Source organism: Thamnophis sirtalis, unplaced genomic scaffold (genome assembly GCF_051295495.1).
Source record: "Thamnophis sirtalis isolate CommonGarterSnake01/CBP01778 unplaced genomic scaffold, rThaSir2_p1.2 scaffold_4, whole genome shotgun sequence".
Classification (NCBI taxonomy): domain Eukaryota; kingdom Metazoa; phylum Chordata; class Lepidosauria; order Squamata; family Natricidae; genus Thamnophis; species Thamnophis sirtalis.
This window is the reverse complement of record NW_028261384.1, coordinates 52,022,659-52,083,606: the sequence shown is the minus strand read 5'-3', so window position 1 is coordinate 52,083,606 and position 60,948 is coordinate 52,022,659. Positions and strand designations below refer to the sequence as shown.

Below are 60,948 nucleotides of genomic sequence, written 5' to 3'. Positions count from 1 at the left end.
TAGCATGCTGTGTGAATCTAACCGTCATGTTTTTTTAAACATCTCCATAGCTTTTGTGATATGTGAAGCCAATCACCCAAGGCTAAACCAGGGATCAGTCTAAACTAGCATAAATCAGAAAAATACACATATGCTCAAGAATGCATGGAATTTCAATCCTTTTTTTCTAATTGTATTCACAACTCATTATAAGGTAGATTAGTCTGAAAGAAGTGAACGGCTTTTGAACTGATCTGATCTCATTAATGGTGCAGGATGGTGCAGTCCAGGACAAGGTTCACTTTTAGTGTACTACTGGTATTTTACGATGATCCCAATTGAGCTGCAAGATACATCCGACGAGCGCTACCAAACGGGTGGAGTACCGAGCCAGTAACCTTGTGTGAAGAAGCCGCGGTCTAATGTGAACTTATCCGACCTTTGTACATTGATCCTTGGCCAGAGCAGAAACCTAAAAACATGTAAACACAGAAAAGCGGATCCCGTATTATCGCTATTGGCAAGCCTAAATAGATCGATTAGCAGTTGGCGACGCTAGAGAGACCGTATATTTAAACATCTCCTACAGAGAAAATACGATTTAGAGAAATCTGAAGCAAGTTGCAAAGTTTCCTTTTGTGCAATTAGCAGAACAACTCTGGGCGTCTGCTCGAATTGTGTAAGAAGGGATTGCGTGACCAGAGGGAAAAGAGTAGAACAAGCGTCAGTTCCTCCCCCAGCGGACCAAAACTAATTGCCACCGTGCAAAGAACGCCGAAGAGACGCCACCCATTTTTCGATGATTTCAGAGCAGAAGCCTCTCTAGGCAGCCGGCCGGTTGCTCTATAGTGGGGCGGGACTGAAGAATGACGCGCTGACGCGACTGCCATCGGGCGGATCCCGTGATGGCTGGCGGTGGCGGCACTGCCGCGGTTGCTCTATCGCTCGCTGGGCTCCCGGCGACTGCTTCAGGAGCCGTTCTCAAAAGCGCTACCATGGCTGACGACAAGTCCGCCGAGTCCGCCAACGAACGGTGAGTTAAGGAAGGGGGAAGTGAGGCTGTAAGCCGGTTGGCCGGCGGTGTCACCCAGGTCGCTATTGAGAGGCCCTTCCTCGTCGGCCCCGACTGACGTGCCAGTGATCCCAGATGCTCGTTGGCCTGGTTTGTCGTTCTAGAAATGGGAACTTGCTTGCTTCCGTCGCCGGCACATGTATAACCTTCTCTAGGATGCCATAATTCTGATGTTACCTCACAATCTCCAGGATTTTCTTGGATAGCTCTCCACCTTATCCAATGCTGCTTCGGGTGTATTGTCAAAAATAAGTTAAAAGATTATAATGACAAATCTAGTCTGTGGCGCGTGTGCTCCATCCTAAACTAAGGGCAACAGGAGAAATTCGATTGTTTGGGTACAAATTAATAGACAGCTGTGATAGATATGTGCGATTTAAAGCATTTTAAGATTAGGAGAATGTATTCTCATACTTGTAATTTATTTATATTTTGCTCCGAAGTAGCAGCTCTTCAATTTACTCTTTGTTTTTTTACTTTTCAATGTTTGAGCATTCACCCAAAGAAGAAACAGCTAAAGGCAGCCAATTTTAGGATTCATTTTAGTATGCCTCCATTCCCATCCCTAATCTTTTTAAAAAAGAAATCATTTTCTGTATGTAAACATACACTTGAACACAGAACTTTGACATGACTTTAACAGTACAGGTGTTTGCCATTTTGTATATCTACTTGCACCTTTTTCATTTATATATTTGCTGTTGTTTTTGTCCATTGTGAAATAAATCTTCAGTGTTTTGGTATAGCAATTACTTATACATTTATTGCATTATTTTTATGTGAAATGGAATCAGGGAAATACCTGCATAGTAGACACATTTGTTGTCATGTGATATAATTTTTAATGCCTGTTTATGTCATTGTGTTGTTCAGTCATAGTCACATAAACAATTCCATTTTGGCAAAGTCATATTTTTAAAATTCTGTAGATTTGCCTTTGTAACCTGACCTGAATTATATTTCAGGGACAAGTGCAAGATAACTGTGCTACAATAAGCATAGCAGTATTTCCAAGGTGCTTGGCGGTAATGGTCACAGAGACTCTCATAGCAAACTGTAGTTTTGATCCCAAATGTGTTGGGAATGCAATTCCTAAAATTCCAGATGGGAGCTAGACTTTCTGTAGTTCACATGGGTGGTTTAGGTCAATCTCAGATGACAAGCACTAATAATAGGAGAGGGTCCTAAATAGAAATAGGGGAAGAAGTGGCAGATAATCCTAGCAGATAGTCTTATATTTTTATAAAGATAGTCTGGATAAGGAAGGTAATTAAATAACAGCTATTCCAATCTATGTGTACACTTTTTTATAATCTCAATTAAGTTTTATTATGATCCGCTTAGATCAGGGGTATCAAACCCAATCGCATTGCATGCTGTATTGTGACATATCGGGATTGTTTTTGCCCTTGCAGAGCGAGGTAGGTGTGGCCCGCACAGGCTGTATCCAGCCCATGGGCCGTGTGTTTGACATCCCTATCTTAGATGTATTCTCATTAGAGAAAGAAGGACAGTAAGGCTAGGGGAAGTATCTATTGTCATACAATTGATGAAATCTCGAAGTCTGCCAATGATAATAGGACAGAACTTTATTTCCTTTCACTATTTAGAACTTTCACCCGCAACATCTGTTCTGAAAATGCCCTATAACTCACAGGCCTGTGAGTGATAGAACAGCTCCAAACAAATGTAGAAGTCCAAGAATAAAGGCTTATTCATGAATCAGGAATTTCTCCAGATTAGACCTTGCTCCCTGAAGCTTAATGTATGTCAACTGAAGTTGGGCGGAGTCCACTACTACCTTTGCATAAAAGCCTTGGGCAAAGACAATTAAATGTTAAAGACAACATCATTTATAATCTTCCTTTATATGGGATTGCCCAAACTCAGGTAGAAATTTTAAAAAATACATTTTAGTTATAAATTATTTAAAAAATGACAAAATACTTAAATGCACTAAAATAAATCCCACACATGATTAACTATCTTTAAACTTAAAGAAATAAAAAGTAGAAATGAAAAGACAATTATAATCCTCCAAAAAAAGAAACAGGAAAGAAACCAAAACATATATATATATATAAGATTTTCATAGGTGTAGGTTTGCTGGTCTTGTATTTGGGTCTTTTCACGTATAAGATTGTTACACGGGAAAAGACCAAGACCAGCATACGTGTGTGTATATATATATGTGTGTGTGTGTGTGTGTGTGTGTGTGTGTGTGTGTGTGTGTGTGTGTATTATACTTCTCAATAGTCACTGATTTATTAATGTACCATAACTATAATCTGATTATTACAAAATATACATTATCACAAAATCTCTTCCATAATAGTATGTAATCGTATTTCTTCCTTTTTTGATTAGTAATAAATATTGCCTTTAACAATATTAAAGGTGATATTTAATGTCACACATTCCTGAAAGCCTTTTCTTAACCTAATTCTTTTAGTGACTCAGCCTTCAGTATTTTCTGATAAAAAGTCAGATTTTGAAGTTTTATGTACATAGTAATTCAATATCATCTTAATATGGTCAATATTTAAAGATTTTCTATAAATCTACGTATATATTAGTTTGCCAAAAAGATATAAGATAATGACATGATTATATCAGATGGGATCAATTTTTCTTAATCAGACATTTATGCTATTCTTGATAGTGATTTAGTGCCTGCTATTTCTGAGCCCTGGATTGGACTTTGACCATTCTTGTTACTTTTCTGATGTTTCTTTTGTGTTCTTGATTTTTGTTTAGAAGACATATTACTTTCTTTTGCGTCTTTGCGTAAGACATGTTATGGCCTTCTCTCTTAAGAAAATTCCCCTCCTTTTTATTATAAATATTGCAGTTCTCTTACAGCAGAATGGTAAGAGGTTGTTGCTGCATTTAACTGAAAAATCTACTACTATTATATGTTTAGACTTCTTTTGGCAGAAAATAATGTCTATGTTTCAAAAAACATTCAGAAGAAAAATATTAGGCTTTTATGAAAGCCTGACAAAATGATATTACTGCTCTTGGTTTCTTAATGAATTGATTGCTTAAATGACTTAAAAAAAAGGTGGCACAGAAATCAGACAAAGGTTGGGCCTTGAAAAATTAATAAATAGATGCAGGTCCACTTTTTTCTAATGATGTTCACAGTGCACCTAACTTGCTATATATTGCTCTAACTCTGTCAGTGAAGCAGATTAGGAAGAGATGACATATGTGGAATTAGTCTTCTAGGGAATACTCTAGACCAGTGATGGTAAACCTTTTTTGGCTCGTGTGCCATAAGGGGGGAGCGCAGGGGGGGCGTGCGCGGGCATGCCACAACCATAATGCAACGCACGAACCCCCCCCAGTGCACATGCACTCATGAGAGGCACAAATTCCCATTTTTTGCATGCTTTTTTCACTCTCCCCAAGCTACAGAGGCTTTATAGGAGCCTGGGAGGGGCGAAAACAACCTCCCCCCCCCCCCCGGAGGCCCTACAGAGGCTTCAGGGACCTTCAGGAGGCTTCTTTGAAGCCTCCGGAGGACTAAAAATGACCCTACGAGCAAACCGGAAGTCTGTTCCCGAACTTCTGGTTTGCCCATAGAAGCTCCTGAAGCCTCTGGAGGGCCTTCCAGGGAGGGGAGGCTCTTTTCATCCTTCCCAGGCTCCTATAAAGCCTCTAAAGCCTGGGGAGAGTGAAAAGTGGCTTTAAAAAAGGCTGAACTCAGCTGGACAGCACGTCCATGCGCGCTGGCCAGCTGACAGGGCAACGCCTTGCATGCCCTGACAAATGGCTCCGCGTGTCACAGGCGGCACGCATGCCATAGGTTCGCCATGCCGATTCTAGATTAATGCTAAATATGGGTAGTCTTCCACTTACAACCATTTGTTTGGTTACAGTGACACTGACATGACCATTTTTCACACTTACAACTGTTGCATCATCCCACAGTCACATGATGAAGACTTTAAGCTTAAGTAAATGTGATTGTCAGGCCTGCAGCCATGTTCCTTTTGGGACACTTCTATTCTACTATGCTAGTCATAGTGGGAGGTTGGGTGGGGGGATATGTTATGTAGCCAAAATAAAATTCCTTTCCAGATTGCCAAGGTCATCTTTTGTCTTGGTACCTCTGCACCTGACTGGAACTAGATGGGGTGGAACTGCCAGCATGGGAGTGGAAGATTGGACCATGTTATTGACTTGTGGGTGTGGGGGCAAGATCATGAACTTTAACTTGGGTGGGGAAAACAGAGAAGCTTCAGATTTGGGTTTTCCCAGAAGGTTGCCACCATTGGCTCTCTTAATAAATGGGAACTTTGAGCAATACTTTGCCTTGGACTCTGATTTAATTTTGTGTGCTATCTGGAACACTGACAATGATGTAGTAGAAAAAGTTAAAACAATTTGTTAAACTAACTAAGCAGACACTATGGAATTCTGGATGTATAATGAACTATTTGATATGTTAAAAAATTCATGTGAAATGCTAAATGGTAAAGAAAAAGTGGAAATTCAGAGGGAACACTTAGAACAAGGTGAAGGAGAAAAGGAGATAGAGAAGACACTAAATTAAGAACAAGAAGATACTACAAAAGAAAAAGAGATTGAAAAATAAAAATATTCAGATGATTGTATTGGGATTTACTGTGACACACCAACAGGAGACAAAGGGGAAATGGCCCCTGAAAAGAGAAAATAAAACAGCAAAGGTGGGAATAATGTGGAAAGACTGGAGAAAAAACTGGGAAAAGTTACTAAAACAATAGAACTAAAGAATGGGAAGAAAAAATAGAATCTACAAAAACAAGAAAAAGGAAAAGCTAGGCAAATGGGTGGAAAGAAAAGAATGTAAGAGAAGTGGAGTTCCTGAGAGACTAAGAGAAAGTGGTTGAAAGGAGGAAAGAAGGAAAAGGATTTGCAAGTAGAATAGAATGAAATGCGATAATATTGTCTATCGTATATAGCTAATATGATGTGAGGGAAACAGATTAATATTATTAATTGTGAATAATTAAGTGAAATGTTTACTATACAAAATTAAATTTGAGGATATATGTTATCGATCATAAAACAGAATAATAGATGGAAATTAAATGTTAATTTGATTAATTTGGTGGGGAAGATAATGATATTGTTTATATATTAAAAAGAAATTAAAGTTAAATTGGAAAATATGGGAAGAAACTAAGATTGCTGAAATTTGAAATGGAAATATGATGTAAAATGAACTATGCATAAGAGAAGATGTAAAGGGGGAAAACCCAGGCAACACTTTGTTTATAAAAGAAGTTAAAATATGTAACAAGAAAATAAATAAAACTTTGTTTAAAAAAAAAGTTACAATGACACTGAAAAAACTGACTAATGACCATTTTTCACACTTACAACTGTACATCATCCCACAGTCACATGATGAAAATTCAGATGCTTGTCAACTGACATGTATGACAGTTGCAGTGTCCTGGGGTCATGTGATCACTTTTTGCATGACACAAGTAAAGTCAATAGAGAAGCCAGATTCACTTAAAGACAGTGTTACTAATTTAATCACTGCAGTGATTCACTTAACAACTGTCACAAGAAAGTTTGTAAAATGGGAGAAAACTCATTTAACAAATGTCTCACTTAGCCACCTAAATTTTGGACAGAATTGTGGTCATAAATGGAGGACTACCTATACTACTAACTGATATTTCATAGGAGGATGTTCATTTGTTTTTTCAGACCAGACATTTCTAAGAGCTATTAGCTGAAGTTTAAAGAAGTTTCTTTTTTGGATTATCATTTTACTATTTTCTATGAGATTAATAAATCCATTTCAGACTCAAAGGGGTTCACTTTGGCATCTTTCTTCACAGACTTTTGCAGAATGTTGTATGAAATGAAATTTATGAAAAATCATTTAGAAGTTTTAAATGCATTAGACAGCGACACCAACATAGTTAAATATTTTAAAGCAAGCTTAAGGAAATTAATTTGTAGATGCGTACAGTACACAGTACACAGCTACATATCTTACCTATTAAGAAAAAAATCATTTCTCAAATAATTTCATACTGTTTTGTATAATTAAGATACTTTTGAGTATCTCTGATAGGAGATTTTTATGGAACTTTTATTAGCTGTCTGTTGAGGTCCTTAATAATATACTTTGTTTAAAAAAAGGAAAATTTATAATAATTATATGAGAAACTTGTTATTTTCCCTCTAACCTAATGTAGCAACAAATTGTAGTAATGCCAAGGCCTCTTGGAACAGATGTACAGTAGGCTTCCTAGAAATACTGTGCAGGAATTTTTCTTCCTTTCCTAAATATTCCTCTCTAATACAGGGAACTATAACCCACTACTTTATTTTAGAGATAGTTTTACATTTAAAAAAGTAAAGTGCATGTAAATAAGGAAAGAATAGTCTGAGGGATCTTCAGAAAAGCTACCTTGCAGCAAAAATTATTGTTATGATTCTAAATGTATGCACCTTCTGTGACTAAATAATTAACACATCAGGAAAACAGTTTAAATTGTCCTGCAGTGTGTCTCATTTGTACTTTGAATCTAAAACTAGAAATAACCCATATCGGTTCAAAAGTACAAGGTTCTTTGGCCAGGGGTTCTGTCCTTGGAAATATACTTTACAGAATATTGACAGTATTTTTGTAATCTTCAGAATTTTAGGCTTGTTGCTCATATTTTTATATAATACAAGATTATATACTTAATATTTTTTTAAACATTTAATACAGTATTATATTTAATGATATAATAATACATACTACTAATTCAGTACCATAGTTCTCAGCCATTCATTTAATGATAGTTCAAAGTTACGATGGCCTTGGAAAAAATGACTTATGATGTGTCCTTAAATTTACAATCATTGCAACACCCTGTAGCTGTCTGATTACAATTTGGCTGCTTGACAATTGTCTTGTCACATGTTTTGTCAAAAAATTGAAAGTTTTTGACAAGCAAAATCAATTGAGGAAGCTGAGTTGACTTAGCTATTGCATGATTCACTTAATTACCAATGGTTGTAACATCAAGTCCAATCATATAATGACTCCCTTAATGACCCCATTGCTTAGGGACCGAAATTCCTAATTATTGTAATATACATAGCAATAACATTTAGAAATATACTGCTTCACAGTGCTTTATAGCCTTCTCTAAGCAGTTTATAGAGTCAGCATATTGTCCTCAACAATCAGGGTCTTCATTTTACTGACCTCGGAAAGATGGAAGACTGAGTCAACCTTGAGCCTGGTGAGATTTGAACTACCAAATTGTAAGCAGTTGGCAGTCAGCAAAAGTAGCCTGCAGTACTGCATTCTAACCACTGCGCCACCACAGCTCTGTACATTCTTATTATTTCTTTTCCTAAGGTACCATATTTTTCAATTTGTTTGTTATGATGTGTTAGTTACACTATTGTAGAAGTGGCAGAATGTGGGAGTGGACTCAAAAAAGGAATCAGCTTACAGTGTCTACGTACCGCAAATGGATTAAGGCCATCCCTCTTGAATGCCATTGATCCTTATCTAGAGCCAGAATAGTGCTAACCATTAGTTGAGTAGATTCTTAAATTACTTCTTGAGTAATAATAAATGCATTTAATTGGAACTTTGCAGGTGTTCTTTTGCACCTGACAATCAAATTGGAATTTAAAACATCTGGGACTCATGATGTAGCCATTATAGACATTATAGACTATTGATATAATATACTTAATTTAGAAGACAAGTTGTAAGTTGTAATTTTGAAATCTTGATTTTCTTGCATAAATTATGAAGATTATTACTGTCATCTCCTCAGTTCATTGTAAATCACTGTCTCAATTTACAATGATGCATAGTTTGCTTTAAAAATGAATTTTATTAATTCCTTTCTTTGGCAAGGCAGTCATTGTATTCTGTATAGAAATTATTCTGCATAGAAAATTATTCTGCCCTCTTTTGATTAATTAAAATTATTGGGTTTTCAAATACAGGACAACATAAAACATTTTGGGATAATTTGAAAGAGAGGTTATTAGAACATGGATAACTAATGCAAGGCTGTTTTGTATTAACAAGATTAGATGTGAATGTTATAATATCAAATTGCTGTTTGAATATAAGATGGCACTTGAGCCACCAATACCATCTAAATTAATTACGGCAATGCTAAATTCAAAAGTACATCCAGTTTTCAATATTATTTTTGGGAGGAATGCTGTCCTTTTAGAACAAAATAAAGTCCATAGAAGCTGGGCAGGTAGATCACTAAAAAATGGTAGCTATATCTTGTCTAGATAGATTTTCAGTTTCATATCCCTCATCTAGGTTTGAAGTAGGGTAGTCAGGTTCATTATCAATTTATCTATCAATTAGTTACTGTTTGGAGGCCTTTCTTTGGACCACCTCAGCATGATGTACAGAGATTAGATCTATTTCTTTTATAGGATCTGAATGGTAAACTTTTCTTGTAGAATATATGCTTATTTTTTAAATATTAAGAAAAATTAATTGCTTTCTTCATTAAAATATATATGAATGAATAAAATATATATTTTGTTGTTCTTCTTGTGCCATATCCATCATCGGACGTTGGCAATCATGTTGGCAATCCTATTTTTATCAATAGCCACACGAAAAAGTGCTGCTGAGCTTTGTCCAAACCAGTCCCTTAAGTTTTGAAGCCATAATGTTTTTCTTCTGCCTGGAATATATTTTGTAGTACATTAAAATATTTTTCAATCCTGCTTTATTTATTCATACTTTAAAAATTAATCTGAATGCTGTACTTCTTGGAAATCTTTGGAGAATTTTATATAAAGTTGTTTTAGGTTTTTTCCCCCCTGAATGTATGTTTAAATTATGCAGTGCCTGTAAAAACCAATATCCTTAGTAATGATTTTTTCTTGTAGGCAATCAGATGATCAGATAATTGCCTGAAATTACCTGACCTAAGTTCCCAGAATATTTGTTAACCATTCTTCCTTTCTAATAAATACATTAATTAACCACATTTTTCTACTGGAATAGAAGTTTTCTACTTGAATTACATACTATGCTATATCTTAGTGAATTGGGAAAAGTCAGGAGTCCTTTTTTGTAGATACATTACACTGATGAGGTAGATATCATGCAGATTAGTTGGTGTAATCATGGACCCTCTAAATATATTGGATGCCCGCCCTCACATTGCCAGGTAACTTGAGCACAAGATGGTCTCTTTGGAAATGATAAGATATAAAGCCAAACGAATCTTCAGCTTGTGGAAGATAATATAGATGTTTTCAGTTCTCTAGCCTGAAAATTCCACACCTCATCTTTTTTTGAGTATATCTCCTTGAACTAAATGTACACTAAAATCTCAATTACAACTACCTGTTTGATCCTGTTATTTAAAACAAAAGAAGGACAATTGCATTTTTAATAGAATTCCATTTTAGATATGTTGCGTAGCACTGACTTGGAAAGTATGTTGCTTAAAAATTATTCTGCATAGAATCAAGTATATCATGCATACATGATAAGATTCAATCTTTAATTGTCATTAAACGTTAAAGTATTGTGTACATTTCTATATTCTATTTAAGTTACACCAGTATACGTTATCGCAATATAGGTGACAACCCCCAAAGAAAATTCAAAGCAATGCTGGATGCAGTAAAGCAGTGTGTTGGAACAGAAAGAACAAAGTCCACTTAGCCATAAATGTGTCCTTCCTGGCCTCCAATGCACATACAGGATACTGTGCATGTAGAAAACAGCACCTTAGTGGTTTTATTTTTCCTTTTTTGAAAAGTTAGCATTAACAATAGTAAATCTGGAATTTCAATCAAATATTGTAGTATATACTATATAGTATACCCTAAATTTTGCAATAATTAGATCTGTATTTTTTCTTAAGAAATAATTCAGAGTATCCCTTTATTTTTGTAACAAAATTACATTTATATATTTAAAAATAAATTAGATTGATCAAAATTAGGGTGACTACAGTGATTTTGAGCTATTTTTTACAGCATGACAAATATTTCATATTTTGTTGATTGGATTGGAAATGCAGTAGTTAAATGCAAAATTACCTCATCTCAGGTAATTATTGTCTCCAATGTCTAACCAAAGACATGTATTCACTTGATCCCTGAATAATTATAATAATAGCATATTATTTAAATCATTCTAAACTCTTGTATTCCATCTAGGTCAGGATGGCTATCTAGCTGGTTCCCTGCATGGTGCCCTACATCACTTGTACATCTTAAAGATGCTGAAGAGAAAATTTTGAAATGTAAGCACTTGTGGTAAGAAATGTCCACCAGCATTCATCTCAAGTTTTATTACTGTCTCTACCCCCCCCCCTTTTTATGGAGAAAAGTTGGAAGAACAATAATAATTAAGAAACAGGCTTTGTGCAATTGAGCATCTGGTCCCATAAAGAAAAGAATATTGAATTTTAGTTGGACAATTAGTATATTAAACAAAATGGAATATAGCATGATCATAATTTGTTGTACTTCAGAGATTGCAAGGTTCAAACAAGTTGCACAGGTGAAAATTGGAGAATTATGTATATGAATAACCCCTATAATAAAAGTTTGCTTTCTTATTTCACAATTCATTTTGGACTGTGTTATAAGGTACAATAATGAAAGTAAGGGTTTTCTCAGTAGATTTCATATCAAAATGTGTTCATTGTGTTTGTAGAATTATTTCAGTATAGACTGAATAATAAGGCTTGTATTTCTTCCTTCAGGTATTACAAGTACCTACAGTAAACAATATATATACCTATCCAATGGAAATAAAATATGGACGCTTACATTCTCTCAGAACCTTTCACAGAAAACTCCAATTGTTCTTCTTCATGGGTTTGGAGGTGGTGTTGGACTTTGGGCTCTCAACTTTGAAGATCTTTGTGAAAATAGGACTGTATATGCATTTGATTTCTTGGGTTTTGGTCGCAGTAGTAGACCCCAGTTTGATTCTGATGCAGAGGTGGCAGAAAATCAATTTGTAGAGTCTATTGAAGAATGGAGACGGAAAATAGGATTGGATAGAATGATTTTACTTGGACACAACTTGGGTGGCTTCCTGGCAGCTGCTTACTCACTAAAATACCCATCAAGGTATATGAAAGATTTTTTTTCTTTTGTTCAATTGTATCAAATTCTCGTAGGCTAGCTGAAAAATCTCTGCAGTTTTCTTTGTAAGGTTTTTCAGAGGTGGTTTGCCATTGCCTTCTTCCTCAGGCTGAGAGAAAAGAATTACTTCAAATTTATCCAGCTGGCTTTGTGTCTAAACAGGTCTAGAACATATAGTCTCCTAGTTTCTAGCCTGATATTTTAACCATTACAACAAACTGACAAGCAATAGATAAAGGAAAATTATTTCTATAAGGTGATATGTCGACAAAATAATATATAGTATGTGTAAAATATGGAGCAAACAGCTAGATTCTCTGCTTAGCTTCAAATACAATTGAAAAACCAATTTAATAACTTTAAATATATAATTCAGTCTTTATTGTACTCCATTTCCATATCTTCTGAGTGAATTTGCTCAGAACATTTTTTTGGGGTTGCTTTTAAATATCTAATGCATGGACCATTTTAGGGACTGCAAAATATTGTCCTTCGTATGTCATATTCATGAGCTTGATTTGATTTCAGAATATTTACAGAACAAAAACCTTGGAAAGAGGAGGGAATGTGTGAAGAAATGGCAATTAATTACTAAAATAATGAGTAATGAAGAAATTGTATACTTCAATGAAAAGCTGACTATACAGTATTTGTGTTAGATAAAATTAAAAGTTTTCATTTCCATTTTTATTTAATATAACGATTATGACATAACTATTATGGCTAATGTTAAGTTACAATGCAAAAATCTTTGAAGAGAGGTTGATTGATTCATCTGGCACAGAAGTAGACATAATTTATCAACTATAGAAATCCAGTAGTTTTCTATTTATTCCAGAGATGCAATAAGTTGAATTTTAGAATTTTTGTATGTAAGTCATGCATTCTTTTACTGAGCTACAGAAAATTTTTTACTTTGGTATTATTACCTAAAAAGCAAGAATAGAATTATTGGGGGTGATTGAAATTCCGTTCCCTAATAATACTGATTTTAATAAATGAGCAATTATTTTGAAATTAAAGTGAGAAGTGATAAATGTTTTATGTCTGTCATATTTTAAGAAAAAAATTAACATGACAATTCAGAACCCAGTGAACGCAGAAGTAAGATATGTCCATTTTGCAGTTTGAGATGGAAGTTTTCTCTATTACTATAATCTCAGAGTCAGAATTTACTTTATTCTTAACTGCAACTAGGTGGTAGAGAACCGTAGCTCATCCCTTTTCCATTTGTGAAGGGGATGGTGAAACAAGACTGTTGAATCCCATGAAACCTTTGCAGCTAGACAATCTTGAGAGATGAACAGATTGTCCTACATCAAGGGTGTCAAACTCAATTTCATTGAGGGCCGCATCAGGGTTGTGTTTAACTTCGGGGGGTAGAGGGAGTGTGGTCACCTCGATGTTACTCATGTCAGAGACACCTGTGATGGCCAAGGTGGGACTTCCCTCAGACTCCATCCCTCTCATTATAACCAACCTTCCTCCTCCCTCCCTTCCTTTTCTTTTCCCCTCCCTCTTCTCCTTTCTTCCCCTCTTTCCTTATTTTTCCTTCCATGTTCTCATTCTATCTTCCCATCTTTTTCTTTGTCTTTTCTCTTTCCCTTTCTCCTTTCCTGTCTTCTTGGATGCTCAAATGCAAAAAGGGAAATATTTCTCGTTTTGTTCTGCTTTTAGTTTGTTTTGCTAACCCTCTGCTAGGGAAAATGGAGCTCGCGGGGGGGGGGGACATGGTTCCCCTGGGCCCATTTTCAGCCATGATGGCCTCTGCAGCCCTCTGCCAACAAAAACAGAGCTCAGGGGACACACAGCTCCATTTTCACTGACAGAAGCACTGCAAGCTGGTCCTTTGCTGTTTCTAGGCCCTGTGGGCCAGATCTAAGCACCCCTATATCTAAAGAAAAACATTTTTTTTTATTTCAAAGATGAGCAAAGTGCAGTTCTCCAGATATTACTGAATTTCAGAATTACTCAGTGCTAGTTAAAATTATCAATGGTAAAATATTATGGGGATTACAGTCCAACACCATCTAAAATGCTACATTATATTAGTTTGTGTTTTGCTGAAATGCTACAGTCCATAGAGTTTAGATAGCTATTGAGATACCTTGGAATGTAAATGACTTTCTGGCAGTTTTTTTAAAGGGATGATACTGATATATGACTTGGTAGTTATGCAGCTTCAGTGAAACTATAGAGATTAGATTCGTAACTCTATTATATTGGAGAGGAATAATGGCAACAAAGTTACGGTATGCATTCATCCAAATCTAAATCATAAATCACAGTTTGCAAGCTGTAGTATCTAAGTTTATATAGCAAAGTTAGAACAAAAACCAGTATATGATTTATTGTGATTTATTGTCATGAAATGTGAGGGTTGGAGGATAGAGATCATCTAGCGCAACCTTGGCCATTCGGGAAACCAGAGATACAGTTATTGATCATTTTGTTTGTAAAGTTAAATCATAATATTGTGCAAAAGACCCATGTCTCCTCTTCTTCTATGTTCTGTATTCTTTGGAGGAGCATTTAGGGTACTTCTGATTCCAATGTGGTATTTTATCTCTACTGAGGACTGTGGTTAACATGAAGCATGGTTTAAATAGATGGATGATCTTTGTCCAGCATGTTCTTCCCCCAAGGCCCAACTTATTTCCAGATTGCATCATTAAATGTAACAGAAAAACTTCACTTTGTGCTAGTAGGGTTTCTTTCTCCCAGTTTTTAATCTCACAAAAATTGTGATATAGGCCTCCATGGGATTTGATGTATCTATTTTGTATATTTAACCCTACCTCAAACTTAAGAAAAGAGCAAAAGAAATGGGCCAAATATTTCTCTCCCATCAGTAATGCTGCTGTCACTAGACTAAGCGTACAGGTAAAAGAGAGAGTACAGGTAAAAAAAAAGTATTCTCTTCCTCTGATGGAATTTCCCATCACAGTTTAAATTCAATTCACTGTAATTGTCTATGCATATTGTTATATATTGTATATTATCATAAGCCCTCTGTAGGTGTTCATCTGTCTGGATAAATAATTAATCTGTGCCCACTTCCATTTTTAGAGTACAGTCATTAAATAACTCAGGTGTCTGATAAAGCAAAATCTCAGATCGTGTGAATGGCTACCAATTAAATATGAGGACAAATCACTTTCAGATGATTGTGTGGATAGAGAAAGGACAGGGCCAGCATACATTTTCCACTCTTTATCCATTTTTAAGTGGTTAATAATTCTCCAACTGAACTTTGAAACATAAAATGTATATTCTTATTCTATATACTGTAAATCTATTTCCTGGGTAAATACCAAGTGATTAAAGCTAATTCTGAAATCAGATTTGCACAATTCAAATGATTTCCTTATTGACAAAATCTCTTAACTTTTATCTCTGCAGGGTAAAGCATCTTCTATTAGTGGAGCCATGGGGTTTTCCAGAAAGACCTTCCAATGCTGAGCATGAGAGGACTATTCCAATATGGATCAAAGCACTTGGAGCTATTTTGAGTCCCTTTAACCCATTGGCTGGTCTCAGAATTGCTGGACCTTTTGGTGAGTGCTAACCCTGCTTATTTTGATTGTACTGCCAAAGACATCAATTTTGAAATTGCAGTAACATGGACTTTAGGTCATCTATGTATTTAAGCATTCACCTGATTAGGTTAGAATGTGGAATCTATTTAAGGCCATTGAGCAAAGTGATTGAAGAAGAGTGATACACTTAGATCTTCCCCTGCATCCAGCATAGAAAGACAGCAGGTTTCTATAGGAGAATATAAATGCTCTGCCAGATGTAGCCCAGTAATTTTGTGAACTAATTGCTTTAAGTATTTATTGGCAAGGATGAATATGGCAAAAAAATCTTGTTTAGCATTAATTTTCTCTTTCTCCCAAGGTTTTACTCTACTCTTCAAATGGAAATTTATACTAAAGAGTTTATAAATTGGTGAATGCTTAGGATCAACTAGACAAAATATTTGGTGGCAAAAATGTTTATAGGTATAATAATTATTATAGTATGTCATAACATCTTGCCTTGTCAAAATAGAGAGAAGAAATGTAGCTTATTGAATCAGGATTGTTACAACTCTAGGCAATTGTAATTATTTGTCGGTTAAATTGTATTTAAATAAAATAATAGTTTCTTTAATTACCATTTGAATTCCCATATGATAATGAGGCATATCGTTATCCATACACATCAAATACACATCAGGCAGTGTATTTCAGGGCACGAAAAAATAGAATTATCTTCTGTACAGTTTGAAATTTCTCTCTTTTGTCTGCTATTAAAAGTATTAAATTTTTGATTTTTGATATATGATAGGATTGAGCCTGGTACAACGTATAAGGCCAGACTTTAAGAGAAAGTATTCATCTATGTTTGATGATGATACAGTCACTGAATATATTTATCACTGTAATGTGCAATCACCAAGGTAAGTGTAAGGTTTTAAAAGTCTTTATATTAACTAATTATTCTCTAAATCATGGATCTTTAAATAATCAAAACAATATACAATAGTCTTCAAAGATAGGAAATGTTATCATTTGCAAAACTATAGTCCTTAAAGAAAAATAAATACATGTAGGTATGACCATGCTAATTATTAGAGGAAGAAATTGAATGTTTTCAAAAAGGGCATTATAAAATGGACAAATAAATTTTCTATTAAATCATTTTCTTGCATGGTGTTTTCTTAATGTGAAGTCACCATAAATCTTCAGCCTTCACTGTTGTTTAATAAGCTGTTTGCAAAGATGACAGGTTCATTAGAAAATCCATCTTAAGTTATTACCCAAAGAATAAAGAGCTGACAGGTGTGAGATACCTTTGAAATCTGATATATATTTCTAAGAAAGTGTGAACTTCATAACTGTTTTAATATTTTTTCCTTTCATTCTCTCATTCTTCTTTGAACATTCACAAAAGCCAGCATGACTTAAAAAGGTGCCACTGTTCCTGAAGTCACATGTGACTACGGCTCTATCAGACTTATGCCATTAACTTTCCACAGAACTACAGAGAAATAAAGATATTTATGTTAAACTATCCATGATTGTATTAATCATACTTAAGACTTGATAGGTGCTAGACAAAGTTTTAAAATTATATATACAACTAGCAATATTAGATGATGTTATATTACAAAATAATAAAAGTCAGGTACATGGAATTTAGCAAATCTTGTTTTTTTCATTGATGTCTTTAAGTGGGGAAACTGCTTTCAAGAACATGACAGTTCCCTATGGATGGGCAAAAAGACCAATGCTGCAGAGAATTGTTTATATGCATCAAGACATTCCCATCACTGTGATTTATGGAGCAAGGTCCTGTATAGATGGCAATTCTGGAGCCACCATCCAGTCACTGCGACCAAACTCTTATGTGAAAACAATAGTAAGTGGGACATTCTAGTTATTATTTATTTTATTTTTAGTCATTCTGTTGCAAATTTATCTTCTTTGGACATTTTGGCAACAGCTATTTGAACATTTTAAAGTATTCAAATTACTATTCTGTCAGTCTTTGAAATATATTTTGGACATATATTTATCTTTCTAATCATCTATACATAAATACGAAAGACAAAGCAATTCAGCATAAATGAATTGATGCATGGATGTATTTCTTTAACTACAAATCTGCAGTCACTAATACTACTCACTTCTCCATGAATGAGAAGATTGTAAATGGACTGGCAAGTTACTTATGGACAAAAACTTCAGTTTTGTGTATAATTGTAACCTCCATATATCCTCTAGATTTTTTTTCCTGCACCCTCAAGCTAGGGTACTTATGACCTTGCTGATGACTACCTGGATTAGTCTAATTTTCTTAGCAATTTTTTTGGGAAGTGATATGCCATTGCCTGCTTCCTATGGCTGAGAAAGAGTGATTAGCCCAAGGTAATCCAGCTAGAATTGTGCCTAAAGCTGAATTAAAACTCAATCTCTGGTTGCTAGCCTGATGACTTATCTTTTTATACTGATTCTCCCGATTTAGATATATTGAATTTTACAAATGCTCAAACCAGATTTTTCAGTTATTCTGGTAGTCCTTGATTTATGGCCACAATTAAGCTCAAAATTTCTGTTGCTAAGTAAGACATTTGTCAATTTTGCCTCATTTTATGACCTTTCTTACCACAGTTGTTAAGTGAATCACTGCAATTAATAAGTTAGTAAAATGATTGTTAAGTGAATCTGGCTTTCCCATTGACTTTGCTTGTCAGAAGTTTATAAATGGTTATCCTATGACACTGCAACGGGCATAGATGTGAGTCAGTTGACAAGCATATGAATTTTGATACATAGCCATCGACATGCTGCAATGGTCATAAGTGTGAAAAACAGTCATAAGTCACTTTTTCAGTACCGTTGTAACTTTGAATGGTCACTAAGTGAACTGTTGTAAGTAGAGGGCTACCCATATGTCTTAATGTATACAAGTGAAAGTTAATGTGAAATCATCTTTTTGTATAAATACCCTTAAATGTATAAGAAATAATGAATCAATTTTGTATTAATCTCTTGGTTAGATCCCTGTTTTGTGTAATTTCTAAATACATCCATATACATCAAAATTATCCCCTTTTTCAAAACACAGGAAATAAAAAAGCAGAAAAATTTCCTTCTCTTATATTTAAACTCTGTGTTTAAAAAATCTGAGAGAAAAAGAAAAATATGAACTTACAAAAATAGGGAATTCATACTGTATTGTTCTAGGAACACAAATTTGCTCATATTTTTTGTAAACATCAATAGAACATTGATATTTGGATGTTACGTTTATTTCCCCCTCTCTTCTGTTCTCAGGCTATCCTTGGTGCAGGTCATTATGTATATGCGGATCAACCTGAAGAGTTCAACCAGAAAATAAATGAGATCTGCAATTCTGTGGACTGAAATGATTCTGCTTTTTGAAAAAAGAGGCTATAAATATAACTCAAAGCAATACTTTATAGTATATTATAAAAAAAAGTTAAGAAAAAAATGAAAAAAGAATCAATTTTCTATGCACTCTTTCATTTAAGATATTTTCTCATTTAAAACTATGCAGTGCCTTTTATATAATAGGCAGATTTAAAAATAGTTGTACATTTTAGTTCGATTCTGTCTACATGTTTAGGGGAAATATTGCATTTCAACATGTATTAAAACATTTTAAAACTGGAATTTTAAAACTGGAGTTTTGCAAAATTACAACCTTTAATATGCAGGAATTTCTATAACAAAATTACAGTTTGGCTATTTCTTGCAGTTTCCATATACTGCAGTCTTCATATTTTAAACTTTTTAAAAAGATGAAAAATTTATTCAAATTACATATAAGATGACATTTCATTGTATTTTATGTGAAATTTGCCAAAATAATATTAAGAAGCACTCAGGAGAAAGAGCACAAATAAGAAGAGTTGGGAGAAATTCTGATTTTTATTTTTTGCTCTTGTAAATGTTGTTTACTATGCTAATGATTGAATGCTTAGTGTCCTAAGTTCTGAGGTACTAATACCTTAAAACACCTGTTCTAAGGTACCAATATTGTTCCACTTGTTTTTGAAGATAAGTTGCAAATAGAGTGGAGTTGAAATCTTTGACATTGATAAAGTGTAAGATATATTGATGAACTGATTCTCAAATTTTACGTGCTACTAAAATTCAGTTATTACATAGACCATGGATAAAGTAATGTAGTAATTACTATTTGGATGAATATCTATTTTATTTTTGGAATGTTGAGCCAGTCAAACTGTAAAACAATATAATCTTGTCAAAACCAGGTATCTTAGAAAAAAAGGAATATTTAATTAAATAAAGAAATGAATCTGGTAAAGTTACTATACCTCAGAATTTTTTAAATAAAGTGTCTTAATGCAGAGTTTTGAAGAGTTATTTGGGCCCTGGATTGGTTTTTTTTTAAACCCTAAGGTAAGCTACTTAAATAAAATAAGCAGAATTATAAACTTAAAAGCAAATTGAGCAGTTTATAAAATAAAGTTTTACACAGTAACTTATTGGTTAACTTTTTAATGTTGAATTAACTACTAAAATCAATTTAGAAGTTTATTTTGAATATTTTGATCTTATTCCAGATGCTTAGAAATACTAGATCTCTAAATCATTTTATTTGTGACACAAGATTTAAAAAATCGGGGGGGGGGGGGTGTGTTCTTCTAGGAAATCTTTGTATCAAGATAATTGGCAGAATACAATGATTAAAAATAATTACTGAAAACTATTTGTGTTATATCTGAATCTCTCTAATTTATCAGATCAGGGATGGTCCACCAATTTTCCAGCATGGAAAACTGGATCCATATAGATGGATCCATATAGATGGATCCAGCTGGGTTTGAAGAATATGGAAGAAAAACAGAATATTCTGATATTCCCCTGAATGTTCTGTCGCTGGAATTACATATATACTTTGTGCAGTTTTCAGGTTTCATTAGGTTCATTAAATAAAAGATACAACAGCATAGACTGCTCACTATCTTCCAGATATTTTATTGTCAATAACATATTATTTGTTATTAAATACTTATATTATGTAAATAACATAAAATGCCAGTAGAATTTTTATGTTATTTATAAACCTCATATTTATAAGGATAGACCTGATGTCCCTGCTCAATACCTGCAGCTGTTGTTTTGTGAAAAGAAAAATATAACAATCTGTTTCGGACTCTCGTGATAGGACTTAAGCAGTGACTAGGATAACAAAACAACAGACAAGTGTTGAATTTGTGCCATTTTGACTGGAATTGTAACATTTCTTTATAAATATATTGATCACACCAATCAAAATAATTTTGACTATGAGTTATCTATACCAGAGATGGCCAAAATGTCGAATTCAAATGAAACCTGGGTAACATGGCATAGTCTGGAGACTTCCTGGTATGGGAGGAAGGCTGTGCCCCCAAGGATGAGAGATGGGGGCAATTGAGTGTTTTGTAACTCTTGGATATGTGTGTGTTGAGTGTGGTTCAAAAAGTTCCCACTTGAGTAATAGTAGAGTGGAGAGGAGTGGGTTGGGCACCACCTGGCTAGTTAATGAGAGAGGCCAGTCAAAGTGGTGCAATTGGATTGGATAGAGAATAGTGGATAGGGTTGGCACCTTGGAGCACCTGAATGGTGCAGAGAGTGAGAGCTAAAGCATCGTTGGGGCTCACTTCCAACCTCTTGAGTTGGTAGGAGGTTTGCTGACTGATACAAAAGGACAGAGTGGTTCTAGTTAAGGGAGCTAAGAGGCCAAAGTTGGGAGGTGGGATGCATTCTCGGGTGTGCGACTTTGGGCAAGTTAATATATATGGTTAATGATGGACATGGGATGTTTTGATGGGAGACAGAGGCCAGGTTCGTTTCTGGGGAGATGACTCCAGTGTTTAATACTGAGGTTGTGTTCTATGTCCCGGTCAACACATGAACAGGCCATGGCTTTTGCTGCTGCTGCTCAATAGAAAGTTGGTCAATAGGGAAAGGAGCTGCAGCTGGTGCAGCTGGAGCGTGTTTGCAGTAGTGCCGCCCAGTTTTATTTTATTTTATCAATTTTTAGTACTCCTACTCGATTCTTTTTTATTTAATTAACATTTTTTGATGGGGATAACAGCGTAGAACATAATACAAACAAAAACTTTTGTTGCTGCTGAAGAATTAAATAAGCATGGGTAAAAGAAAGAAACGCCATGGAACCAGCCCAGGATCTCTCCCTCCAGTGAAGACAGCAAAACAACCACGAATTGAGGAGCTCTTTGTTGGCAAGAGATCTGTAAGTAAATCTAACCCCCCCCAGCCCCAACAATCTGGAGAGATTAGAACAGGACCGGCAAAAAGATATGGCAAATCAGCATTTACTAGACTTCTCCAATCGGGTGGAGGGGGAACAAAATGTCTGCCAGCTTTTACCACAAACAACTAGCCCAACAACTTCCTTTATTGAGTCTAAGTTAAAGACTAAAAAGGCAAAGAACAACCAGATAATTCAGAGTATGGAGAGTTTACCCTGGGAAAATTCAACCGAATTTATGGCAAAGCAATGCCTTCTCACAGTGCAAACGGTGGTTTCAATATTTGAACAATTAATTGCCATCCAACATGATGTAGAGTCACTGAAAAAAGATTTAGCTGTTTTTCTTCAAATGCAATGTCAGGCCCCAAGAACTCCCACTAAAGCTCAGGCAGAAGATTTGATTAACTCCCATTCGCAGGATAAGGGAAAGGAAATAGAACAAAGAGCCAGAAAAACAGTTAAAGAGACAGATAAAAGGAGACAGCCCTCTCAAAAAAACAGTCCCCCCCCAGACAAGGTATCGAGAGGAAAAGGTATCAAAAAGAAGAAATCAGGAAAGAATCCCTCCCTTAATCACAACAATCACATTGCTTGCTACAAACACAAAGGATAGCTTTTAGAATCCATTTGAACAGACTTAATTATGGACGTTGGAATTCCAGAAGTGCGATATTACGGTAAATTCCCTAAGCCAGCTTCTTCACTGTCACAGGGGCATGATTGATCTCCGTGCTGTGGAGTGGTTACCTGAGGCCCCAAATTGGAAGCGGATCCTTCTGCCTTTCAAACAGCCCACCATACCACAGATGTTATTCAAGATGAAGGCATTTTTAGCCGCCTTCCAAATCTTTCCCATCAGAGTCTTTGGTGAGGAAAGGGTTATCCCTTTAATAACTAACATGCGAGCCTCCAAGATGAATGACACCACCTCATTTTCAACCTTGGAAAAGAAAGAGAATGATAGTGGGAGTCAACCAATCTTGCAGGGAGAAGAGACACTTAACAGCACAGAAGCTGGCCTCATTAACGCTTTTGGTGCTCTCCCAAGGAAAGAACAAGACGATATATTATTCAAGCTAGAAAATTTGAAGAAATCCTTATTGGTTACAATGGATACAGCAGAGCCACTTATAGACCTGGTTTCCCCAATAATTGAGCCTTTCACTTCCCCCTCAGAGGACAAGAGATTGCATGAATTTAAGATCATAGAAAATAGAAGCCAAGATCCAAAGGGAGTATTAGAGACCCCAGAAGAGATGGAGATGTTTTCATCCCTGTGTGAAAATTCCATGACACCTTCATCATCGCCAGCTCCAAACCAAGATACTGAGAGTCGACTCATGAAAGAGCCACCATTGCAAAAAATGAAAGAAGAGCTAGTGACGCCTTGCCCTGCAGCCGGAGAGGAGGCTTCGGAGTGGCGGGCTCTGCTGGCTGGTGCTGGAGCCTCCTGCCTTGAATGGGTTTCTCAGGAGTCTGCATATGATCTGGATGGGTCCTCCCTATTTTTGGAGAAGACCAGTTCGGTGTGCGATGATACTTCAATCCATGAAAACTACATCAAAGTATCATCAGATCCCCAAGAATTGTATCTGACTCAAAGAAGTGCACGAAAGATTTTTTTGGAACTGACTATTGTTCCATTAAATCCACATGATTGAAACAACTGTACAACCTTTGAAACTTTTTTGTTGTTGCTTGAAACTTAAAACAATACTATCATGAATAAGAAGTAGGACATAGATATGCAGCCATCATTGTCCAACACTGTTGGATCCACCAATGTGTTCTCCAAGGAGGATTCATAAGTAGAGATCATGCCGACCCCCCAACCTTCCCCATGCAATAATGCGGTTGATCATATTAAGAAAGCTGAAAAGCACATTTGCAATGCTAAATTCTACTAACTTCTACTCTCAGATCCCACAGCAACATATCAGAAAGAACTACAGTATGCAGCCTTATGAAATAAATTCCTAAGGACATAAAAGACCGCTTCTATAGAGAAAACACTCCAGGAGTTCTTCCTTCTAAAAATACACAGATCAAACAATTCAGATAATCCCATTATTTCAAGCTTGGAACCTTAATAGCTGCAACATCTGAATTTATGAACTTAAACCTTATACTACCAGCACCGTCTACATAAGAGACCCCACAATCTTCCTAAGAAAACTGAAATTCTTTGGCAATCTTCTTGGCAACACTATTTTAGCTATCATGGATATTGAAACTCTATATACAACCGTCATTTGCAAACATGGGCTTCAAGCCGTCAGGAGCAGCATCAGTGATGGTAATACAGTTTGCTTCCAGACTTCATGACTTTATATGACCCATATCTACTTTGGATACTCTACTTTGCCAAAAACATATACTTACAAATCAGTGGCATAGCTACGGGCACATGGATAGCTCCACAGTATGCTAACACCTTCATGGCAAGTTAGAACACCAACTCCTTATTTCCTGAAACCCATCTGTCATTTGAGGTTCATTGATTATATTCCCATTTTCTAGACCCATGGAAAAGACTCCCTCATTAAACTGGCAAAAAGTGCTAGTTTGAACCAGTGGGTAGGGCACGGGGCTAGAAAGCAAAAGACCATGTTTTTTAAAATTTAAATATAAAAAAATAAAAAGAAATTTCCTGAATCTGCAGTGGCAGATTAAGGCTCACTGGTGCTCTGAGCACTGACAAATCTTCATTGGTTTTCCTTTCTTTCTTTCTCAACTTAGTGGTGCCCCCTTTGAACCTGGCGCCCTAAGCACGTGCTTAGTCTGTTTAAGGGTTAATACAACACTGCCTGAGGGTCGTTCCCAAAATATATATCTTATACATAATTGATCCTATATATCACAATCACACTGTGGGTTCTAGGCCAACCCTCCTCTGAAGACATAACAAACAATCCTCTCTGATTAGTGGGACCAAGCACTGGGCCCATCCTCTCTGTATTCCTTAATCATGGTCAATGATTCTCCTTCATAGTGGGAATCTGATCAACCACTAATTCCTATTAACACAAACTAGATTATGAAATGAACCCTCAACCGTATGTTTTAAGTTCTGGCCCAAAGGTGCCTTTTTTAAAAAATAGAAAATTTTTATTCTTAGACAGACATAAACAAACAAGACATAAAACATAAAACCATATTTCATTATATACAGTGTGTCATTTGATTACAAGGTTTTTGTGCATCCTCTCCATAGTCATCACTTGCAATTTATATGAAATCACATATTATCAAATCAAATATTTGATTATCATTGTACCTCATTTGTTTAACTATCACTATTTATTCCTTCATTTTCAATGAGATATACTAAATGTTGGGATCATTTCTATTGTAGCAATTCATTACGTCATTTTCAATCTATCCAATAATAATGTATCTTTATGTTATATTCAATGTCATTCTATTATTAAATAAAATTTAAAAAAAGAAAGTTGGTCAATAAAATACTTACAACCTCATTAGAGAAGAGCAAACTGACCTGTACAACTGAGACCTGGCTGGGCTGAGGGTGGGGGCAGGTTTTCAACTCCAAAATGTGTCCAATGGGATTTTGGGTATGATACCAGCTAAAACTAGGCCAGGAGAGGAAGATAGCATTCAAGAGTTTTTGTTGACTTTTGAGGGCCTGCTCCACAAGTTGCTGCTGAGAAACTTTGGTTTTGGAGAGAAGTGCCAATTAGCATGGGGTCTAAAAATATTGTGCAATCGTGGGAATGGTTGATGGCTTGAAGGCACTCCACCTTGTTAACTTTTTGGTCTTGTTAATTTTTTAACTTCAATTTCTTTTTTAACTTTTAAATTTTAACTTCTTTTTTAAAATTTATTTTTAAGTGTGCTTTTAGACATGTTTTTATATTATTTTATTAAGTTTGTAAAGTACCCTAGGTCACTTAGCTGAGGCAGGCGGTGGAGAAATTAGAAGGAAGGATAGATGAATGGATAGATAGATAGATGATAGATAGATTCCTGACACAAACGGAAGATCATTTGTCCTCACTTATCCTTTATGAGCAAATTACCACAACTATTTGTAACATATTGCCCACCAAGGAAAGTGCAATCTATCATGTATTCTGAAAATGTAGGGAGTAATAGTGCTGTGTGTTAAATCTTAGGCAGCAGAAACAATAGGTGTATTGATCAGTACCAGTAATAATCGTTTCTGATAGCTGAGGTTAGCTGTAATATTTAAAAGCATACATGCCAAAAATGGCTGCTGCTGTGAATATCTTAATCCATCTTTTCAAACTGTTACCCTAAAAATATGTTGCGGCCATACTTCTAGATGGTGTTATTAGGTAGGCTAGGAATTCTGGGATTTTTACTCCCAATAATTTGTAAAACATTGCACTATGTTAGGTGGTCTTAATACATGTATTATAGGAGATTTATCATTGATTTCCTGAAGAACTCTGTAGATATAATTGAGTAGATATGATATTCTATCACTGAGGGGAAAACGTGCATTCTTAGCCTTAGTGCTTTATCAAGATGAATTCTTTGCCCTTTTTGGACTGTGGTACAATATTGCCAACTGAATAGAAAGGTTATGCTTTGTTCCCTATCTTGCTTTATGATTTCCCAGACATGCAGGAGATGGGGTGACAGAAAACAGCTTCTTTATTTGCTGAATCTACTTGTTTCTTACAGATCTAGCTAGCTGCCAAGGTTAAATTTTCATTGCAGCCAATGCTTTTCTTTCCTGAAACATGATAAATAAATCAACCCATGGAAGTATTTTAGAACAAGATCTTTACATCTTGGGCTTTGTCTCTAAATTCTGAAACAGTTGCCCCCACCATCACACTTGCTGTGGTGTAGAATGCAGTAGCAAAATGACGGACAGCTACAATGCATTCTGAAAGTATTCTGAATCACTTCACTTTTGTCAATTTTGTTATGCTGAAGCTTGATTCTACAATTGCTGGAATTAACTTTTTTCTCATTAATCTTCACTCATCCCATAATGACAAAGTGAAAACAGCATTTCAGAAATGTCTATAAATTTATTAGAAAGAAAAAAACATATATCACATTGGCATAAGTATTCAGACCCTTTGCAACAACACTTGAAATTTAGCTCATATCTAGCTAACTGGGTGCCTCCCAGTTGTCTTGATTGTTGCTGACATGTTTCTATGCCTTTCACCTGTGGTAAATTAAATGGATTAGATATGATTTGGAAAGAGGCACACCTCTATGGAATTCCTCACAGCTGGCAACGCATACTGTAGCAGAGCAAAAGCCATAAAGTCAAAGGAACTGCCTGCAGAACTCAGAGACACGATTATTACAAATCACATCTGGGGAAGGCTACAATAAAATGTCTGCTGCATTGAGGATTCCTAAGGGCCTCAATAATTCTTTTTTATATATATAATAAAAATTTTAATAAATAAAAACATCTCCGTTCTCAGTAGTTGCATCTCTCTTCGCTTTTTCTTTTTTTGAAAAGATTTTTTTTTATTTTTGGTTAAGACAAACAAAACACAGAAAAAGTCATGTTTCGTTACATAGTGTAGAAGTGTGTTGATTGGTTTCAAATAACTTTCGTGCATCTCTTCCACAGTCATTACTTATAGTTCATATCACATTGTATATTTTAAATCAAAAATATTTATATATCTTACTATCAACATCCCATAATTCTTATTTGACTATAATTGTTTTAACGTCCTTTTGCATGAAATAGTCCAAAATTAAAAAAACACAAGTACATCGTAGCATTTCATTAATTATTTCTAATATCATCTGATAACATTACCCCTTTATAGCATATTCTAAGTCAAAATTAGTTATGTTTGATAAAAGGTTTCTAATCCTTTCTAAATCGCTGTTTACAATTTATATCCCAATTCCTTTTATTAAACCAGTACATATATATATTGTTCACTATATGCCTTGTCATTTCATTGTTATTGTTATAGATATTATTTATTAACAAAAATTCATTTGCTAATTATATCAAGTTTCCTCTCATCAAACCAACACATGTATGTCAATTATTTATTTAACATAGCACTCTAGAAATTACTAAATTACTAAGCACTAAAATTAACTAATTTTTATTATCAACTTTCATATATCAGCCTGTATCATTCCAGTAATAATACAGTCTTATTTCTTTTGTCATTTGTGGAATTGATCTTCTATTTATTTCCTTAATAAAATTTTTGTGGATTTCTCTCCATAGCTTGTTGCTTATAGCATCACTTAAGTAATCTCGATGCACTCCATCTGCTATTTTAATCACCTTATCTTTGATTGTCAATCTTGCTTCTGAGAAGTTCTCTCTCTTTAAATCCATTGTTTTTCCTCTTTTTTTCTTCTTATATGCCTTGAAATCCGGGGTATAGTTCCTGTCGATCTAATTCCCTTTTCCATACTCCCCTTTTCCCACTTTCAACCACGTTCACTCCACTGGTAAAGTAATCAGTTGTCTTGTCTTTATAATCATTTTCCCCTTCAATTTTTGGGACTCTGACCCCATCATTTTTGCTCTTATAAACTCTATTTTTTCCATCTTCTTCTCAATTCTCTCTGTTATTTCTAATAAATTTTGTGAATATTGTGCCATTTGGTCGATAGTGCCACTCTGGCTTTCAAGATTTCTTATATTAAATTAGCTTAAACACCAGTTCATTTATGATCTTCAAAAAAAAAAAAAAGAAGAAGAAGAAGGTTCTGTTTCTTTTTCTCTCCCACTGCCAATAAGACTGTCAGTGCACCTGTAAAAACAATTTGTGCCCTTGCTTCTTACAACTTTCTATAAACAAGTTGCCAAACCTCGAGTTACAAGGTCAGTGAGATCAAAAAGGGAAAGTGTATTGTTTCAAAAACTCAAGCCTCCAGTCTCCAAGTGGCAGTATTGCTTCCCACTCTCTAATGTTATTTCAAACTTTAAAAAACTTCTTAAATAGAATTAATAGCAAATAATAAAAGTACTTGTTGAAATAAAGAAGATGACTTTAATCCATAGGTTAAAAAATAAAAATAAAAAATAGAAGAAAAAAACCTGATCTGTTCTCTTAAAATAAAAGTTGTGAGCACTTCAATCCACAAAGTAAAATTGCAAAGAAAAAGAAACACACTATCCAAAGCAATCCAATATAGGTTAATTTCGCCACTTATTTTCTTCTGCTTTCGGATTTAATTTAACTTACAAAAAAATTGGGGGGGGGCAGTCTTTCCAAAACAGTAAAGTTTCCTCACCAGATGGACACAATTTCTCTTTCCACTTCCCTTCCATTCTGGAGCCATCATCAGCCTGGGGCTGGACTTTTTGTTGCCAGCTTGAAGAACTTCTCTTGGATCGATCAGGGACTTTGCGGTGGCCCTGAGATCAGCAAGACGTATTCTTCCTGTTCACCGTCTCTATGGGATGGTTTAGGTCCAATTGGACCACCCAGCGGCAAAAGTATTGGCAGTGGTCTCGGAGCATCAAAACTGCATGTCCGTAATGTCGTGACATTGGCTCCTCTCCGGGCCTCCATAATACTCAAATGAGAGAAGTTGGGCACAAACAGGATTCATCCAAGAGGTGGATACCTAGTCAAATGGAGCAGTTGGGGAGAAGGGCCTTGATAAGAGAGGTGACCAAGAACCTGATGGTCATTCTGACTGAGTTCTAGGGATCCTTTGTTGAGATGGAACAGAGTTCCAAAAGGAGAACCAAAAGTGCAATCCTCCGCTGATCTGGGCTTTATAGCAGGGTGGCTAGATGGAAGCCTCTTCCCTGCAGAACAAATGAAAGCTTGCGTGGAGTTTGCAAAAACAAAACAAAACAAAAAACTAAACACTTGAAGGACTCAGACTGTGAGAAACAAAATTCTCTGATTTGATGAAATCAAGATTGAACTATTTGGCCTCAATTCTAAATGTTATGTCTAGAGGAAACTAAGCACTGTTGATCACCTGCCCAATATCATTCCAATAGTTTGCAAAATATTTTATTTCCGTTTCATTCTATACAATCACATGTTTACTGTGCATAACCAGGGCATATAACATTGAGTAATAACCACAACCCTCACTTATATAGGAAGTGTCCCCTACAATACAAACCGAATATACCACCTTGACCCACCAAATATCATTCCAATAGTGAAGCGTGGTGGAAGCGTCATCCTATGGGGATGTCTCCAGCAGCAGGGACTGGGAGACTGATCAGGGCTGAGAGAGAACTTAAATGGAGCAAAGATCAGGGGATATCCTCAATGAAAACCTGTTTCACAATGCTCGGGATCTCAAACTGGGTCAAAGGTTCACTTGACAGCAATCCTAAACATACAGCCAAGGTAACACGAGAGTGGCTTAGGGACAACTCTGAATATCCTAGAGCCAGAGCCCTGACTTTAACCCTATTGAATATTTCTGGAGGGACCTGGAAATGGCTTTCCACCCATAATCACCATCCAACCTGACTGAGTTTGAGCAGGATTTGCGAGGAAGAATGGCAAAAAAAAGTCCAATCCAGATGTGTAACACTTGTTATATCCAAAAAGACTTAAGGCTATAATTGTTGCCAAAGGTGCTTCAACAAAGTACTGAGTAAAGTAAAATACTAATGCCAATGAGTTTTTTCTTTTTAATAAATTCACAGACATTTCTAAACTTCTATTTCATTTTGTCATTATGAGGCATTGAGTATAGATAATGAGGAAAAACAAGAATTTCAACAACTAGAATCAGGCTGCAGCTTAACTAAATTGACAAAAGTGAAGGGGGTCTGAATACTTTCTGAATGCACTGTATGTCATCTGCCATTTTCTTTTCCCAGGTACTCTGACACATTTTGTTCTTGTTAGGACAACATTCAAAAGATGCCAAGTCAGATACTAGTGTTAAGCTATATTTCTACATAGCCATGCTCTAAAAAGGCATCTTCAGGATGATTAAAAGATAATTCGGTTGGATTCCAAACAGCAGCAGCTTCCTTCCCCCACTGAGTTATGCATTGCTTTTATGGAAACAGTGATATAAAATACAAATATACTGTGTTTTCCCAAAAGTAAAACAGGGTCTTATTTTCTTTTGACTCCTGAAATAAGCATTTGGGCTTATTTTCAGGGAGGTCTTATTATTTTTGAGGTGCAGGAGGCGGTGAGCATGGTCATCTCATGGCTGCTACTGTGTTGCAATATTTTTGGGGAGGGTTTATTTTAGCGCATATGCTCAAAAGCCCAATTGGGCTTATTATCCGGGGAGGTCTTATTTTCGGGGAAACAAATATAGAATAATAAAAGGGGAATCAGTTAAATACACAAACAGGCAGAAGTATTTGTGTGTACATACATCTACACACCCACTCACCCCACACAGACATTATGACCCTGTAATCCCTTTTATCGGGATGGAGTCAGGGCGGCTGAATAAAGCTGAGGGTTTACTGACTGGCTGCCCTTCCTGACATCTATACGGAATTTGCAGCAAATATTTTCTCTGCACCTTGATAGAGAAACATCTGTCACTGTCTAGGAACCCTCAACTTTTCATGTGAGGTGAACACCTTCACCTCTAGAACACCGTGCCACACGCGTGTGTGTAACCAGAAAAGATGGGTGTAAAAAAAAATTGTGCATGGTTTGGAGGCTTTTTATTTCTCAGTACAGCAGTTTGAATATCTCTGATTTGGCAAGAGGACAACCCCCTATTTCTGCTACAGGTAATATTTGAGGCTATTCTGTTTCCTTCTATTGAAGAAGATACATTTCAGAAAGCTGTATGGATAGTGATTTCTTCCTCTGCCTTACCAGAGCATCTCAGCATTTCTTATTTGTGGCTAAAGCTGTGGAATTACAGGGGAAATTGTTTTTTTGCTATTTGTGAGCAAAACTGACAAATCTTGGAAAGCAGAAAAATAATCTAGTCTATAATATTGTGACTGATAAAAAGTCATACAGCACAATAATGTATAAAAGACTTAGATAAAATGAAGCATCTGGAGGATTATCCAATCAGCAGGGGCAAATCTTACTTCTAATAGAACACCTTGTAAAACATTCGTATAAAAAATGTTCCATGGATAGGAAAGTTTTTGGATGTCAACCTCCAAAAATGAGGGAGGGTTCCTTCTGAGGTGCTTCCCAGACCTCTTTTCTTCCTGTGGGCTTTTGTAAAATGTTTGCCTAGGTTCTTCTTCCTGTCTCTCAACATTATTTTCACAGATTATTATACCAGGTTGACATCCAAGAAGGAATTTCTCAGGCTGGTCTCTTTTCCACAAGCCTGCAATAAAGAAAATACCTTGGATTCATCAATCAACTGAGTCTGGAAACAATTAGATTATATAATGACTATTGAAAAGTGATTTGATTCATAGCTGGGATATTTTTCTATTATGTTTAGGTGATAATAACCTGTATAATATTTTGGTGTTGAAAGGACCCCTGAAGGATTAGAGCATACACAGAATGTAATCCAATTCAGCTTTTGTTAAATTGCTGTTGAGAGAAGCTCCATTGTAACTTTACGTGCCAACTTCACAGATAAAACCTCTAGGCGAACTGCCAAGCTTAGCCTAGTAAGTAACTACTTGTGAAAAGAAAAAAACATGGATTCAGTAAAATAACCTTGCTTGCAACTTGAAATGTGTGTTCAGCATTCCCTAACAAAGGTCTGTCTTATATGCCAGAAAATGTATTTCTTTCCTCTTCTAAAGTCTATTGTTTTTAGTACGCTGAGAAAAATCATGAGGTTTGTGCAACATGAAATAAGTTTCTAACACTATGACGATCTGTACAATCTGTGCAAAGACTATAAGAAATTTGACAAAAAGTTTTTTTTTCATAACTGGATGGTGAGGCTCACACCTGTTTTTTTTTTCTCCCTCTATGCTGCTCTGTTAAGGTGAGAGACAAAAATGCCGTCAAGTCTTTTTATTTTCTGCAGAAAATAAAAACTGATTATCAGTAGCCCCGTGTTCAGAGTTTCATTTGAATATGATGTCACAGGTTAAACACAAATAGAATAAGCACCATCCTTGGAAGGTGCAAGTAAGAGGCTGCCATTTTATAAAGGAGAGGCATCTAATTCATTTCCTTAGAAAGGGAGAAAATCAATTGCCTGCCTTGTGGCTAGCATGGATGGTAAACTACACTTGATTTTAGCCAAAAGGCCCAGAAGCATGGATGGTAAACGGACACAGATGACAGTGATTACCAATGGATTTTCTTGACTCCCTAACATTTGAGAATTGCTTCAAAGTGATGTAAATGAAAGAGAAGTTCTAGATTATTGCCACATCATGCCTAAAAATTAGTATCCATTTGTTTGTCGCCTGTTTGAACTACCTTATCTTAAATGCAGCTGTTTACTTCATGTTATTCATTTCTCCAAAGCCTCTTAAAATTCCCATCTACTTCACAAGTGCTTTTGAAATCTAGATGTTTTGTTAAGAAATGCTAAAACTGAGCCAGAAATTGCAAAAGAAATTGCAATAATTTTAAATAGATTTAAACTGTTCTTGCATAGCATATTTTTTAACTCTCTCCATGGGATGCCCAATTAAAATTATAATTAAAAGAGGGATGGGCAAAAGAGTATGTCTGCATAAACAGACAATTTAAAGCTTCTTCCCACAGGTGTTTCTATGACCATTTTATTTAACGGCAGCAACCACAGATTACAGTGTCTACATCACAAGTTTTCTGCATATCTAGGCAATACAAGATTCAGGTGCCATATTTACCCTATTTCAAACTGATTCTGATTTTTGTGGAGTTTTTCCAATTATGAAGTATTTGAAGCATTTTTAGCCAAGAACATTTTTCACCTGCTTAATTCTCCTGTGCTATTTAATATCGATATGTTTCCCCATCAGGGGCGTGCAGTCATGGGAGTCAGAGCCTCGCTACTATCATCTTGAAAAGAAAAAAAATGTAAAAGGAAAAAGGCAAAAGCTGAGGTCAGACTGAGCTAGTTGCTGCCAGAGTCACCGTGGATGACTTTGCTTAGTGCTTAACTGTTTAAAAAAGCCTCTAAAAAAGCACCCTCTACAGGAGGAGGTAGGAGAACGACGTGCCCATCTAGTCTGACTTTAGGCATTTTATGATCACTCGAGCAGAGTTAAGCAAGGGTTAAAAACCTAAACATTCCTGACGTAGGTGAGGCACATTGTTCACCTGCCTCTTCCTGTAGAGGGCGCTTTTTAAGAGGGTTTTTTAAACAGTTAAGCAGAGTCATCCATGGTGACTCTGGCAGCAGTTAGCTCAGCTTGATCTCAGCCCTTGCCTTTTTCCTTTTACATTTTTTTTCTTTTCATGATGACAGGCAAGAGCAGAGTTGAAATCCTCTCTGAAACAGCTGGAAAAGGTAAGTGTGTGGGTCAGAGGGAGTGGGAGGAATTCAAACTTCATCTTCAAATGTAGATCCCTCCCCAAGTGTAGTTTGATTGCAGGCAGAGCCATGTTGCTTTTTCAAACACACCCACACCCACAAACACCTGGATAAAACTATATAAGCCCAGTTTCATTGATTACAAGTTTGAAAAGGCAACGTGGCTCCGCCTGCAATCAAAGGCTTGGATTGGCTCCAGTCCAACTTCTGTGTTTGTGTTTGTTTGAGAGAGAGTGAGTGAGAGAGGAAAAGGAGTAGGAGAGATAGACCAATCCAACTTCTCTGTGTCTGTGTGTCTGTTTGAGAGAGCGGGGAGAGAGGGAGGAAGGAGGGGGAGGGAGAAGAAAAAGAATGAAGGAAACTTTTTCGCAAAGGAGAAAAACAAATGCTGTCGCTTTAAATCAGAACTGAGCATGCCTGGCTGTGGAATTCTGGGAGTTGGAAGTCCACAAGTCTAAAAAATTTTGAAACCCCTGTGTCACTGCCTCACCAGCCATAAACCTCACCGCATGTCACTGTCCCCATGTTAAGTATAATTATTTAGACCAGTATCTCAACCTCAGCAACTTTAATATGTGGACTTCAACTCCAATACCACCCCAGTCAGCATACATCTTAAAGTGCCAAGTATGAAAAACACTGCATTAAACAATGTGGACAAGTTCCATGTTCCCAATCCTGTGCACTTTGATGCACTTTTTGAAAGGTCAGATTTGTGGATATGCACCCAGATACACATGCATAAAACATAGCCAGCTGTAGGAGCAAAAGAGGCAAATGGCAACATTTGCATTATGACATGGGAATGACAATGGGAATGACACAGCTGTACAGTCACTGTAGCGTCATGATGTCTGCTCCCATTTGGATGATAATGTCTTATCAGATGACTCATTATTTTCACATAATTGTGGCCAATTTCAGACACCTATAGAGTGTATGTTTGAATATAAATAAATTTTCCATGCATTTTTCTTATTCATATTTGACTTTTCCATCAATTGTCTAAGGTAGATTATCTGAAGGCCAAGATGGTACTGATAAATTTAATATAGAATGGATCAAAATCTCAATTTTTCTCTTTAAAATGCATTTTCTCTCTACATATACAACCAAGTTCTTTGCAAAATTAGTACCGTATGCACAGTTATAGTTCAGCTCCTTAGATTGCTTTCTTCAGCAATCAACATCAGCAATATTCTATATTTTCTCTTTGATTTCTCCTAAGATGGATTAGACTGATTGAAATGTTGGCTCACAAAATGCACACACTCAGGAAAACTGAGGTTATTTTTACAGTACTTATTGCCATGATCCCCAGAGTTGTATTCATTTAGAAATATGCTTTTTATGAGACTCTTCGCTGGAGGTATGCATTCCCAAACATTTCCAGCAGAGGGAAATAGTCTTTCACTACTAGATATGGTATCTCAGTTTGTTCTGTTCCATAATGTCTGTTAATATGCACTTGGTCTCTTTCTTCTTTCTTCCAGCAAGCAGGAACTGATTCCTTTGTTTGAATCACAGGCAGGCTTTTACAAATAATTCTGATGGCCATTATTGACATCAGAATACATACTGACTAATCAATTATTCCATTACAGGAAGAAGACACTTCAAAAGCCCACTATGCCTGTTGCTGTGAGGGTAGCAGGAGAGAAAAAAACAAGAAAACATCCCTATCAGAGTTGTTTACTTATGTAAGATACTGTTCATTTTTTTCCTCACCAGTTGAGTTCTTTGTTTGCTATCTCCTTTCATTCAGTTCAGGTTATTGGTCTTTCTCTGCTCTTGACATCATCTTGATTACCTTTTCCCTGCATGTCACAATGGTAAAAAAAGGACTGTACAGACAGTTTCAGAGAGGCAGATACTGGATCATCAGTTAGAGAAAGAGGTCATAGCTTCTTATATATGTAGATAAAGTCAAGAAATCTGATGATATCCCTACTCTTTGTATGGCTAGTTCTCAGGAGGAATATAAAATTTATTACACAAAATATAAATGCCGCCAGCAGTGGATATTGGAAAGGAGAGATTGAAACTTATCATTCACAATTCTTCCCCTTCTTTGAGCAATAAAATAACATTTTTTTAAAAACCTGATCATATATAGAAAGGTGTTCCTTCTTGCCAAATTTTAAATGGATGGCCCTACAGCTAGTCATGAAAAACATCAGAAAATTATTTAAGCTGTTATTTCTGCATCTTTACTGACTTACAAAAATTTCAGTCTTGCTTTGCTTCAAAGAATAGACATCTCGGACCAGAAATGAACATCATCCTGATCCAAGATAGATAAAAAAGAATCCACAGGAACAGTTCAAAATCTATAGAACTGAAACTATAGCATCATGATAGGGGCTTGTCTGTTTTATAATGTAAGCATATGTATAAATAGGAAGGAGTTTTTATTACAACACTGCACATGTCAGTGTACACATCTCAATTACTGGCTACATGTTGGTTTTTTTTCTTGGTACAATATGTGGCAAAGTAGCAAATCAAGGATGATTCTGTAAACTGAAGTGGCATTGATAGATTATGGTTTTCAAGCCTATTTCTGATCCTAGAGTTGAAAGTGAAGATGTTAGTAAAATCCTGTCACAGTTTTAGATCAGTTTTTCTCAAACTCAGGTAACTTTATGGTAGCTGGGTTTACTGAGAGTTGATGTCCATACTTCTTAACGTTGCTGAGATCAAGAAACACTGTTCTGAAGGAGCCAATATGCAACAGTAACCAAAGAATCTTTTACAGGAAAAGCAGCATCTGCCTAGCAGCTCTGGTCTGCTAGAGCATCTCCAGCCTCATTTTTGTGCACCAAATGATTGTCATGTACATTTCTGAAACTGTTTGAAAAAGAAGTAGTTAAGGGTTTATTGCATGTGAATGTACACTACTAATATTAACATTTTAATGGAGCATGCTAAGTTAAAAACTGCAAGGAAAACTTTCAATATTTATTTTATTTCCAATGATACTTCACTTTTAGGTGAGTTGAATGCTTTATTTTGATTGTCATTTTTAATGCTTATGATTAAATGTTTATTGTGTAAATAAGTATTGAACAAGCACCAAATAGTTCTAGAAGCCATGCAGTCTACTATTACATGACTATTAATATACTGTATATTACTAGTCCATATATGATATCCCATATGTTAAAACAAATAATGTGACTTCTTCATTTTTTGTTGGAACAGCATGAGCTACTTCTGACTCTGAATTGTGTCAAAGAGCCTTCATCAGAGGAGTTATGGAAGCAGCCAATGATAATGACTGTAGGCTATTACAGTAAGCTAACCAGGCATCTTAATTTCCAGAATGCCTGCACTGTGGCATCATTTAAGTCATTAAAGGAGATTAAAATGAAAGATAAAGCTACCAGCCTTATGATTTATCATCCATCTTCTTTATGTCTGTCTGTCTGTCTGTCTGTCTGTCTGTCTGTCTGTCTGTCTGCCGGCCGGCCGGCCGGTCTGTCTGTCTGTCTGTCTGTCTGTCTGTCTGTCTGTCTGTCTGTCTGTCTGTCTATCTATCTATCTATCTATCTATCTATCTATCTATCTATCTATCTATCATCTATCAACATAGGGACAGCAAGAAATTTCTATGGGAAGATCAAGGGAAGAAATAACTAAAACATTACACCGTCACAATTGAAGTTCTGCCCTTTTTATGTTTTGACCATAACACTGTAATCATGAACAAAAGAGCTGGAACCTTTGGACTGATGTTGTAATATAAGCCTTTGATCCCGTGGGTGCCTCTGGGGACAGTTGTCAGTAGTAGATTCTAGTGGTGTAGAAGACAATTCCTTATGGGGAGATAATGGCAATTCTGAGGTTAATGCCAGTGCTGGGAACAGCTGACGCACCACAGTTACTCACTGCAAGTAGAGTAACTCTGGATCCACATAGGAGCCTATTACTTAAATGAATCTTAAATGACTAAAGAGTTAAAAACACAAGTTGATTCCTTGTATGAAGAGGATATACAAGCAGGAAGAGTAAATGTCAGAAACAGAGTCAGTGAGTGAAATTTAACTTCTGGCATCAACATCTAATTAGAGAAACATTTGACTTTCAATAATAAATGATCAAAAATATCAAGAGGCAGTAACCATCTAAGTGGCATGAAATTTCTAATGCAAAGCTTTTTTTAATGGGAAGAAGGGAGACTCTTTGAGCCCTGCCCTCTGTTTTTACAGAAACCAAGTATGTAGCAGAGGTGGGGGATGAGTTTCATATAGGACTGTGAAGGATAGGACAGGACTTTGTCCCTTGCTGCCCTAACCATTGGCACAGATATCATCATCAATTCTGCATCTTTCTGAAAATGTACTTTTAAGCAGCTTAATTGCATTTCAGAGCTAATCATACAAGCAAAGTGACAGGAAGAGAAACCCCTGTAAGCAGCCTGGTGGTCAGATTCTCTGTTTTAAATCAATCAAAAATCTGCAGCTAATGCAGCTTTGGACTGCTCCTCAGGAAGCATTAGGCCTATTAGTCCAGGGCTGGCAGGAATACAGAATAATATATTTATGGACATAGTACATAGGCATTACTGCATGAGAGCAACTGCAAAAGGAGTCAGGGAAGTGTGGTCAGCACTTTTGCCTTGCCAGCTCCTGAGCTCAACATAGGAATGGAAGATTTCTTCCCAGTCCATTTCCTTATACATCCTCATGGATCACATTTCTCAGTTAATCACATCTTCAATGAACCATTGAAGCAAAGGAAACAGGAACTTCTCCTTCCCTATATTCTGTGCTAAATCTAAAATGTTGTGCATTCTATGCATATTTTAAAAATTATACTGATGTATATCTCAAGATTCATATATAGATCTTCAAAGACGACTACATCTTTTTTCTGTACAGATACATTGGACCCTCTTTCCCATCCCTGGGCAGCAGAACCAATGGCCTTGATGGATGGGGAGTGAGGTACTTGATGTCACTGGAAGACCCCAAGTTTGGAATGGCCGGGCTAGAAAAACTACACTGCCTACTTTTCTTTGTTTTCTTCTTAAAGATATTGACTCATCTGGAATTTATAGTTTTATCTAAATCACTTCTATTGCATTATTTTATTCTACAGTATGGATAGTTATATTAAATAGTTTATTGGGGGGGAATAAATACTATTAATTGTGTATACATCTATCTGAAATGGACTTAGATGGACTAAGTCATTTTTGTTTTAAAATTGCAAATTAATTGTTAAAATGCATTACCCTCAACCCCTCTCCCAATCATAGAAACATAATTTTAATTTTGTAAATCTGCCAAAAGATCTTATGATTAATATTTCTAAGATCTTAGTATGCAGGATTTATTTAATTCTTCCCCCTTTTTTCTTTTCTATTTTTCTCTTATTCGTTCTTTAAATATTAGTTTGACCCTAGAGGAAGTTATGGTCACAATTATCTTCCATTCAAAGCATTTTAAAATATTAATTACAATTTCATTCATTTTAATGAGATTTAAATTGCAAATAATTGTGAATTGCTATTAAATTGTATTACTATATAATTTCCTTTGTCATCCCAAGTAGGAATGGATGTTTTTCATTTAGTTTACATTTTAATGTGAAACTGCTTTATTTCATACTTTTGAAAAATTAAAATGCAAAGAATTTCTCAGAATGTGGTAATGTCTGTAATTTTAAGTGCAGATAATTTATATTATCACACAATGCATGTATATAAGTTAAATATTTTTTAAAAAAATAAAAAGTATGCAAATTTATATTTTGAGGGGCATGTATAGGAAATACACACATTCCCATATAATCTTTTTAAAAAATCAGTAAACCAAAACTATCAATGTACCCATTTACCCATTGCTTTTGAACTGAAAATTGTAACTGAAAATGTAGAAATTACATTGGCTTGATTGCATGAAAGTAGCTTTTGGGTGAATATTTATTAGAAATTCTTAGCAGTTAAAAACAGTATCATGTCTTGTGAGGTAACTTTGATTGACCCCAGTAATTGTATCAATATTCTCTTTTACCTGCCTTCTTCCTTATATAATCATCACTAAAAGGAATGTTAAGAATCAAAAGAAGTAAAGGTAATCTTCGAGTTATGAATGTAATGGAGCCTGCCAGTAACATTTGTAACCTGAGGAATTGTAGGAGTGAATCACATAATCTGACTGTGATCACTCCCTGCTTTTGCCCATGCATTTACTAATTGAATGTGTGGGTTATTAACTGCACATGAGTTATTGCAGGGTAGGGAAGGCCAGGGGGAGGGGGCTAATGATAGAACAGGCCACCTGTTTAAAACCACCCAAGATCTCCCCAACCCACTGAAATATCTCATGCTCCCCACAATTGCTTCTAACCCTAACCCTTACTTTGCAAAGATATAACGAGCTGTCTCTTATCCAGCCTCTCTGTTGCATGAGATCATGATGCCCAGAAGCTTCCAGACTCAGTCTACAAAAAATTTGGAAGCAATAGGATGCTTTTAGGCAGTAAAATCTGCACTTTGGCAAACCATTGTAAAAAGTCTTTTCTGGCATGAACAGAGCTTGGGAGGGACACATCACCCCCCCCCCCAAACTCTGTTATTGCCAGAAAAGGCTTTTTGCAAAGGGTTGCAAAAGCCTACAGGATTGCAATCTCCCTGGAGCCTTCAGCAACCCTTTGCAAAAGGCCTTTGCTGCTACAGACAGAGCTTCAGAGGGAACACATGCGCCCCTCTGGAGCTACAGTTTTAGTGGCAAAATGCTTCAGGAGGACTTTGCCAGCAAGAAAGGAGGCCATACAGGTGCCTCTCTAGGGCTTGACTTTCTATGGAAAAGTGCTTGAGGAGATCTTTGCTTCCAAAAATAGAGTTCCTAAGGGGCACACACATCTCTCCGAATCTCTGTCCTTATTGGCAAAAACATTTTGCAAAGCCTGTAGGCGTCAGCAGACCTTTGCAAAAGGCCTTTGCCAGAATAAATAGAGCTTTGGAGGAATGCACCATTGTAGTCTGCCTAAGGTCCTGTGCTCAAAATTCAGATGCTTGGCAACTGGTTCATATTTATGATGGTTGCAGTGTTTTGGAGCCATATGATCAGCTTTTGTGACCTTCTGACAAACAAACACAACAGGGAAGCCAGATTCACTTAACAATCATGTTGCTAACTTAACAACTACATTGATTCATTTAGCAACTGTGGCAAGAAAAATTGGACAAAACCCATTTAACAAATGTCTCGGCAACATAAAATTTGGGCCTAATTCTCAAGGACTACCTATACTTTCCTGGTGATTTGCCAATTTTGGTTTGTAATGTTCAGTATAAGCAAATGTATTTTGCATAGCTTTGTCAATGCTGTAATGCTGTAATGCTGTAAGTCTATTATAATTATATAGATTTCAAAATAAAGCAATTATGATAGTTTGAGTAAAAATTGAACTACAGAGGGTGACTTTGATTCACAAATGTATTGGTGATATTTCATCCAATCTGCTACCTCATCTTCTAGATTTGAAGTGATGGCATTCATGCAGGCAACTTTGTCTGGATGCATTGCCCCATATCGCTCCAGATAGTTCCACACCTGTTTAAGGAAGTTGGCTAGCTTCTTTGGCTGCCTGTCAAACATGGCTTTTAGGGGCAGGGACTCTCAATCATCCCAAGCCAGCACATAGCCCAGTAGCATCCCACCATCTGTGGGGCTGCTTGATCCTCGGTTCCTGCCACTGCAGAGATCCCCTGGGCTTGTCCTGCAGCTGTGGGAGGGATGACAGCCTCCCAGGGGAACCCCAGCTCCTTGGGCCACACTCCCCAGCCTTACTCATTGGGGTGAAGATGGGGATTTGGTCTCCAACGCTTGGCCCACCCCAAGCCCCTGCTCCCAGGACTGATGGTTTCATTGATACTGCTCCTCACATCTCCATTGCAACAAATATTTCATGTAGTTGCTTCACAGAAGGGCTATGGCATAGTGTCAATAATTCCCACTCACCTGGTTCTTCCCAGTCTAAAGCCTCTGGGCTGTCCATTTACTCCCTCAAGTCATGGCAACTCCAGATGGGACCAAGGGGAACTCTAACTGTGCTGCCTTCCCTACTCCACTCCTACTCAGCCATTGCATCTCCAGGTCCAGGCAAATAGATCTGGCCATGACTACTTTCTCACACACTGGCAGCTGCTCCATCTTCTCCACTCTCTCCTTGAATCAGGTCACCACCATTTGTGCCCCAGAGTCTGCTTGGACAGCTGTCAGTGCCTTCCAAGGAAGGAGTGATCCAGGCTTCACTGCAGCATCAGCTTTTCGCTCCCTTATAGCTCTCTTGGAGGCATCCTAGTAGGCTGCGTTGAGTTAAGGAAAGCTGGTTTAATGTCAACTGTCCAACTAGTGAACCCAAAACAAGGAAACAATCTCAGGAGATTTGAATTCCCAAAAGTAAAACTTTATTGGATACACCATATTGGTACTTAAGAAACAAAACCAGCTCTGGTTTTCTCATGCAAATGCTTTCCTAGTTAAACAATAGCTTCCTCTTCTCCCCATTCCTGGGTGATCACATTGTCCAATTGTGAGATGTCCTTTTATTATGGGAATAGTCCATCTCTTTCTCAAGCACCTGCAGTGGTGATCTTGATGGCCGAGGTGGTGCAGTGGTTAGGGTGCAGTACTGCAGGCCATTTCAGCTGACTGTTATCTGCAGTTCAGCAGTTCTAATCTCACCGACTCAAGGTTGACTCAGCCTTCCATCCTTCCGAGGTGGGTGAAATGAGGACCCAGACTATGGGGGCGATATGCTGACTCTGTAAACTGCTTAGAGAGGGCTGAAAGCCCTATGAAGCAGTATATAAGTCTAACTGCTATTGCTATTGCTATTGGCTTCCATGATCTCTGCATACTTTCTCGGCATTCCATTTCCCTCTTCCTTCCCCAGTTCATTGGCAAGTTGAAAAGCATCAGGGTTTGAAAGAAGCAAAGTGGTTCAATCTTGACAGACATGATGAAATATTCACATTTTAAAAGAAAAAGTTATACATGAAAAATTGGAACATCAAGGAAGAAATTAAATAAGGTTCTTCTCCTTGATATGCTAAGATTACAAAATATCACCATACTGTAAAGCGTGCTGCATAATAGTATGCATAATAGTAATTGGATACAAGAGAGATGATAAGCCATGCATAGCTATTGCTCTATATCCAGGGGTTCCTAGACTGTTGGCTTTTTAAAGCTGAAATTACTGTTGACATCTTTGACTTGGATAGCAAAGGATGTCCCCATGGCAGTGCCATTTGAAACACAGAATTGAAGATGTGTTACAAATCTGCAGCAGATAAGATCTTCTGGTGTAAGTTGTGCAATGCTGCAGATTGCTTCTGTGGTAAGGGAACTTCACCAAGACAGTGTTGTATTAGGTAGACCAGTACAGCCCATAACCAAACTGGAAGTCACTAGAATAACAAAGCCAGCATACATTCTAAAAGAAACCTCCTGAGAATAATTACCAGGATATCAGGACAATTAAGGATAGCTGCAGATTAGAAAATAATACAAAAGACCTAGGAGGGATGGGAAGAAATTACCTTTAAGCAAAGGAAAAGGTCAGAGTGGCAACAAAGACTGATTAACTCAGGGCAAAAAAAATGTAAATAGGAAATACAGTAGAAGACACTTGGGCTCATCCCAAGTCCATGGGAAGTACTTTAGGACAGAGGAATAACAAAAACGCAAGACAGGATTAGAACCATTAGCAAAAGGCACACACAAAAGTGGTAAAACAATAGTACAAAGAAAACAAGAGGACTTCAAAGAGGAAAATGGAATAAAAAATGTACACTTACTGTATGTCGGGGTCAGCTCACCCAGGAACGCTGATCTACACCACCGTGGGTCTGGCCTTCCTGAAACAATAATGAGAACTTACTTTCAAACGCAGCTTGCTTCGATCCTAAATTCATTCACTCAGCTGGGGACGTTTTTCCAGCTGGGAAATCCGGACCTGCGGAGGAAAACCCTTTTCCGTTTATCACTTCAAAAGGCATTTTCCTTACAAAGCAAGGACAAAAACTGCTCACTTCATAAGTCATCTCCTTCCATTTATGACTGAGTATCCCCTCTGAAGCCATATTTCTGGTCTGTAACAATAGCTGCCAGAAAGGATGTCACTGATGCTTTGTTAGGTCAAACAAAGCAAACAAGTCCATCCCCTCTCACACCTTTGTGATGCACTCAGTTCCAAGGTCCTATTTACTTTGTTTTTAAAAATCTCTATAAAGCAAAGAATATAGCAAACTTATTCAAGCCTCAGTATAAGTACTTTATTCAGCTGCTCCTAGCTTGTGGTGTCTATTGATCACTTCCTGTTAGCTGTGAATGTGGTGAAAGAGAAGTAAACACAATGTTCTGGATAACAATGGATAATTGAAACATTATCCTTTTTTGCACTGCAGAGTAGGAAATTAGTTTTTGCTGGATTTCTGGAATTTGTGGAAGTTGGAGCTTTCCTCATCAGCCATAACTCTTTACAGGTATCACCAGACTTTTGTTCCTGCTATTTCTTCCAGAAGAATAAATCTTTGAAAAGGTTCTGCTAAGACATTTATCTTTTAACCCTTTGGTGACAGACACATTTTTTAAGGATTTTTTTTTCATGACCACCTTTGAAAAATTGTTCTGATCTTTCTTGTTAGAAACAGTGTCAAGATTGCCTTTTCTGGGACAATAGGTACCTTGGAAGGTGAGAAAAATTGACTGAAAAAGGGAGTGAGGATTGTTATAAATGAGAAGTGCTTGGCTTGGTTTTTTGTCACAGATGTAACTAACATCCTTTTACATAAGCTTTTCTCTTTTTTGTGTTTATTTGTTATTACCATGGCTTTTTGCTTTTTTTATTTCTTTAAAAATGCAATGATCAGATTCAGACATCATATAGACTATAATTGCAGTAGAAATCAGAGGGACCTGTTGATTAGAATTACACCTTTATTTTGAAATGTCTGACAAACTGTTCCAAGCTGCAACTTCTTGCTAACAAGAAGTATTCACCACCCTCCATACTATTAGTGGAGTAGTACCCAACCTATGCTAGTTGTTAACAGCCTAGCTAGATGAACATACACTGGCTAGAAATTCTATAAAATGAAGTTGTATATATCTAAAGTGATTAAGGACAACTGGTATCTGCAGTAAAGGCTGGGCTAGAATTCTGATCTTACAGAAAACATTTTGAAAAGGAGTTAATTATTCTTCAAATTATTCTTTAATTATACTTTGGCTATGCAACCAGAATATATGACTAACCTTAGCTAATCTTTAAAAATAAGCAGGGTCAGACCAAACCCCTGAACTAGGCAGAATCAAAAATTTCAACCAAAAAAGGCAATGGCAAATCATTTCAGAAATGTTGCCAATAAATGCTGATGTACCTGAGAAATCAGGAGAGATTAAGCTTAATTTACTGATAGAAGTAAGATCAGGGGAAAATGTTGACTATGGAAAGTACTGCTTTAGAATTTTAGCCATCTAACCATATTCTTTTCCACTATCCTTTTATCCTTTATTCTTTCATCAACAGTCAGTCTGCATTCTCTGCTGAATATGCTTAATTTTCCCCCCATTCCTCCTATTTTGCCTCTTTAAAACATTGTGCTCTCTCTCTCTTTCCCTCCCTCCCTCCTCTCTCCCTCTTTTTCCATTTCTAAACTCAGATTATTTTTATCTCTTCCATTTGTTGATTCTTTACAATGTGAAATGGATAAATTAAGGTCCATTACTTTTTAACCCCTTGGGATTATGATTGCATCACAGGCATCACAGGCAGTCCTCAATTTACAACTATAAATGAGCCCCAAAGTTGCTAAGCAAGATAGTTGTTAAATGAGTTTTGCCCCATTTTACAATCTTTCTTGCTACAGTTAAGTGAATCACTGCAGTTGTTAAGTTAATTTGGCTTCCCCATTGACTTTTCTTATCAGTAGGTCACAAAAGACGATCACCTGATCCCAGGGCACTGCAAATGTCATAAATGCATGCCAGTGGCCAACCATCTTAATTTTGATTATGTGGCCATGGGGATGCTACAGTAGTTATAAATGTGAAAAACAATTATACCACTTTTTTCCATGCTGTTGTAACTTTGAATGATCACTAAACTAATGGTTGTAAGTCAAGGACTATCTATACTAAACTATATTTGTCTAAGCTCTACCCCTCAGAAAGGTGCCACAGGTAATCAGGACCCTGGTCTCAGGCTGCTGTCGCTAAATGCCAGGTCTGTTGTTCACAAGGCTCCCCTCGTCCGGGACTTGATTTTAGATGAGGGGGCAGACCTGGCATGTATTACTGAGACATGGCTGGGCACGGAGGGAGGAGTCCCCCTCGTAGAGATGTGCCCAGACGGATTTCAGGTGCTTCATCAGCCGAGAGCCCAGGGAAGGGGTGGCGGTGTGGCTATTGTAGTCCGGGAGTCTTTAGCACCTCGTAGGATCCCTGCTCCGGAGCTTGCCGGGTGTGAGTCCCTACTAGTGAAGTTTGACCTCAAGGGTCAAGTGGGCTTGCTGCTAACGTACCTGCCTCCCAACTGCATTGCAGCAGCCCTCCCCTCGCTCCTCGAGTCAGTAGCCGAGCTAGCAATTGAGTTCCCTAGGCTAATGGTTCTGGGGGACTTCAATTTGCCTTCGCTCGGTGAACACTCTGATGGAGCGCAGGAGTTCATGGCTTCCATGACAGCCATGGGCTTGACCCAGGTAATCCGAGGCCCTACCCACTCAGCGGGACACACACTCGACCTCGTATTCCTCTCGGAGCAGTGGAGTTATGATCTTGGTCTGAGGGGAAATGAGACCATTCCCCTGTCGTGGTCAGACCACTGCCTACTGAGGCTAGACTTCCGGAGGCCAAACCCCCACCATAGGGAGGAGGAACCGACCAGGTGGTTCCGCCCCAGGCGACTTATGGACCCTGTTAGGTTCCAGACGGAGCTTGGGGTTATTCCAGATGCTCTCGCCCACAGTTCGGCGGAGACTCTTGCTGCGGCCTGGCACTCGGCAGCATCAGGGTCTCTGGACCGGATTGCGCCACTACGGCCCCTCCGGGTCAGCGGCTCGCGGAGGCCTCCTTGGTTCACTGAGGAGCTCCGCGAGATAAAGCGCTGGAGGAGATGCCTAGAGCACCTGTGGAGGTCCGATAGGTCCGAGTCGAACCGAGCACTGTTGACAGCATGCACCAAGGAGTACATTTGGGCATTAAGAACAGCCAAAAGATCACACATTGCCTCCTTGGTAGCGTCCGCCGAGTCCCGCCCAGCCGCCCTGTTTAGGATAACCCGCTCCCTCCTAAATAGGAGGGAGACGGGGAACCCCCTACAGGGTAAGGCTGAGGAGTATGTTCAGTTCTTGGCGGACAAAGTTGCTCGGTTTCGATCGGACCTGGACTCCACTCCTGCAGATCCAGCCAAGACACAAGGGAATGATCTGGCAGACCATCTCTGGGTTGAGTTTCAGGATGTTGCCTCCGGGGATGTGGACAAGGCTATGCGAGCTGTGAGTGCCTCCACCTGTATACTGGACCCGTGTCCCTCCTGGCTGGTTGCCAACAGCAGTGAGGTGACACGAGGCTGGATCCAGGCGGTTGTTACCGCCTCTCTTCGGGAGGGGTACTTCCCCACCGCGCTTAAGGCGGCGGTGGTGAGGCCCCTCCTGAAGAAACCGTCTTTGGATCCAGCAGTTCTTAATAACTACCGTCCAGTCTCCAACCTCCCCTTTGTGGGGAAGGTTGTTGAGAAGGTGGTGGCCTTCCAGCTTCAACGTACCTTGGAGGAAGCTAACTATCTTGACCCCTTCCAGTCCGGCTTCAGGCCCGGTTACAGCACAGAAACCGCTTTGGTCGCATTGACCGATGATCTCTGGAGAGCCAGAGGTGGAGGCCATGTGTCCATCCTGGTTCTCCTTGACCTCTCAGCGGCTTTCGATACCATCGACCATGGTATCCTTCTGCGACGACTGTGGGAGGTGGGGGTGGGCGGCACTGTTTTGCAGTGGTTCTCCTCCTACCTCTCGGACAGGTCGCAGTCGGTGTTGGTGGGGGGGGCAGAGATCGTCCCTGAGGCCCCTAACTTATGGGGTGCCACAGGGCTCGGTCTTATCTCCCCTACTATTCAACATATACATGAAACCGCTGGGTGAGATCATTCGGAGGCACGGGATAAAATACCATCAATACGCGGACGATACACAGTTGTATCTGTCCGCCCCGTGCCAACTCAATGAAGCGGTGGACGTGATGAACCGGGGCCTTGAGGCTGTTAAAGACTGGATGAGAGCTAACAAACTGGTACTCAACCCGGAAAAGACCGAGTGGCTGTTGTGTTTTCCTCCCAACAATTTGGCTAATGTTCCATCAATCAGGCTGGGGGGGCAAAATTTATACCCCTCAGACAGGGTCCGCAACTTGGGAGTCCTCCTGGACCCACAGCTGAATTTTGACCATCACTTGTCAGCTGTGACCAGGGGGGCATTTGCCCAGGTTCGCCTGGTGCGCCAGTTGTGGCCCTACCTGAACCGGGAGGCCCTCACAACAGTCACTCGAGCCCTTGTGCTCTCTAGGCTGGAATACTGCAATGTGCTCTACATGGGGCTGCCCTTGAAGAGCATCCGGCGACTTCAGCTAGTTCAGAATGCGGCCGCGCGAGTGATCGTGGGCGCACCGCGGTTCGCCCACATAACACCGATCCTCCGTGAGCTGCGCTGGCTACCTGTTGATCTCCGGGTGCACTTCAAGGTCCTACTTACCATCCACAAAGCGCTCCATGGTAGTGGGTCTGACTATTTGAGAGACCGCCTTCTGCCAATTACCTCCCTGCGTCCCATCAGGTCGCACAGGGTAGGCCTCCTCCGAATTCCATCCGCCAGTCAGTGCCGACTGGCGACTACGCGGAGGAGGGCCTTCTCAGTTGCAGCTCCGACGCTATGGAACAATCTCCCCGTGGAGATCCGCACCCTCACCACCGTCCAGGCCTTCCGCACGGCCCTTAAGATCTGGCTATCCCGTCAGGCCTGGGGATAGGACTTTACTCTCTCCCTGCCCGAATGCTGAGTGAATGTTGTGCTTTTATTGTTAATTATTTTTACTCACATTTTCTTTTATGTCCTGTCTTGCACTCCCCTCCCTCATTATTGTAAGCCGCCCTGAGTCCCCTCAGGGAAAAGGGCGGCCTATAAGTGTTTAATAAAACTACAAAACTACAAACTAATACATTTATAATATTCATATGTATTCATGTTTTACATACAGAAATTGAAGATTCTTGTAACTGCAGCTTTTTCTAAAAATTCCATTCACACAATTAAGAACACAGCAGGAACTGACTTCAGCAGTTTGTCAGCTGCTTCTCATTGCCTCACCATGGGAATATCATGTTGGGGGGGTGGGGAGGTCACTGTGGATTTTATTATCAAATGCAAGTTTAGAAAAGCATTCTGTTCCATTTGCTGTAGGAAATGTATAACTTAATTTGTAAAACGAAACCTCAAGAACAGAAACTTCTTTTTTCATTCTTTTTCTTTTGATGAAGAGAAAACATTTGTTTATCACTGCGGCTCTTTGAATTATTCAAGAAACCATGTGATTGATTGTCTTTTTATCTGCTAGGAAGCTGACATTCCCTTTTGGTTGGAATTGTAATCAGGATAATCAAGATTCTATTAACCATCTTGTTAGTGATAGGCTGTGTTTAAAAGCATTTAAAACATACTATTGGAATGAGGGAAAATATTAGCTCTAATCTAGGCCATTCATTCAGAGTTTCATTGTCTTGTTGGCAAATTATATTTCTTTTTAAAAGTCAAAGAAACACTTTGATCCTTGGGCAAATGTTGCCTATTCCTCCTGGATTTCTTATTTATAACCCACAGATATGTATACAGCACTACTACTGTGTTTCCCCCAAAATAAGACTGTCTTATTTTCTTTTGGGCCGCAAAATAAACACCAGGCCTTCTTTTTGATAAAGTCTTAACTGCTTATCTTAGGACCACTGCAGCCAGGCCTCCAATGTCCCAACACCTGCCACATTGCTGCCCAACCTTTTCTGGTGCCACTTGCAGCTCTTTGCAGCCAGACACCATGTAGTGCATTGCACTGGTGCTGCCACTCGCAGCAGGATGCTGTGTGGCATGTCACACCAGTGCCGCTGCTCATGGCAGAAGGCCATATGGCATGGTGTATCATGCCATTGCACATGTGAGCAGCAGCACCACTGCAATGTTCAATGTGGCCTCCTGCTGAGAGTGGCAGCACCAGTGCGATGTGCCATGCCACAGAAGTGGCAGCAGAAGAAGTCATTGGCGTGACACATGTTGGGGCATGTTAGGCCTGGTTGCAGCTCTCCTAAAGTAAGTGGGTGCCGGGCATGTGGGACAGTTCCACATCCCCACATCCACCCTAGCTTGATTTTTATGCATGCGCCTCACCCCACCTCATACAACCAGACAGAGGGACAGTGTGGGTGGGGTCTTAACTAGGGCTTATTTTGGGGGTAGGGTTTATATTAGGTGCACATGCAAAAATCAAACTAAGTCTTATCTTTGGGGAGACCATGGTAGTAAGTAAAATTTCATACATCTGTTTCTAGTGTAGCTACCCAGTAGAACCATAATGACCTCGTGCATATCAAGACATTATATCACAAATTATGCTAATTATGTGCTTTGCATCTTGTCATGTCTTGTAATGTGACTGAAACAAAATATATAATTCATTTCAACTGTGCAATGACGTCATGATGTATTTCCTCCCCAAACTGCCCGCATGTATGCCCCTGTTGCCTGCTCTAGTAACAATTTCCAATTTAACACTAAGGTAACCTCTGCAGAACTATGATTTGCTTGTTTAGGGTTACATGTTGTATAAAACATGGCAGCTTAGTTGAGTGGACAAATTATTTCAACTATCCAAACTTGTAGTACTTTCCGGAGTATAAGACACACCTTTTTTCTTCAAAAAAGAGGCTGAAAATCTGGGTGCGTCTTATACACTGAATACTGTATTTTTTGCATCCCGAAGCCCCACCCCTTCACCAAAATGGCCGTGCATACCCTTATGGAGGTTTTCAGAGAGCTCCTGGGGGCTGGGGAGGGCAGAAATGAGCACAAAATGGACCATTTTTGCCCCCCAGGCCCCAGCAGCATTCTATAAGCCTCCATAAGGCTATGCAAACATTTTTTTGACAAAAATTGGCCCGTTTTTGCAAAAAGAGGGGATGATTTTTGCTCGTTTTTGCCCCCCAAGAGCACTCTGCAAGGCCCCCCCCCAAGGCTATTCATGCCTTTTTTTTTAAAAAGGGACAGTTTTTGCAAAAAACGACCGATTTTGGGAGGTTTGCAGAGTGCAAAAACTTTTTTCCCCCTTTTGGAAAGTTCTTTAACTGATTGATGAGAATTACATTGATTAAGTGCTGTGCCAGCAGAAACAAAGTCTTATGTGCTGCAGATTGTCAGTTTTTTGCTTCTCCAGCACATGGATAAATACACCTGGAAACATCTACTTACCTACCTACTTTCTCTCTCTCCCTACCTACCTACTGTATTTCTCTCTCTCTCTTCCTCCTCTACCTACCAACCTATCTACTCTCTCCCTCTCCCCTTCCCACCAATCTACTGTATTTCTCTCTCTATCTCTTTCTATTTCTCTCTCTCTATCCCTCTACCTACCTACACTCACCCACTCTCTCCCTACCTACCTACTGTATTTCTCTCTCTCTCTTTCTCTCTCACACTCTCTCTCTATCCCTTTATCTATCTACTTACCTATCTAACTACTCTCTCTCTCATCCTACCTACTGTATTTCTCTCTCTTTCTCTCCCTCTCTATCCCTCTATCTCCTTACCCACTATTTTTTATTTTGCCTCTTCAAAACCTTGGTGCATCTTATACTCCGGTGCGTCTTATACTCCAAAAAATACGGTAGTAAAATATGTAAAACTGCCCCCCTAAAGCCCCAAATAATTATTTTAAAAAGTGAGTAAACATTGACTAAGGTATGAAACTATGTGCTATACTAATTTTTTAAAATTTTGGTTTGATTGATAACTTGTCTTTCTGCTCTTGTGAGAATATTAAAAAATATCATTTAAATGATAAAGGTTAAAGATTAATGTCAATAACCTTATTATTAACCCAGCTAATAATAGAAAGCTTGATGAGAGAGATGTGTTTTTACAGATTTCAAAAATCCCAAAAAAGACAGGATTTCTGATGGGAGTAAAGCCAGAGTAGCTTTTAGGCATTATAACATGAGAGTGGGCTATACTATTCAGTCTGAGAAATTACTTGCCAGAGGTGCAGTTACTGCATTCCTGTCTTTTACTTGGCTAATAATAATCCAAAAATAATTCCTGTACACATTAATACCAAACAGATACCTTTTATGAATATAGGAGAATACACAGCTCCTAAATTTTGGTTCCTAAGAAGACAATCCATTGTCATTCAATAAATTATCAAAATGTAGCTGGTGAGTTACCAAATGCAGGAGAAGAATGGATCATATCAATTCTATTTTCTTTGAGACTTTGCCTTCACTTTCAGCATAACACTCAAAGGATGTAGAGAACCATGGAAATGGCCTTAAGGCAAATATTTTCATATTACAAAAACAAATTAGACAGAACCATTCCTTCAGACATGGGAATGGGGGATAGGGTTAGGAAGAGACTCTAGCTGCATCAATAAGCTACAAGAGGCTGGGGAGGAAAAATATAATCAGACTTGTCATTTATCCCTCACTGTAGTCTATCCCACTCAGATACAGGTAGTACGAGACTTACAACAGTTCATTTAGGGGCCGTTCAAAGTTACAACAACACTGAAAAACTGACTTATATGACCATTTTTCACACTTACAACCTTTGCAGTATACCCATGGTAACATGATCACAATTCAGATGCTTGACAATTGTTTCATATTTATGACAGTTGCAGTGTTCCAGTCACGTGATCAACTTTTGCAGCTTTTTGACTCGCAAAGTCAATGAGGAAACTAGATTCGCTTAACAACCATGTTACTAAATTAACAATTGCAATGATTCACTTAACAACAGTGGTAAGGAAAGTTGTCAAATGGGACAAGCCTCATTTAACAAATGTTTCACTTAGCAATTTAATGTTTGAGCTCAATTATCCAAAAGGTGCTTTTTCAGATGGCAACTGGACTTTGTTTTTTCTTTGAAGATGTTTTGCTTTTAATCCAAGAAGCTTCTAACAAGATAGTGGCGAATGGAAGGATTTATGTTCCTTGCAGACAGCTGGTAATTTGCATCCTTTTAGAGGCCATTGAAATACTTGGAGGTTTATCTGTGTCATCAGGGTCACCTGGGTAGTGCTGCTGTTTCCTGGAGTCTGCAATCCCCCCCTTCTGGAAATCCATTCCTACTCCCACAGCATTCAAAGAGTGTTCATCCCAAATTGTACAGCTAAAAATCTGTAGAGATTCAGGACATGGTGGTCCCAAACGTCTTCAAAGAAAAAACAAGTTGCCTCCTAAAAAGAACCTTTGGGACCAGGGGTAGGTTCCAGCAGAGATTACTGAGCTCAGGGACACACCATCTGCATGTGCACATCAAGTATTGCATGTGCAATACAACTAAAATTGTTCTGCACATGCGCAGAAGCAAAAACAAGATGGGAGAACTGGTTTGGGGAATGGCAGGCCTGGGTCGCTGCCGGTTCCAGTGACCCAGGCCACCAAGCTACTACCAGTTTAGCTGAAACGGTCCGAACCAATGGGAATCCACCATTGTTTGGGACAATCATGACTTGGATGGCTAAGATTCTCTACAGACTTTGGGCTCAATTGTCATGTCAAGGTCTTCCTGCATAGTTCTAGTTTTTTCTTTGGAGTGACTGATCTGGACTACATCATCAGACTAATAAAGGCTAAGCATGGTCTTCATCCCCTGAGAAGTTATCCATCCCATGTTTGGGATTATTCTGTTTCCAATATATCTGGGTACCCTGAATATTCTTCAATCAGGAAAAAAATATTTGTGACTTTGTGCCAGCTGTTTGATTTTGATTGCTCCAGTGACTGTTCCAATCTACACCACTGTTTTTTGTACTACAGATTTGCATAATACTGTCTGCAATTAGGAGTTTCAGTTCTAGATAGTTGTGGGCTGCTGCCAATTCAGACAGGTAATTCCAACGATCAGCTGCTCCCACCCTATCCTGTCCTATATTTCCTTTTTTCTGGCTCAGCTGATTTGTGCAACACAGCTGATTTCTGTGCTTCACTGTTCTACTTACCAGGGCTGTCTTGGAAAGTAAGCAGCTGAGTTTCAAATTGCTGTATTTTGAATGCTGCACACAGCTCATTAGGCATGTGCGTGTGCAAAGTGCACATGTGTGCGCAAAGTGCGCAATCACCAAACCAGGTGTTAAACCGGTTGCAGCCCATCCCTAGTTCTAAGTACACATAATGACTAAATGGATACCTTATTATTTGGTTGCGTATACCAGATTTTACTGGTGTATCTGGTATATTATCTGGTGCATTATCATCATGCACTTTCTCACTATGGGAGGGGGAATGAAGAATATATATAACTCCTAAATTAGGCTTTGCACAGTTTAAAATACAAAGAAAACCTGAGCTCCCAAACCAAAATTGGGGAAACAAACAACTATTTCAACCTTCTCTTTATACATGCCCAAACACATTTAACAATCTTGTGGCCACTTTAAATGGCAAGCAAGTGGGCTCCCACTCCATTCCTCTCCCAAAAAGAGAAGTATTTATGCATTACATTCTTGTACAGAAGGATTTAAAAAGCAACCCTCAATGTTAAATAAATAGAACAACAAAACAAAACAAAAACTTTACAGTTAGCAGTGTTAAAAATAAGAGTGTAACTTTTAAAGATGAACAACACTTGCTTTGATCTTGACATCACCTGGACATGGCCCCATAATCTGTTTTCCAAAATGCCAGAATTGGACTTCCTGGGCGGAACTTACTGATGGAAGCAGCTAAACATAGCTGCTCCCAAGTTACCAGTCGCGTTATCTGTTTAGATGATCATCTACCAGACATCTGACAGACACCTTACTCTTCGGGCAAGAAGGGAAGGAGAGAAGTTTTGTCGAGCAAATGCCTTTCTGATCTTTGCAGCTTCTGTGTCTGTGAAGAGAAGGGGGGCCAGCTGAAGGCAGAACTGTTCCGTGCTGGAAATCTCAAGCTGCTTTGCAGCACAAAGTAAGTGTCCCTCCCACTCAGAACAGAGATTGAATTACTTGATTTCAAAACGAGCAGAACTCGTATGCGAGAGCATTAATTGTTTATTTAAATCCTAGCTTCTTTTTTACAGGATCCTCTTCCGTTATTTTATCTATTTAAAGAGGCACTTAAAATGGCGACGAGCCAGTTGAATTGCTGAGTAACAATGTTTATCTAGTTTTATGGAGTTTCAAAACTTCAAAGGAAGGGAGTGACTTATTATTTTGCCTCATAGCCGGCCAACAGATCTTTACTAATTAGTTTCACTTTTAAAAGACTCTTTGCTAATACAGAGACATTCCAAACGGTGATGAATATGCTGAACTGTTTCGTTACAATGCTTATTTTTTGAAACCTTCTGCAAAGTCCTACGAAGTTTTTTTTTTAAAAAAACCTCAAAATAAAGGGGTGATTTAGTACCTCTTTCCACAACTGTATAGCGGGCCAGTAGAGTCTTCCTAATTGCTTGAAGATAAAACTTGGAATGGCCTCAAAACCAAATCCTAACTTGAAACCCCCTCCTTCAGCCCCCAGAAGCACATCGCCAATACTTGGTACAAAGTCACAGCCACCGCCCTCTATGCCCCCTACTGGAGAGTTACTAATGACAGAAATCTTCCTGAGAGAACTGAGTGAAACTCATAACATGCTGACAATTAAAGTGGAAAACAAACTGAAAGATTTTAAAGATGAGATAAAAGGGGAGATAAAAGAGGAGATAAAAGAACTTAGGGAGGACTTGTATGATAAAATTGATGCCAGGGTTGCTAAAATTAAAGATGATATGCTGGGGCTTGTAACTGTACTGACAGAACATGTTTCAGGAGTTGAAGATAGTTTAGAGGATCTTAATCAAGCTAATACTAATTTGACATCGAAAACAGAGGTGGTGCAACAAAAAGTCGAAAATGCTGAAAAAGAAATTATTATGATACAGTACAGACAAATGGAACTCACATTAAGAGTAAGGGGGTTGCGTGAAGAAAAACAGGAAAACCTGAAACAGATTCTTTCAGAAGCTTTTGATAATCTGGTGGGAAGACAGGGGCTTGACTGGCAAATCGATAAAGTCTATCGTGTTAACTCTTGGGTGGCAAATCAGAAGCAGCTTCCTCGAGACATTGTTATATATTTCACTACAAGAGAGCTCAGAAACACGATATTACAAGAGTCTTATAAAACTAAGCTCCAGATTGGGGGTCAAGATCTGACTGTTTTGAAAGAGATACCACCTCAAATGCTAAAAGCCAGGAGAGATTATGCCTTTTTAGTTGAAGAATTTAGAAATCGTCAGATACAGTACAGATGGGATGCGCCATTTGGCATCATACTTACACTGGACAGGCTAAGATATCATCTCAACTCCGTATGGAAAGCCTGAGATTTCTACCATAATATTTTGAAGGTTGGACATCCTGCACCTTCTGGACCCAGAGAAAAATCACAAGAAAGACAAGACAGACAGCAAATCACACAACTACCAGATAAGATGGATCATCTCTCTCTTCTAGAAGCGCAAGGTGTTATGGAACAGAGACCTAGCTGTATGATTACTAGACGAATGGAACAACAAGTTAAAATGCAACAACCGCAACAACTACTGGCTATCGATCAAGGAGCCACAGCAACAACCTCAGAAGCAATGGGAGGAGCTAGGCCAAAGTTAAACAGGCCATGCAGGAGGCTCTAAAAAAGCTTCAGCTAACCAAAGATGACAACTAAGATTTTAACATGGAATGTCAACGGATTGAATTCTCCACAGAAGAGAAAGAAAATATTTCACTATCTTAAACAGTTCAAGAATGATATAATTTGTTTACAAGAAACGCATATTAAATCAACCGATCAAAAACATCTGAGTAACCCAAGATTCGGTCAACATTTTGTAGCTTCTACTGTGGAAAAGAAAAATTGTATAGTTGTATACTTAAGAAAAGATATGAAAGCTGAATTAATTGAAGCAGATCCCTATGGAAGATACATTGCATTAGATCTAATCCTAGAAGGGAAAAAGACATTGTTTTTGGGAATTTATGCTCCTAATCAACAGCAAGACGGTTTCTATAGAAATCTTCACGCTAAATTAGTACAGTGGGATTATAGGTCTTGTATATTAGTGGGTGACTGGAATGGTGTTATAGATACCAAGAGAGATAAGAAGATTTCTCGCCCAAACATTAAGATACGAGCAAAACTACCTAAATCCTTTTTTGACATGATAGACGACTTTGAACTGAGAGATATCTGGCAAGAAAGAAATGCAGAGGAATATGATTTTACCTTTTTTTCTGATAGGCATCAATCCTTTTCTAGGATTGATTTCATATTAACCACTAATGATTTGCTTTCTAGGGTGAAGAAGACAAAGATTGCGGCTAGGGTCCTTTCGGATCATAACCCAGTTTGGATGGAATTGGGAGGGGTGGTACAGGCAAGAAGGTCTTGGAGATTGAATGAAAACTTATTTAGATATGAAAAGTATATCAATGATTGTAAAAAATTGCTAACTGAATACTTTGTTTTTAACATGAATAAGGATACACCTATGGAATTTGTATGGGATGCAAGCAAAGCGTATATGAGATGAGTATTGATAAATATAAATAAATCACATAGACATAAACAAGGGGTAAAACGAACAGAGTTGAAGGAGGAAATTAAGAGGAAAGAGCTGGAGTTAACAATGAATCCAGGTGATACAAAGGTCAAGGAAGCAATCACCATATTAAAATCCCAATTTGATATGTTTATCTCTGACCAGGTAGCCACCAATTTGTTATACGCAAAACACAATACTTTCTGTAATGCAAATAAACCTGGCAGGTGGTTAGCTTATCAGATTAGGGAAAAAAAGAAAATTCGAAATATATCTAAATTGACCTACAAAGGGAAGGAGGTATTTCAACAGGATGAGATTCAAAAGGCATTTCGGGAATTTTTTACAGAGTTGTATAAGGGGGATAAAATTAATGGTTTAGATATAGACAAATACTTAGATAAAGAAAAAATACCCTTAGTTAAAGAAGAATACAGGCAAAAATTGAATCAACCAATAACCTCGGGGGAAATTTTACAGGTAATTAAACAGTTAAAGCCAGGGAAGGCATCAGGCACAGATGGCTTGACAGCGGCTTACTATAAAAACTTACAGTTGGAAATGGTAGAACCTCTTAGAGAATTATTTAATAAGATTCAAATGGAAGGTAAGGTACCTCCTTCATGGAAGACAGCCTTTATATCTTTGATACCCAAAGAAGATCAAGATACTACTCAACCAAAAAACTACAGACCTATTTCATTACTTAATGTAGACTACAAAATTTTTACTAAAATACTAGCAAATAGGTTAATGCTGGTTATCCAACAATTGATACATGCTGATCAAACAGGTTTTATACAAGGGAGACAGATTAATTATTAATGCATTAGAGAATACTTGGGAAAGAACAATCAAATCCCTGCTGCATTCATATTTCTGGATGCTGAGAAAGCCAGTTAACTGGCAATTTTTGCTGAAGATATTGCAAAAAATGCAGATAGGAGATAGTTTTTTACAAGCAATCAAAGCAATATATCAACAGCAAACAGCTCAAATTATAGTCAATGGAAGTTTAACAGAATCCTTTCAAATTGGAAAGGGTACAAGACAGGGCTGTCCTTTGTCCCCACTATTGTTTATTATAACTTTGGAAGTATTATTGAATAAAATACGGGGCTTGGAGGGCCTAAAAAGAATTAAGGTTAGGCAGCAAGAATACAGAGTGCGGGCTTTTGTGGATGATTTGGTCATAATATTGGAACAACTGCAGGAATCCAGTATGGTTTTAATGAATACGATTAATCAATATGGTCAAGTGTCTGGTTTTAAAATAAACTTAGGGAAAACGAAAATATTAGCCATAAATATGAATACTAAACAAAAGGAGGAATTAGGAGGAATGTTAGGATGTGAGTTAGTCAAAAAGGTTAAATATCTTGGAGTTAATATTTCAATCTTAAATGGGAAATTATACAAGTATACTTATGAACCACTCTGGCATAGTATACAGATAGAGATGAAAAAATGGGAGAAGTTACACTTATCTTTGCTGGGAAGAATCGCGGCAGTGAAAATGAATACCTTACCAAAATTTTTATTTCTTTTCCAAATGTTACCTCTACTTAAAAAAGATGCGAATCTTTTAGAATGGCAGAAGGGTATCAATAAATTTGTATGGACAGGAAAGAAGCCGAGAGTACAGCTGAAAATAATGCAAGATATACGGGAGAGGGGAGGCTGGAAACTACCAAATTTAAAACTATATTATGATGCAGTGGTGTTGTCTGTAATTAGTGATTGGATCAATTTAACTAATGATAGGATACTGAACCTTGAGGGATATGATCTGGTATATGGTTGGCATGCTTACTTGTTATTTAACAAAAAACTGGACAAAAACTTTTAAAGTCATATCTTAAGAAATGCTTTACTGCGGGTTTGGAAAAAATATCAACATAAATTAAATGATAAGATATCTATGTGGGCAATTCCTAGACATGCAATTGAAAATATAAATATAGCACAAAAACAGGATAGAATTACTTATAGACAGCTTCTTATTTTGGAAGGAGGGGCACTACAATTAAAATCCTTAGAGGTATTAAAAGAGGAGAAGGCAGTTCAAACATGGTTCCAGTATGGGCAATTACAGGCCAGGTGGAAAATAGATCAAAAAATTGGTTTTGTCCAAATTGAGGACAACTTATTTAAACAAATAAGAGATCAAAGGAGGAGCCGAGGTGGCACAGTGGTTAGGGTGCAGTACTGCAGGCCATTTCAGCTGACTGTTATCTGCAGTTCAGCTGTTCAAATCTCACCGGCTCAAGGTTGACTCAGCCTTCCATCCTTCCGAGGTGGGTAAAATGAGGACCCGGATTGTTAGGGGGCAATATGCTGACTCTGTAAACCGCTTAGAGAGGGCTGAAAGCCCTATGAAGCGGTATATAAGTCTAACTGCTATTGCTGCTAACTGCTATAATGCATATAAAGAGGATATATAATGTATTAATACAGATAGATTCGGAAACAGAGTTAGTTAAAGATTGTATGGTAAAGTGGGCTCAAAATATTGAAGAAACAATAATGTTGGATACATGGGAAAAATTTGGGTAAGAAATGTAAAATTTACATAAGCTCAAAACCTGAGAGAAAATTTTTACAAGATGTTCTATAGATGGCATTTAGATCCTAAAAAGCTGGCTTCTATGTATCTGAATTTACAATCCAAATGTTGGAGATGTGGTTCTCTTGATGCTATCTATTTCCATATATGGTGGACTTGCCAAAAGGTTAAGGCATTTTGGATAAAAATATGGTGGATTATGCAAAATATCTT

At 37.8% G+C, this 60,948-nt stretch overlaps 1 protein-coding gene across 1 annotated transcript; it reads left to right on the top strand.

Moving 5' to 3' along the window:
* The first annotated feature begins 851 nt into the window (after window positions 1-851).
* On the top strand, window positions 852-20,059 carry ABHD5 (abhydrolase domain containing 5, lysophosphatidic acid acyltransferase). The gene is made up of 7 exons (XM_014055982.2): window positions 852-1,012; window positions 11,231-11,316; window positions 11,782-12,154; window positions 15,572-15,726; window positions 16,502-16,613; window positions 17,389-17,575; window positions 18,994-20,059. Exons 1-7 carry the CDS (start codon window positions 885-887, stop codon window positions 19,081-19,083), a joined length of 1,131 nt encoding a protein of 376 aa, XP_013911457.2. The 5' UTR covers window positions 852-884; the 3' UTR covers window positions 19,084-20,059.
* Window positions 20,060-60,948: the final 40,889 nt, after the last annotated feature.

Coding starts and splice junctions, on each gene's coding strand:
- ABHD5 (XM_014055982.2), top strand. CDS start 885: ATGGCTGGCGGTGGCGGCACTGCCGCGGTTGCTCTATCGCTCGCTGGG. Junction 1,013..11,230: donor GCCGAGTCCGCCAACGAACG/GTGAGTTAAGGA, acceptor TATTCCATCTAG/GTCAGGATGGCTATCTAGCT. Junction 12,155..15,571: donor TCACTAAAATACCCATCAAG/GTATATGAAAGA, acceptor TTATCTCTGCAG/GGTAAAGCATCTTCTATTAG.